The sequence below is a fragment of the Microchirus variegatus genome (genome assembly GCF_963457635.1).
Source record: "Microchirus variegatus genome assembly, chromosome: 2".
NCBI classification, from domain to species: Eukaryota; Metazoa; Chordata; class Actinopteri; order Pleuronectiformes; family Soleidae; genus Microchirus; species Microchirus variegatus.
Window position 1 is genome coordinate 6,810,884 of NC_139803.1, and position 72,089 is coordinate 6,882,972.

Here is a 72,089-nt window from a genome sequence, read left to right on the forward strand (position 1 = left end):
ACCAACACTGCCACTGGTGTTTATTCTGCTTCTGCTATTACGATCTCTAATACCCCCAGTGTGAATGGCAGATGGGTGTGTGAGCAATTGGTTGTGTTGGAACATGCTGGGTTGAGCACTGGCAATGTGATGAGCTTTTTTTTTTCTTTCTTTTTCTATTTCTGGACTAGGTTATTGTTGCTGCCAGAAGAAGTTTTGATTAAAATTAAGAAATACAATATTGGGTTTTAGCTATTAAAACATCTATGTGGTATACAGACACATTTCGGTTGTTTCTTTTTCACGATATCAATCAAAACTGATGCCAAACCATACATATGTTTCATTTTTATAAGCTACCTGGAATGGAAAAGTTATTAAATCCTATCGATGATGATCTCATTAAAAATGAATATAGATTATTTTATGTACAGACTCAGCATAAAGTTCAACAATACCATCAAGGAATGCTTTTAGATCAAATGGACGCCCTAAGAGCCTTTTAAATGCCTCTCTGTAGAACTGCCACCAGCATATCGCATGGCAGTTGAAGTAGGCTTTAGATACTGTTTCATTGCATCTAAAGCCTAAAGAGTATAAAGTACAACAGACGTACAGCGTTCAACCTATCCCATGACAGGAGTCGTCAGTCTATCCTGTCCCAACATCAGCCAGATCTGTCTCTCGCTCCCTCTCTGACGGGGGGATTGTCAACCAGATTAAAATCCTAAGCTGCACTAATGACATCCTGCCCAAATGCTGGAATAATGAAGGCTGTGTAGAACCATGACGTGAATCTATAGGCACAGTGTTACAGAGGGGGGAGAAAGAAAGAAATGTACATATCCTCTTGTGTTGTGTTCACACGACGACACAGACAAGTGATGGAAATTGAACATATGTGCATCGGTGTCGTCACAGCATTGTGTGTGTCAGAGTTCCAGTACTTGGTATGGTTTACGTACCATCTCAACATCTGACACGGGTCCAAAGCTGGTGACAAAGATGTCAGTTTTAACCTCTGTAACTGGACCTACAGCAAAAAAAAATAAAAATAAAATATGAGTGGTTGCTTTGACAAAGATACAAAATGGAATATAAGAAATATAAAACAGTGAAAAAAAATCCTATATAATCAAAATTCCTTTTCACAACAAAAGGTAAAATGACATTAAACTGTTCACTGTAAACTGTTCTACCTTCATCATGTAAAGAAAAGACATAGAATATTTACGCACAGAGCTGCCAGAGTAAAACTTTATCTCCTGATAATGACATGACCGATACAGTCATATATAAATAATAATATGTCTCAGTCATTAACATACCTCCAAATCCGGGTCGCAGCCTGTTGTCATAGCCATCCAGTAATCTATCCAATATGCGCGTGATGTTATCCAAGTAGATACTGGTATCACCGTGTTGATTTCCCCAAGCGCTGCTGACACTATAACTTAAAAGTACACGCAACAAAAATGAAAAAAAATATATAAATATATTCCTCCGATACAGGAAAACAGACGGAAATACAGTTTCTCCAAATCACATCCATCCACAATCTTTTGGTCGCCGTGCGTAAAAGTGTCAGAACATGCGGAGGAGAGAGAGTTGCCATACTCACCATGACAGAAAGAAGAAGCAAGTTAAAACGAAAGCCATGCCTCGCAAACACCCCACAACTAGAAATCCCTGGTCAACTTTCACGATCAGCATGTTCCACCATCATTTAAAAAAGCAGGATTCGAGCGCGAGTCGGGTCTTCTCTGAGTTGTGAAACCCGTGCGAGGATACCGCGCCAGTCCTGCACGACTTGACTCCCCCCCCCCTCTTCCACCACCACCACTCTAGTGCGGTTGCGCCCGCGTCAAGCCTGAGTCTCTCAGTTGGAAAAACCTGAAGAGTTTTTAAGAGAAGTGAAGAGGAGGAACGAGGGGCGCATTAACAGGAACCTTAACCGAGTCAGGCGCTTTGGAAACAAGTGCAGGGATGGAGGTTTAAAAGCCAATGTTTCTGTTTCTAGGCACAATTAAATAGTTTTTTTTTGTTTTTTTTTATAGAAATAGAGACGCACGGACGCACGGTGACGAGCTATTATATATACAGGACTATTATATCCACTGTTCCGATGCAGTACACACGTTAAATTATTATATTTTGTAATATGTGTGCACGAGAGAGAGAGAGAGAGCGCGCGCGCGTGAGAGAGAGAGAGAGAGGCAGCTTGTCCATGCACAGGCAGAAAATTGCTCCTAGAGATGAACTGTGATTCATATAGTGGGTGGTAGGTACATTCAGTGCAACTTCAAACTCACAATATCTATAGACCAAGCATGGGAAGAGGGGTGGGGAGGATACCACCACCACCTCACTGCCAAAGTCAGCTCCCTCTCCACTGAGCTGAGTTTATTCATGTTGTGCAAACACAATGCAGACAACACAAAGAACACAAAGAAATATGGCATCATTTTCCTTAAAGTTGATCCTTAGCAAAGGCACAGCTAGTGTGCAAAGTGCAAAAAGTGGATATTTGGTTGTAGCACAAGTGATGCATTCGATAACATGCAGGCATAAAAACAAGAGAATAAAAGATGGGAATGAAGCAGCAAAATATAATGAAAACTTGCACCAAAGCACCTTAATCTAACTTGACCTTTAAACTAAGAAAAAAACATTATATAAATATGTATAATATCATAGAGAACATCCTGTTCTCCTCTTTGATATGTCTCCATTGATCAGTGAACAAAAATCTTTTTTTTTTTTTTTCTTTCCCAGCACAGCATTACTTTTTCATTATAAGCGCTATAATCGTCATAATCAATCATTCATGTGAGAGGGAAAAAAATATAGTATCGTCTTCTGACAGCGTTAAAATATGTGGAGAGTGATTATGTAACGTAATCTTTCAACTGTTTTTTTTTTTTTTTTCACCCAAAACACAAGTTATATAATGATGTCAAACTGTGTTTCAACAATGGAACTCTTTCACTTATAGAGTATTGATGAGACACAAAACTGTCACTTTATGCATGAAAATACATCAAAAACTTCAGGTTTGTGGTATATTTAGCCCCCCAATCATGTAGTAAAATGCCTCATTCAATGTGTGTTTTCTCATGTTCTACACAAACAGAGAACACATCCTGTATCCCCCCCGGTGCCGTCGTGAAACAGTCGATTGGTACGGTCTGCAGTTTTGAGACATGAAACAAACTCCTTGCTGGGGTAAAACAATCTTTTGATGAATTCTCTCTCTGTATTTTCAGTAGCAGGAGATGTGAATCAGTAGCAGTAGAAGGGGTGAACAAGGAGCCGGTGCGACATTCATTAAATATCTCGATAGTGGGAATAGCAGGGATAGTCGTAGTAAATTCAATATAAGGAAAAAAAGCAGAAGCTGCAATATATAAAATATGTTGCAATGGCAATTGAGATCAAGAGATAAATGAAGTGATGTGCGGCGTGTGGAGTCGTGTTTTTTTTACGGTTTGTAGAAAAGTATTACAACATTATTTACGGGAGACCAGGGCTGGCAAGTCCATGTTGGCTTACTGGTGGGGGTGTGGGGGGTGTAGTCATGTTGTGACCCTAATGCATGTGATCAAGTTGATCTTATCAGCTGTGAGGTCAACCCATCTGACTGGTCAACCACCGTGCACTGACCATGAAGGGCTCCTGACCTGATTCGCCATGCGCACACTTTACACTAGGATGAGCCGGGGCAAGAACAAACTTATTCTGTTCCTCATTTATGCAAAACATGCTTTATTTATTTATTTATTCCATGCAATGTCCTGTGACATCACACACTCAAATGCGCACACGTTTTCGTACCATTTACTTGGCACTAAAACATCCATAAAACTCTGCTTTTTTAAGGCATGATGTCACCCATTACAACGATCTATTCAGCAAGCTCTAGTCGAATGTGTCACGTTTGCACGGTTAGATGATGATGATTCGTCTGTTTGGCCACTGTACGGCCCCATCAGTAACGCGATGCCAACTGATGAGTCGTGTGACTGGACGTCTTGCGTGGCCAGTTGACAAAACGTAGTTGGCTGAAAACCTATAGACGCATCTACATAAATGACTGACTGACTATTAAAAACGCAATATCACTGTCTTGTTTTAGCCTTGAAGCTCCATCACTCACACAACCAAAGGACAGTACAGAGCAGATTGTTGCATTGACTAAAGTGGGAATGAGGTAAAATTAAGATAATTATAATAATAATAATAATACAAGAAAATAGGTTATTATCCTATTGATGTTCTCATTCTCTGCCCAGTTCATACACCTTCTCTGTAATTGGTCATTAGGTTTTAAAGCCCAAGTCAAGTGAACAATGTTAAATAATGGAGGGGGCCATTATATCTAACAGACAATATTTCCACAAAATATAATCACTGAAGTATTCACTATGAGATGAAAAGGCACAGTGATTATGATGGATTGCAATTAGGTTTGCCTCACTCCATGAGAACAATACACCTCACATTCCAGGGTGGGTAGCAATTCAATTACATCAATTTAGGAAGTACAATTACTTTGGGGGAAGATAAGGGGACGTACTTTCAAAACCCAATGTCCTTACGCTGGAGAGGGGGGGGGGAAAAAAGCCTTCAGAAGGAGTTTCTTAATTAGTTAATTATTCATCAAAATAGGATTTAATCAAACATGTACTCTGTGTATTTGATTCCTAACGCAACACACGGCACTGAGCGCAAAAGCGATTACTTTTCGAGAAATATTTGGAAAACTCGCTGACCTTCAGGGGGGGAAGATGAGCTCTGTGATGGCAGAAAAGAAAAAACAATGGGGGTTTTCGTGAAGCTGTGGTACTTATTTACAGTTTAGTTTCTGAAGTGTCACTAAAAGGACATGATGTAAGAACACAAAAACATGCTGAATGAGGACATCTTCACATCTTACTTTACTTCACACAACGGACGTTTCAAAGTTAATGCAAAAAACGCACCTCGCTCCTTTTATTCGTCACAGCACTTAATTGCTGATTATTACCGAAATGTTGTCTAAACTCATTTTCTGGCCACACCACAGTGCTGCTATAAATACACGATATCTCCCACGTGAAACGGGCTCACTGTACTTCATGTGCCTCGCCATGTGGTATCTATGGTAACCACTTACAGTAGAAGAATCTGAGCATGTGTGTGTGTGTGTGCAGATAATAGTGTATTCTCTTCATCATCATCAGGATCTTAATGTCTTTACAAAAATAGAAAGGTGAGAAATGTGTGGTCAGTGCTTCTAAAAGAGACTTGACTGCTGCCACAGTGTGGGTTTAAGGTAAAGTTAGAATTAAGTTGGATTTTTGTTATTACTCCAGTTACATATGCACGTGTGCGTGGTTGGATGAACATACAGACTGTGTTTTTGCACCAGTAACTTGACGGTTGAGGTCAAACTCTGTGATTTCACAACTTTTTACAAAGTAAATCATGTGAAAAGTCTCTCGTGACCCAACAAACTCGACCAAACAGCAGTTCACTTTATCGTCACTCCTTCCTTCAGCGCGATGTGCTGCACCACCTCGAGTGGATTTCGATGTCAGGGAAAAGAAACTCCACTGCAGTTTCCATGGAGACGGAGCCATATCATAGTACGGTTAAAATAAATGTTGATTATGAGCAAAATAGTCGTCCTCGCTGCCTCGGCTGACCTCTTCACTGACAGCAGCCGGTAACTTCAAAAAATAAACTGCGCTAAACAAACTGCCAACAGCCTGCAGTTAAAGGAAGAGAAGGAGGGGGAAAAAAAAACTGTTCAAATAAATCTGAAAAGTCTAATAGACAAAAAAAAAAAAGAAAAGAAGACTTTGTAGCCTCAAGGTTTGTTTTTGATAACAATAGATTACTCTTGGGGAGGAGAGGTGGAGATGGATCATTCAGTAATCAGAAGGGTTGGCGGTTCGATCCCTGGCTCCTCGTACATTCGTGTCAAAAGGTCCGCGGGCAAGACATTGAACCACAATATTGCCCTTTATGACTGTTTCGCTGGTATAGCGATATAGAGGGAGGCTATACGTCTATAAGTGTGTGAATTGGCGAAAGTGACCTGTGGTGTAAAACTGCGTTGAGAAATCCATACGACTAAAAATAAGCTACTGTCCATTTGTCTTTTCTCCAAATCGCACAAAACTGTCGACGCCACACTTGGAACCTCGTCTTTCTACACAGGAAAGGAAACTTGAGTATTTATGAACACACACAACAATACATAACACGACCAGGAGCAGGGGATAAACAGAACATTACAATGTCTGCAATAACCCATCAATCTGCACTCAAAGGCAAGTTTTAACTCCGATAAATCTTTATTTTCTTTCCTTCCTCGGCTGACGCGAATACTAGAGGAAATAGAAAGAAAAAAAAACTTTGCCTGCAGTGAAATACAGAGAAGGCAGAACAACACAAGTTGAAACAAACAACAAATACCCCGGCATCTATTTTCAGCCTGGGTTGGTTTTATATAGTACACACATGCTGTGATTGCTCATCTGTTACATACAGCTAAACGTATGTGACATTTACAATAATGCTTGAAAAAGCATTAGTGCAAGTGCAACATTATCTTGTAAATACACCGTAAACAGTAAAAGGGGCCAGCATGTGCCGAGGACCAGCCATACATCACTGGATTATATATATATATTTTTTTAATGTTTTGTTCCTTTAAGGCTTATTTCCTCATAAAGCACAAAAGTAATTTAGCCGATGCTAAATGTGTGCTGACACGTTTATGTCTCTCGTAGCCACGGAAAAAAGTATCAGTGTCGAAATGTCTTCCCGGCCTGCAGAGACGGTCGTTGGCTAACGATGAGAGTCTCCAAACTGAGGCGATCTGATTGGGCTTGACTTGCAGCTGGCTGTCAAGATTACTGCGTATTCCTCTGAATTAGCATTTGCAAGAGCTGATTAACTGAAAGCATTAAAAACAGACATTTTAGAAAAGCAGTTAAAAGCTTCAGAACAGGTCAGTGTCTAAGACTCCTGTTTTCTCAGTGACCCTCTGAATGTGGCGCTCACTGTGTTACAGTCGCTCTCAATCTCTGCAGCCTGCAGGTGGTGCGGTGGAATAGCAACACTAAAGGCCAACCGCTGCGTCGTCTTCCTGTGTCACCGACTAAACCGTCGCTTCCGATGCCAAGGCACCGAAAGGACGGTGCTTTTTGGCAAAAGGTGCTTCAATAACAAACCCCCCTCCCTCCCTTCTCCCTCCTTCCACTACTCCATCCTTCTGTGGCTAAAGCCGACACCCACCGAGGACTCCTGTCAGCAGTTCTTGGCAGCGATGATCAATGTTCATCAGGGGATCGGTGAACAACCGAGGGAGAAAAAAAGCGCACGGATGTAGGCAAGGAACTGACCAATGATCCATTTTTTGGTGCTCGCCATCGGCTGCGAGGGACAGTGCAACCTTGAAAACAGCAGGTGGTGCCTCCTCTGGCAGAGGGTGGGTAATGAGGCATCAGGTTTGGCTGATGGACTTCGTTTGTCCAGCTTACCTACACTTCAGAGGTCTAAAAACCACCAGCATTACATTTTGCCTGGGACAGATGGAGATCCCGGGTCAACAGTGGCCCCTCGGTGGCGCCAGGACGTAAATCAGCGCCAAAGCACTTTAAAAAGCGCACAATTGATGGGCTGCTTTTGTCTGTACGTTTAGAATGATGGAATATGTCGAGGCAAATTCTGAACTTAATGAGTGGAATGTATCAAACCAATGAAGTGTTACTGCAGAGTGTTTCTGATTCATCAATAATGAGATAACATATGAGTGAGGAAAAATAATTGTTTTTTTTCTACAGTGGAAAACAATCAATCAGTCTTTTGTGTTGAGTTAAACTCAACATTTCTATTATGTCAAGAAAAAAGTAACACATTAAAATCAATCATTTCTCACACTGATCATCAGAATTTTGGGGGTTTTCTGAATTCGTCTCACTGACCTCCATCTTCCCCTTGTCAATGATAACAAGGCCATCGCTTTAATTTGCCGTGCACAGGCCTTTAATAGAGCTCTCCTGTTAAGTTAAGGGCCTCTAATCAGCAATGTCAGTGCTTTAATTGCAGCACACATAAAAAGAGAAATACACAGAGGTCTTTTAATTACAGGAGAAAGATAAGAGTGCAATTTTCATTTTCCGGCTGACAAATTGCGTTCGAATATAGACTAAATGTCATGTAACGGCACAGGTCAAAGGTTTTTCACCTCCACGTCGCCAGCTATTAGGGAAATTTACATGCAGTTTGAAATTAGAGCAAACAAATAAGATAATAAAAGGGTTTCATGTCCGCACTATCTCATTATGTCATTGTGTCCTCTATTAGAAGGCGGGGTGGGGAAGAGAGACTTCATGTTGGACCATACACCTTTCCTTGAACATCCTAGTCATTCAACCGAGGATGACCTGTGCTCTCTAGATGTGGAATAAAGTGCAGGAAACACTTTAGATTAGAGACATTTTTATCAGTTTAAACACCCTGATATGACTAATATGCTTCTTTTAATGCACCTGCTTTGTGTTATTATATCTTATAACATTATAAGTGAGAGCCCTGCTCTTAACTGGATTCCTCTGGTAATAAAATACATCTACTACTACTAATTCCTACAGAAGTATTTCTGCTTCGTGTTTTTAAACCAACTCTGTGTGTGTTTCAAGCCACTGTCTTGTCCTTTTTTCCTCGTCTGTTTTGGATCAATATCTTACTGCAAAAGACTGAGCGGGTCATCCTTTGTTACTTTTGTTTCTGACAGCAATTTACAGTTCTACTTACTGCAGTACAGTATTGTCATCTGGTTGCATCAGAGCGTGTTGAGTGTCACTATTTGTTGTGAACACCCACTTACACACAGAGGGTTTTACTGTACAAGTCCTTTGAAAAGGTTGTGGACACTGTAAACTAATCCAAATATTACCTCATTTTGTTTGTATTTTGCCAATGACATGATTTATTTATTTTGCGTACCTTGAATTTCCTTCGACTGGTCATTTGAAGTTGCTGAGTGATTTGAAATTCCAGATAAAATGAAGATAAAGAGGCTGGCTGTCGATTCAAGGACACATTCATGACGGTCATGTCAGTGCCACCATGTGCTTTGGCAACCTGCCGCTCCATCTCAGCAGGGCTGGACGGATATCAGACAGTCGATCTATGGGAGGTGTTACCTGCTGAGAACAGACCAGGTGCTTTCTCCACAGTGCGACCACAACCCGGAGAGGTTTGTGAAGCACTACTTAATAATCCACACTCTGTCCCCTTTAGATGTGCCAAATATGTGTAAGTTAATAGTTATAAAGAAGAATTGATGGCATCAGTCTTAAATGAAACGCGTCATTGGTAGAGATAGAATTATGGGCATAGCACTTTGCACAGACACAGTCGTTTGCAGTGCATGATAAATACGATACGTGTGTATGCATGCAGGAAAATTAAAAACGTTTTCCATATCCAATGTTATGCACTCAATGTGCATCATATTTTAATTGCAATTACAAAAGCCAATGCCATGCTAGGCAATAGACTGAGGTGTGTTATCTGTGTACTCGCAGGTGCACACAAACACACACAAACAAACACACACACTGTCTTTCATCCTGCCAAGATGCCAGCAAACAAAACTGTTTACTACTATGACGCAAAAATTAATACTGCAGATTTTAGGCATCCTTATATTTTCATAAAAACACTATGATAACCTGTAAAAAGTGCATTCAGTGCAAAGCTGGAGAGACAAAAGCGCAAGTGCCAGAGCTCTTTTGGGAGCATTAAAAACGCTGTAAATCAGGCATTAACAACAACACAGCAAGTCATAACATATTTGTTTCCTTGAATCTGCGCCAGTACCAAAGTGATATGAACATCCACCCACTGACATTGAAGGATTTCAATGCAACACAGCCGTTTACTTCATACTCACGACTGTGCTTCTGTCATGTGTGTTTGCACTCTGATGGAGTGAGATGGTAAGATGTGAAAACGCATGCTTTAAAAAAAGCCACGGTATACGCTTGATTGATAGTGGCCATGTCCTTCATGTCGCCACACAACTATAGACCCGTGCAAGACGTAGATGGATTAGCCTGCTTTTTATGCCAGCCACTGAAATCGGCTCCAAGAAAAAACATATTCTGGTTTGATTCACATGGCAGCCCTCTTTCTGTTTTGATATATGACATAATTGATATAAAACATGGTGACAGGCTCATTAAGGAAATACAGCATGTACCAAATGGTCTGAGCAGGCAGGAACACCGAGTTCTCGGTGTTGACTGCAGGTTATAATACAAACACCATGTCCAAAGAGTATATAGTTCTTAGCAGGGTTTTTCTGTGCACCTCAGCCTTTTATGATTAGGATTCTTCCCACACTGTCTTTAATAACTGTTTTGCAGTAATTACAAACTTTTAATTGTATTTTGACTTGTGTGTGGGTAGATTAAGTATTTTTTAAGTTATTATTATTTCTTAGATATTTTCCATCAACCTCCTGCAGATAAATTGCCAATTTGTTTTGGAACTTTTAATTACAGCGCCCCCATCAGGCCAACGTGGGTGCAGCGCGTCTTAATCAAGCAACGCATTACACATTTTGCTAACGTTGCTAAATGAATATGAGAACGTGTAGTCTCCGAGTTCATAGGTGCTTTAGCCTACATTCAGTGTATTCCTGGTAGGATCGCACGTCTGTTCTCATCTGTCAGGTGTACAGTGTAGCGGCTGTGACTCCTACACAGAGCTCACTTCCACATCATCTGCCTCTGATCCCACCACATCCACGATGATTCGCGTCCGAGTTCACGGAGGAGCGCGCGCACACCCATGCGTGCTCACCAGTGCGTGGAGTCACAAGCGAGCGAGTGTGGGCTCCAGTGCATATAGTGCTGCTGTTCGGCTGTCCGTGCATCCCTCCTCTCCTCTCCACTCCACCCCGAGGCATTGCACACTGGCACCGCGCCTCTCAGTTTATTAAGCCACGCTTCTTCGTTTTCCCACAGAGCCCCCGAATGCGTGGAGATCGATGAGTGAGTAAATGTTGGTGCGATCATGCATTTACGGCACGGAAGCCCCCATTCTCGTTTGAGACAGAGAAGTCACTGGGATGCACCGAATTCAGCACCATGGACAGCGTTCATAACAGCAAACTCAGACTTTCTGAACATTTATATTGGTTTATATACTTATTAAAGTATTATTCTATATAACAGTGGCCTTATTGCAAATTATTGCATTCATTATTGTTGTTTTTAATATTATGTGGGTTTTATTTAATTTTTAAACCTGGAGGGGTTGCCTAAATGTATTTATTATGAAGCACTTAAATAACATATACACGTTCCCAGTAGATAAACCAGTCCAGACTTGAAGAGCAGAGGGGTCAAATGCCTTGCTCAGGGGCTGGCGTGCGTTTTTTTTCAAAGAGCGACACAACCACGCCTACATCTTCCAACCTCGTCCCGCTGGATTCGAACCAACATCTTTCCCTGTCATACAATTGCTGCTTCTTAGACCTTCACACTTAATACTTTAAAAAAACAAAACAAAGCGGGTAGACACCTGTGTCCACCTTGTAGACTCGATTCCCCTTTAAATTCTCCAGGCTGTGGTTCAACCTCCTCTGCCACTGACTGTGCCATCAGCAGCGGCAGCGCAGCAGCGGCAGCAGCAGCGCTGCTTCTTCATGTTGTTGTCGGGAATACGCATGCGCCCGGCATTGGAATTACTGCACTGGGAAGAATAAGTTGGACGCCGTCGGTCTTCACTAAAAGAAAAAAGGCACACAACTAAAAGTATGGCGGTGTTCCGAAGAAGGAGAATGAGGTGTTTATGCGTCTGGTTGTTCCCCCTCGTAGTTGCCGTGGTGAGCGCCCAGAGGTAAGTGGAATGGTCGCAGGAGGCTCCACTCATTTCTACTAAGTGTGGTAATGTACCAGACGGCATCGGAAAATACTAAGACACTTCATGTGCTCAAGAATATCTCGCATTTAAATCTGACGTCTCCTCTTTTCTCTCCCTCAGTGCCGGTGTCAGTGACCCTAGCAATATGTCTTTGGTTAAAGAAACGGTGGATAGACTGTTGAAAGGTTATGACATACGACTGAGGCCAGATTTCGGAGGTAAATGAACTCGTATTCTCTCCATGCTATGTCCAAGTTTGCGCTGTGTCAGCCTGTGTAATAGCGCCGGTGCGTAAATGACCACACGACAATCGCGGATAACTCAATTAGGTTCGCTGTTTCGTGGGGGGAAAAGTAAAAGAGACAGCTCATTCCGGGCACCTGCAGGTGCCACAATCTGACAGAGAGTGTGATCCAGCCGAGGCAGAATGTGTCAAAAACCAAAGCCCAGAATAGCGACATTAGGAGGGGGACACAGACCATGATTGGATCCGAGGATGAACGTGGATGATCAAATACTCCATTTGTTTGAATGAAAAATCACCGCAGTACAAATGTGGCTGTCAGCTCCTGATCCACGTCTGATGGGATTTTAAGACAAATTGATGCCCAAATTCTCGATTCTCTTTAGGCTCCATGTCCAGGGCTTTTACAGTGAAGCGCCAGATTAGATCATTCAGCAACTTTTAGGGGGGGGAATCACCTGCACTTTCGCCACTGATCGTCGCATCTAATCCCACCCGAGATTGAGCATATAAACTATTATTGGGCTGACAACAGCTTGTGTCACACACCAGGTTTCTTTACTGTATCTGTGTTGCTTACAGTTGTTGTTGTTGTTTTCTGTCCCAGGTGCTCCGGTTGGAGTGGGGATGAATATAGACATTGCCAGTATAGACATGGTATCAGAAGTAAATATGGTAAGTCTGCTATTATCACCTGTTCTTTTGACACCGTTTGTGTTATAATGAGCCCTGATGTGTATAACATAGTTGGGGAAATACCCTCAACCATTGGGGGAACCCCTCTTAATGCTAGTCTCTGCCTGTGTGTGTGTGTGTGTGTGTTTACCCCTCATCATCATTCTCATGGACTAGTGCACTCAATGTTTTTATATTGTTATTTTTGGGATTTTGGGACTGATTAACATGTAAATGTACATTTTTGTTGCTAATAAGATGATGGAGCATGGATGTAAATGACAAAATCAAACACTTGATGAGGGATAATACAAGTACAATTGATTGATTTTTTTAAATGCCTTAGAGGGAATTCCGAGGCTCAAGCATCATGTGCAACATTTTGATGGTGAACTCCAGTGTGCACATTATGCTGCTTCATGAGAAATGTTTTACATCTGGTCGTCAAAGCCAGCGTCTAAGTGCTTTCGTGACAAAGGAAGAACTTGAGAGCTGTGGCTGTGAGGAGGAGGAGGAGGAGGAGGAGAGTGAGGATTTGCTTCATACAAGTGCACCTCCTAGTGATAAAATGTGGGAATTGCACCGCAGTTGATATTTTTTTGTTTATCCTAATGGAGCGTGAATCTTTACACTTTCCATGCATTTGGCAAACTGAGCAAAGATGGCTGTTTGTAGTACAACGCGTCAGACTTTGTTTATTCTAATAGTCTTTCTCTCTGTCTGCTTAATACAGATGTGCTCTGCTTTTGTGTTGGTTGTTGTATGATAATATCAGTTGTTCTATGATGTGTGAGTCAGTCGTTTTTGATTCCGGGGAATGATTGCATGCTGGGGGAGATGCTCGTGCAGCAGCAGCAGCAGCAGCCATAGGTGTGTTACTGGAGTTGTTATCTGTGTGCTCTGTAGAATATGTTGATGAGAGCAGATGAGAAAACAGATTATGTCACGGCTGTGTTCTGTATTTACCACGGGGGAGCTGCACACGCTGCAGGTTCACAGAGATCTCTACAGTGGCTTTGGATTCTTAGTTTCTGTTTTGTGTACACTCACACAAATATATTGTGCTTGCAAGGATAAGACAGTATTATTTGCAATCATTGCATAACATACTATTTCTATTTAAGGCCAACGAACAGAATGCATAAGAGGAATTTAATGATAATAATGTGTAGGTTTTCTTGCACAGTTCCTTGTTATAATAGAGTTAAGTATCACATCTGTATCTGGGGTTTTGTGCTTTGTCAGTGAAGTTCAAAGCATGACGAGGATTAAAAGGAATAAAAGGATTGCACAAGCTAGATTGGTACTCGTGGTGTTGCATGTGTATGTCTTCCAACTCAACTAAAATTCAGAACGTACAATGTTCCACCACTATGATCCTCTTCTTTAGAAAAACCCTCCAAACAAAACTGTGTATTCGTCATATTCGCACACTCCCACATACAAGGCCAAACAAAAGGAAGAAACAAAAAATCTCCATCCAAACACACAAAAAGCCAGCGTTGCACGGTTTCTTTGATCATTCCCATCCCTTTGTCGGGTTCGGCCCTGCTAAACAGCCTCTAATGTGAAAGGGGAGTCGTTGCCACCTGACCCATTGGAGTCTCATGAAAAGAAGAGGCCACATGTGTTCCTAATGGTTTCAGCATCTTTGATCTGCTCCCCTTCCTATAAATGTAACCACTTTTCAGGATAGCAGCTGGCGTAGAAGCACTTTCCTTTCTTCCATTTCCTCTCCCCCATCTGGCTCTCTGTCTGCCACTTATTTTCGGTGGTGAGGATAGAGCCACCCTGTGTACTTTCTTTAGAGCAAAGAGAGGGCACACGGTTGAGGATAATGGAGAGATGTCACTGAGGAATGTGCCCTAACGGCGCCCTATTAGTCATTAGGACGGAGCGCTACATCCATGCTCTTTTTTTATTTTTTTTATTAAAGAAATATAGTTTGCTATCCCTCTCGGCTGCGCTCCACTTAAGGCTCTGTAGTGCAAGTGAACAGAAAACAACATAATAGAACATGTTGCTTACAACTGGTGACTTGTCCAGTTTGTGTACGCTGCCTTTTGCCCGACATCAGCACCGCGTGACCCTCATGGGGAGGATAAAGTGGTAGAAGATGTAACAGAGGGGCCATTAAATTAGTTGTGCAAACAGTGTTGTCTTAAAGCGGACCTAGACCGGAAGTTCCAATTAACGCTGTTTTTTTAGTGTGTATCTACGTCATTACCTTGTTTAAGAAGCCAGTTCAGCCATTGCCGAAAACGCTGTGTTGTATTGTAATCTCGGGCTCAGCGAGATCTCTGAAAAAACGACAGTGTCTTCTGACTCTGGGTCAAAGTCATAAAAGGGACTGTGGCTGGGAGTCGTGAAGAAGCTATTTTTAAACATTGTTAAAACAATGTTTTGATAATGAGTAGCAGTGCATCCACCGTTCCAGAGCGGGTGTGCTGAAAATGTTACTTTTGGGTATTGGCCAATCACAAGACAGTTGGGAAGGCTCTACGCTGGCTGGCCAATCACAACACACTCTGTCTTCTGGGTGAGAGAGTTGAGTCTGAAATATCGCGGCTGGGGAACAGCGTCAAGAAAGAGGATTTCTATTGGTTCGTTTACAGCAACTAGGAGGTTTTTGACCATAAAAACAAGTTAAATGTATGTAAGTAGACCTCCATATCTAACATATATGTGCAACAGGAGCACTGTGAGCTTCAAACCAACCGAGAAACATTGGAGACCTTTTACTCACTATAGATTAGCCACTAAACTACGTATGCAAGGGTTTGTGAGGAGCCCAGAGGACATTACGTCTTTCTGTTATTGGCAAAGTCTTAACCCACAACATGGATTCATGGATGTAAGACCTGAGCCTAAAGCACCACCACCTCATCACCCTTTCTGAGTTAAAGGCTAGCATAGTGGTTAGTAAGTCATGACCGTTTTACTTCATAATGTCAAGTATTCTTTCTTTAGTCATGAGTCATATAACGGGTAGGAAACCTTACAACATTACATGTCACTTAGACCTGGAGCCAAATGTGCAATCAGGACGACAGAGGCCGGTGATGGTCATTACATTACATTCCCACGAAAGGTCGCTTGTTCCTGGGGTGTCAGAGCCCAACGTTCCATAAGCCTCGCAGGTTGATAAGGGACAGAATATGATTGTGGAAGAAGACCTGGAGGCCAAATCTTTCCACCTCTGTGTATGAGACACAAAGAGAGAGAGAGAGAGAGACAGAGAAGTCTGACCAGCAGTGGTGCTGCTATTGGAGGGAAGGTCATGTAGCCAGTGCTGTTGAGGGTTCATTCTGCATAACTCGTACAGAGGTGGACATAGAGAGAGGGACACACACTGCTGAATACCAATGTCATGGTCGACCGTCACCTGAAGCCTTAAAGATCAAGTTCTGGTCAAAGGAAGAATGGAAAATATAGGCAGGATTGTTTTATCTGATCTATTATCTTTAGTGTAATTTGTGCGCTGCTGCTTAAGGCTCGATATTTGCTTCTGCTTGAGCTCCTGAGCACTTGAACCTTAAGCCAACAGTTTTCACAAAGGCAGAAAACACTTGTTTGAAGATGAACTAAAAGATCTTATTCTCTTTAAAAGGCAGAAATGACATTACCGATGCACGGAGAGGTCAAGAGGAGCTTATTGACTGTCGGAGAAGGACTGTAAAAAAAAAAAAACTCATTTTAGTTCCCAGATATTATCACCTCTCAGCACGAGAAGTGCCGGATGGGATGTCCGCTATAAATGCATCAAGACTGCATTAAAAACAAGGCCTGTACTACACATTATACCAATGTGAGACATCGTAATGGGTGTTGGCTGGAAGTCAAGGAACAATTGCTTGCCGTGGACAGAGGGGGAAAAAAAAAAAGTTGTGGAAGCAATTATATGGTGTTGCGTAATATCTTTATGCAGACCTGAGAGCTTTGAAATCATATTACGTCTGCATCTGTGATTGTGTTAAAATGATTTTAACAGCCGCCTTCAATATTCCGTTCTGGATGTGGGCAAAATTGCATTTCGATGTTAACACAAGTCAGTCGGGGTTGAAGCGATTAAACAATTAACGCTGAGTTTTATAATAGCAATGATGAGGGGAAAACATCAGCATAACCGTTTCACTGTAATGTTGGTGATAGAGTCGACGATATGTGGCTGAGAGCAATGATCACCGAAGCGAACTTTTGTTTGGAGAACACATCGAGACAATTGTCTCTTTTGTAAATTGCATATTCACTGTTGTCGTTCTCCGTTATATGGATAGATCGCTGCACTAGTGTTCAGTCCTGACGTTATCACTGCACTAAAGTACAAGATTCAGACTGAAACACATTTTAATCGTGGGAATAAATAAATAAAGACAAAAATGCGTGACTTTATGAAGACACTTCAGCCTTTTTTTTTTATCCCTGTGTAAAAACAACGGTCACATTAAAAATGATCTCCGCGCCATATTTATAACTTATGACATGCTAATGATGAGCAAACGGGGATTGACGGCAGCCCAGCAGATTCAATCATGGGTAAAGTATTTAGTAGACAAGTACAGTTTGAGATTTTAATGTTTCAAGGTCCCGAGATGCTGTGGGAAGTATTGTGTTTTGGATAATGTGTAGCCCGCTGGTTAATTATGAAGATAAAAATTGTTGAGTGTGCTGTAATGGCACAAGTACAGCCCTGGAAATGAAGGCATTTACATTTTTTTTTTGTGCCTGAAAGTCCTTTGACTGGAAAAAAAAGTCCCCTTGCACATTGTACAGATGAGCGTGTACTTGTACTCTGAGGGCGTCTCTGGAGAGGATGTACACCACCTCAGTGTCTCTGATGTGCACACACACATAAATCTTTATTCCCTATAGTTGTCCGTCTTGGTTTCTCTTAAACTGGTCGGCCTCCAAGAAAGAAAGTAGCTGTTCACAGGTTACGTAACGGACAGAAACGAGCCCGACTGGTGTAATGGAGAGAGCTGTAGTGTACGATTCCATCTTTGAATAAAAGTAGCCTCCACCAGCAAAGACATTGAGATGTTCATAGCAGCTGAGAGAGAGACTGTTTTCCTGATTTCCCTTTTCTGAACTCTAGAGCAGCACAACATGCATGCACTGTGTACAGTTGTTAGTTAGTTAGTATCTTTAACCCTTAGAACACAGAGCATTTCAACTGCTTTTTTCCCATTACTATGTTTACATGTATGCAGAGGCTATAAGAATGTGCAGTATAGACCATCTTATTATGCTTTTTTCAGCACAACCTAGGCAATTTTAATTTTCACCAACTATATAAACAAACTTGATCAAGATGTACTCAAAATGTTTCAAGGTGCATTATGTAATACATCTAAATCAACTGGCCATAAAATCCTCCTAATATGTCACAGAGACTCAGGAATAATGTTCATGTAACAAACTGAACTCACCAACAACAACAGTACAGCTGAAATATTTGCATTAAAAAATATATTTGCAGACTGCAAATCATGTTTATGTTTTGAAATCATGTTTTGGCCTCGTGGCACCACCTACCGCCATCTACCAATCATTGCAGTCAGTAGAGTCTCAGCTGCCGAGCAACCACGGGTTGCCAGTTACTTCAGAACACGAAACCTAAAACTCGGTATTTTGAATTTGAATGTAGTAACTGTTTTTGGCCACATTCTTACATATGGCACCTTTAAAATTGGATTGGATTTATGAAATATGGACTTCTGCACTATTGTTGATACGTATACTGACATATACTAAAATGAGTCATACCTTTGTCTCAACAACACACGAAAAGCCTAAATACGTGACCTATAAACACACATGGGTGCACCTGAGAACTAAGGGTTGATTGCTGACTCGGAAGCCACTCGATTTAGTCCGACACCCCACATTTAGAATGTTTGATTCCACTCATTCAAGCCAGTTGTAATACAAGGAAGCGTGTTTAGTCAATTTGTGTATATACAGTAGCTTCCATTCTTTACCGAGAGGGAAATACATGTCCAACCCATTCTGTTTAAGAGCTTGGCAGTGACCTCCAAACACTCTATCAACAGATGATGCAAGCAAAGAGAAAGACATTGAAGCTACATTATATATAAAATGTAGGAACAATGAGCAGTGGAAAATCATCAAGGGATGGTGGTGGTGGTGTGGGGGGACAAGCCATGCTCCATCTTGCATTATTAAGTCTGGTAGGTTTAGACACATACACTATGCCTCCCTATAGAATTTTAATAATCCATTTAGATTACACCACCACTCAAGTGCCACTTGAATGCGGCATTACACACATTAAGTGGGCTGGTTGTACACTGAAAGAAGGGCCTTTAATGCCACCAGTGAATATGCATGGTGCACGGGTAGGTGTTTGCTCATTAGCAGAACTAATTCAACTATAACGTCAATGAATAGAATAATGTCACCCAAGGTGTTGTTTGTGTTGTCGGGGGAAGATTAACAGAAAATAGACTCAGGGCATTAAATATATCTCTTTATGGTTGCTTCACTGATCCGCCGCGTCAGTGAGTTTACTTTGTAACACGTAAAGTTTGTGGTGTTGTATATAGATGTTAAAACAGTGGTAAAAATGTCATTTTCACCTTCTTTTTTTCCAACTAAAAAAAAAAAAAAAAAAGGTGAAAGCTCTATCTTGAAGAAGAGCTGTGAATCTCACGCAGCGTTGCAGCTGTAATCTGTGTCACGGCTGCCTAACTGAAATAAAAAAAACAAGACGTTTCTGTGACGCAGACGTGCCGCTCACGCAATCCAACGAGGGGCCCGAGAGCCATCGAGTTATGACAGACACATCCAAAATGGTTGACAGCAAGCAAGTGAATCCAGATGCATTCACATGGTCACGTGAAAGAGCTACGGCGAGTGAGAACTCAAATAATACGGTAATTAGACAACAATGACAACATGTACCCACTGTACTGAAGCAGCATAGGCTCGTGTGTGTGGGTGAGGAGGCGAAAGAAAGAAAAACACTATAGATGGCAAAAATCTGACGCTGGTTATTATTCAGAACACAGTGAATAGTGCGAGTGAGTATAGAGGCAGAGAGGGAAGGAGAGGTAAATGGAGCAGCTGTCGCCATGACAAGATTATCAAAGGTTTTTTTTGTGCTGTCAGAATCTCATAAGCTGTGTGTACAAAGATGTGTGTAAATGGCGACTAAAGCGGACACCTCACCATGGAAACGTGGCTGAAATAGACTTCAGATATTTAATTAGTAAAGTTATTCGCAATCACAATAAGCTAATGTGGTAAACCTTACCTACAAGCGGGTTGTTTTTGTTATGATTTGCACTTGCTGCTGTTGATACGACTCATTTTTTAAATCTCGCAGATGCTCCTTATGATTAATAACGACACAAACGCGTGCGCACACTTTCGTAAAAGCACCGAAAGACACACCGCTTAGGCCCCTTATTAATCTTACAGATGCACCTTATTGTACAATTAGTAACACGGCTCTGAATGTCAGGGGGAGGAAGGCGTGAAATCAATTCCCCCAGGTTAAACAAGCTCTCTAGTTAGGCATCTGATTCACTGTTGCCTGTGACAGTGAATGATGGAGTGGATGCTGAGGCATCAGACAGTATAGCGTAGCGTTCCCCCCCCCTGCAGCTGTAGGTCTAACTCTTAAACAGCAGCATCTTGTTTCCCGTGTTGGGAGGACGGGTAATTGATGCCATATTGCCGTGGTTCCATTCCAGGGCAATAATTATCACACCTGTCCTGTGGAAGCTGATGTTACATCGACGCCCTCTGTTTCCTGCCTCAGTCTCTGCCGCTCACATATAGTCTCTGCCTGCTTGATATTAATACAAGGGTGGGACGCTGTTTCAGGAGGAATCTCTCAGTTTGTTGATAGGTTACCACTCATGCTCACAAATGGAACTCGTGAAAGGGAAAGCACAGTCTCTGGTATACCCTATGACACATCATTTCTCCATCTAAAGAAATTAAATCTCGCAGATGCTCCTTATGATTAATAACGACACAAACGCGTGCGCACACTTTCGTAAAGCACCAAAAGACACACCGCTATTATTATGATTAATAATAGTTAGATATTAATAAGTTAGAACTATACTACTACTACTACTACTACTATAACCCTAGTTAGATATTAATAATATTACCCTATTACCCAGTAATTACCCAGTATTACTGGGTAATTACCCAGTAATTACCCATATAAAGCGTTATTATTAGACCATTGGTTCTCAAAGTGTGGCCCAGGGGCCAATGGCGGCCGGCAGAAACATTTCTGGCGGCCCCGCAATGAATTACAGTTGATAGTTTTAATCCAGGAGCTACTAAGCTTGTTAAATGTTTATTGGACATTACTGGATACAGACCAAAAAGTGTAAACAAAAATACTGGGTATTTACCTGGTTTCTATATGGTGAATTTTAGTGTATTAATGGGTTATAAGCTGGTAATAAGCAGGTAGCTACAGCCCCCAATTACTAGCTATTTACCCAGTAAATATATGGTAACAGAAATGTGTTACTTGGTATTAACCTGTAATTAGAAGGTAAGAACAATGGCCAAAATACTGGGTAATTACCCAGTAAATTATAAAGCGTTATTATATTAATGCTTAAATTACGTTATATTAACGCTTATATTACTTAACGCTAAACTGTAGAACTGCAATCTGGTCATTAAAATTATTACATGAAATTTCTTCTTTTTTTTTTTTTCCTTTTTTTTTCCTTTAGCGGCCCTCAGTCCAATGTTGGGTTCCTAAATTGGCCCTCAGGTATCAAAACTTTGAGAACCCCTGATTTAGACTCATACTCCAAGGTATTCTTGGAAATAAGACTTCCAGGAAAACGAAGAGCCAAAAATAAAAAAAACAACAATACATATATAGTCATGTTTTTATACTACTATAATTATTGCATTGCTTAGATTTGTTTCAGAGTCAACCCGAGCAAGACAAGAGCAAGTTATGTTGTTGTTGATGAGATGTGAATAGAGTTGCAGAGATGGCTGTTGGCCAGTTGTTCTCAGTTGTCTTTTGTGCAGAGTCACCACAGCATGTACTGTATATCTGCTAGATCATGATTTCTCAATCCTAGTCCTGGGCACACGCTGCTCGCCGTGTTTTTAGACATTTTCCTCGCTCCAACACACCTGATTTGTGTTGGAGTCTGGAAACATCTACAACATGCTACATCTCTCAAACCATATCTTTTTTTTATGTCATGCAAACAGTGTTGTTATAAACACACCTGAGTGCAATTTCTTGTCAGAGACTGGGACAGAGGTCATATTACACTTTAAAACGTTTGCATGTACAACACGGCACGGAACGACGGCACATTTTAACAGTGCTCATTGATGTGAATCCCAATTTCGACAAATAACAATTTTGTACAGTGCAACCACAACAAGTTGTTGTTCGGATTTCAAGGGCTTAAATTATTCTTCATGGTCTTTTGATTCCGTGTGAAGTGGCACGGTTGGGAAATGAGATTGTCCAAAAAATATTGAGTTTATAACATCAGCGGTGATGCTATGGGTAATATAGCAGCGTTATACGCAGAGTTTCCATCTATTTTAATCATCCGGTATTACAACTGTCAGCTGCAGGGAGGTATCCACACAAACAGATAAAAAAGAAACCGATATGAGAGATGAGTCAGGAGTGAGAAAGTTTAGAAGGCTCTAAACTTTTCTCTCTATCGCATAGAAATAGTTGTCTGTGTGATAATGTTCCACACAACGATGCATACTAGATTATGTCTGTAACAATAAAGGTTACTGATATTGTTTTTTTTTTTTCAACAGTGAAAGTATTGTCAGCAAAATTGGGATTCGGGGTTGTTTTTCTTTTTCTTGTTTTGGGCCAACAGTAGTAAAATGAAAATCTTGCTCCGTCTATGACGAGATGTCATTTAGAGTGAAATGAGGAGAGAAGCAACTCACTGGGGGAAAAAAAGAATAACACGATACAGATTATTGTTATGTTTTGCTTTGTGTGAGATGCAGTTTAGTTTCTATTACTATGGATATTATAGCTCTTTTATGCTCATATTAAGTTATTATTACTTGTTATTGTTATGTATGAAATTGCATCTTTTGTACCGGTTTAAGAGGTTACGTTTGGCTTTGTTTAAGATGTAGTTTAGATCTTTAGATGTTGTTGAATGTACATCCTCCATCCTGGAACCTTTGCCTCCTTTGCCACTTTTCCAGTAAAGTGGTGAGGGATGAATAAATGACCCTATTTTACAAATCTCAATACCATTTTCTTTCCCAGTGTGACAATTACTTATCCATATGATAGTTAATATCATGTTTCCAACAATAAATATATGTATCATATTGAAGAATGGGCTTAAAATGGCTTCATGTTGCATCCGTCATACAATTTGTGTTGTTTTCTTTCCTTCGTTGCTTTGTTGTGTTGCCAACACATCTCACACACATGCACACATCCTAAAGTTGACACCGTCCTCGAGCGCCCTGCATCTCTTGTAGGTCAGTCCAACTGTGAGGAGATATTGCTTTCTTCAAGGGTGTCCTTGCTCAAGGAGATGCTGAATCCAGGCTGGATCCAATCTGGCCTCGCACAACAACTTACAGTACACGTGCAAAGATAAAAAAAAGGCCATGAACCACCCGTTCCCAAAAACTGAATTTGCGGTTTAGATACTGTAGCTGATAACCAGTTTCTGTGTGCTCACTCGGGCCGTATATTTGCAATCGATCCACAGATGTCTATATATTGCATTATCTCATTGTTGACAATGTGAGCGTGTGCTTCTTGGTACTCTGTTTGAATAGCAATCAGCTCGAGTCCTCAGTTCCCCAGCCTTACATAATGCATGAGGTGTGGGACTCCTCCGAGTCGATTCTTATGCGTTGTGTATGGGAAGAAGGCGAAGGACAACTGTCCATAAGCGCCCTAAAAGCAGAATTGAACACACATGCTCACTCTTCGTATCGGAAGGAGCACAAGTGGGACACGAAAGATGTGGACAGGGACGACCTAAATTTCCCTCTCCTCTCTTCGTGAATGACAGCTAAGATTGAAGCCTCCGTCAACTTTACCTCAGTCTTCCAGTGGGACTCAAAAGCAACCTAATAATCTGTGTCCTGCTCTGCCTCCCCCCCTCTTTTGAATTGCCACTCAACTCGACTCCTCTCCAGGGACACAAAGGGGGCCTGCAGATGCTCCAATCGACTCTAATAAATTGTATGTAGTCAGTTAAGCTGCACAACTGCCAACTGGCAAAGCTGGGAACCTCTGCTTGGGGAGAGGTCTGAGAAAGAGAGAGAGAGAGAGAAAAAAAAGGTTCCTCTAAATTTGATTCACCTTCAATGGGCAGGTTTTGAACAGTGAGGTTAGAGAAAGCACAAGTAAACAAAGTCTCTTCATTATTGAAATCCATCATCATGTCATGAAGAAATTGTCTTATTAGAGTACAAAATAAAAGGAGCTCGGCTCAGAGTAATGCGCTCAAATTCAATTTCAACAAACTCGCTGTGCATGCAGCACTTTTTGCAAAACATAACCATAATGATCATTATTTTGAGGCTTTTATGAAATTAAGCAACAACAGCAAAACAACTGCTTTGTAAATTTCTTTTGTTGTCAAATGCGTTTATAAATTGACATCTGGGCGATGGCTCGAGTTCGATTCCCGGCTCCTGAAGGCTGTGCCGAAAGTGCATGAATGGGTATGAAACACGAGTGATAGTAAATGTACTGCACACGGTGAATGGTAAAACTGCAGCTTTGAGTGGTCGCCAAGACTAGAAAAGTAAAAACTTAACCATTTACCATGATATTGTGTCTACCGCGTCAAAAAAGATGAATACCGATATGATTTATTGTGCAGCAAATGGGCCAAACGAAGCCCCCGCAGCAGCCCCTGTATGTGTTCCTGTTGTCTATTTACTACACACGGTGCACAAGCTGTTCCAGATACAGAGCTGAATCCTTAGGACTCCACACACACGCACGCACGTGCGATATCTCCAGAGACGGCAGAATTTGTGTCACTCAGCTCTGTGGGGATCGGCATGTTTATTATTAGACCTCTTTTCGCAAAAAGAATCTGCGCCCTGCGCCAGGTTCCTCGCGTCCCGTCGCTCGTGGCATTAGGACCATGTGAGGCAGGAAATTGAAAGCCACTTGTTGTTGCAGGGCTTTCTGGAGGAAGTGAAGTCAGTGGGTGATAGAGTGCAGTGTGAACATATGGTTGAGCGGCGGTGAGATCACATTTCCTGCCCACTAAAGGAATTTCAGAAAGAGGAGATGGAGCTGGATGAGGATTCAGTGACAGGCTACATCAGGATGCAGTCCCTACTTTTCAAGGTCACAACACTGTACAAATGATTCTCATTTGACCCAAAATATCCTGTCCATATATTATTTAGTTGATGGTGTGCCTTTGCTTATACCCAAGTGCAAAAAAAATGCCAATTTGTGGAAGGAATTCTTGAGTAAGAGACATTTAAATCAAAAATATTTTATGGATGCTTCAGGACCAGTCTCGCACCTCAGAGACTGATCCAACATCTGTCATGTTCTCAATACGTCTCCCTTGGCAGGTTCTGTTTAGTGTTAATGATCAAAGCCTTTCACACCATCACACCCCCAAAAAATGCATGCAACAGGAGCTCCATGGAGATTGAGATGATGGATAAAAGAGGGGATAGATGGGGGCAAGATGAGGAAAGAGAGGATGGAGGATAACACTTCGATCATCTACTTCATACTTTCCCTTTTTGTCTCTGTCCTCTCTACTTTATCAGTGATCTTCAATGAAAACTGGTCTTTTTGTTATTGCAAATATCACTGTTTTCTACCTTAATTGGGATAATAATAATGAACAATAATTGATTTTTAATCCTTCAAAGGTTGCAGAAGCAACGCTCCATGTGTAAAATGGACACACTGGTAAAAAGTCACATATTAACAAACACATACAGTATTTATACATCAAATAGAATTTTGTGATAATGAGCTTTTTTCACTTTCAGAAGACACCTTTTTATATTATAGTGATTTGATCCATGCAAATAAAAAAAACTACGATGTCACACACTTAAACTAGTTTTTATGCCTTAAGTATATCTAAAGCGGCAGTAATTGCAAATCCTGTGGAACTTAGAAAGAGGATAGTGGGAATTTTTAGGTTAAATGGGAGCATGTTTTTGTTGTTTTACCCTGTTTATCAATTAGTTTACCATTTCTGGGGCAAATGTCATTCATTTGACTAATTTGTGTCACTTAGTTGCAAACATTTGGCCTCACGGGGTCTCCCTCGATGTATAATCTCAGGCTCAAAAATCTAAATCCATTTCATGCAAAGTCAGCGTGAGTCACTGTACAATTAGGCTGGACTGAGAAAGCATACAGTTTACTGCATAGGCTTCTTTGTCTGTCTGGGAACCCTGTTCATGTGGATTCTGGGTATTTTATGGATGAAATACAAGCGATAGTTTGTTCCAAACGTTAAAATTTGAGACAGATCACAAAAGAACAAGAATCTTTCATCCGCTGCAACAGAGGTCAGTTGTACAAAGTGGTTTCCAGTCAGTATTTCGCAAAATGGCAAAGGGATCCTAGTCTTTACAAAGTATGCAGTGCTTGAGGTAAGATTACTCAAGATTGTGAGCAAGTGACAGTACTTTACTGTAAGTGCTGCCGTGTAATTATACCCTGGTTCACTGGCTTTTTCATTTTTTCAGTGATAGCTGCATGCCACAGAAGAACGGCGATGAGAACATCTCCTTTAGTGCAGCAGTGTATGTCAGTGGCAGGCCAGGTAAGTGGAGTCAGCACACAGTGGTGGGGAATTATCTCTCAGTATCTGTGTCTCCCCTGGCACTAAGGTGCACACATTGGCAGGCGTTTGATGATGATACATCGCTTCAGCGGTGTGCATTAAGTGCATTTTGTCAGTTTTTCTTCGTGCGTGGAATTGAACACAAACTCGCATACGTTTTTAAAGCAAGATATACTTAAAATTGGGAAGTTTAACCGACAAAGCGATATTGAATCATGTAAAGAGTTTTACACAGCTTTACGCAAAGAACTGCACCGTATATTTCCCTCACTCAAATGTCAGGGGTTGTACAATTTAAGGTAAGAAATTGACAGATTGTTTGACTCACTAACTGGTACTGAATCGTGAAAAGCCTTCACATCTGCCCATCAATGCAATAATATTTAAGTATCAGCATGATAGTTCTCCCTCTATTTGACTGCTTTAAACCTCAGGGATCTAATACCTAGGGAGAGTGTAGTTATCGTCCATATCTGTCTCCAATGATCGTGCCAGATGCATAAGGCTCTTTGTGCTCTTCTTAGAGGAGACGTCATGGCCTCTCCTTGCACAGTGGGTTAGTGATAGGATCGGCAGTTCATTTGAGTATACTGAATCACTTGAATCAGTTCATTAAAATGATTCATCGGGCAGACACAGTTCTTCTTACTCGTCACCCCCTCCCCGCTCGGCGCACGTCGGCTGGCGTCGTTTGCCGAAGATTCACGATAGACGGCGTCGGCGAACGACTTCAACGAGTGATTCACAGAACGCGGCAGTTCCTCTCCCGGCCGCCACCATCGCCGCTGAGCTCAACTGAACTAAGAAAGGAACGAATCAGTAACAGTTCGTTCACTCAAATGATTCGTACTTTCGAACGAATCACTCCTGACCGACACAACACTACAGTGGGTCATCCCACATTCCCCACCTGTGCAGATTTGCTGGTGTTCAAAATAATGTTTTTCATTCACCAGATCAATGAAGAGACACAGAAGGACTCGAGTTCAAGCAGCACGACTTTCCAACCTTGCCTACCGAGGACTTTAGCTTCACTTGTGTCTCTCCTCTGCCTTTGGGTCTGCTTTGCCCCTTTGGTGAAGGTATATGTGATTTTGGGGTCACTTAATTCTACAGGACAACAGGACATACTTTTTCTGTTCTGACAATCATGCGTCTTGACTTTATCTGTTTAAAGTCCATTACTTGCTCCACCTCCAGTCAAATAAATGGGTCTGGCCATTTGAATCAGGTGTGCTGGAGCAGGGGAAACTCCTAAAACATGCAGGACAGTGGCTCCCCTAGGTTTAAATCACATTTTTATTAACACCAGTCGCCTGCATCACTCACCGTCTATTTCCCTTCCTCTCTCCGACATAGTAAACGATGTTTATCATGACAGTTGTTATGACGGCACTAACATGCACAGCGAGCGCTGCTCCCACAGCAATACCGCTTATTTACAACATCGTACAGAAAGATTAAGAGAGATGCGCACTATAGATGTCTTTGAGGAGAGCTTTATGTCCACGGCAAACTAGCCACGGCGGTACACGTCAAGTGTGGCCAGGGCGACACAGAAAACCACAGCTTCTTCAAATAGATGGCTCAGCAGTAACAGGCTCTCAGGGATGACAATAAAAACAAAACATTTGCTTGCTTAAATAACTCAGCTCACATTTTACTTTTCACAGCAATATATAGGGGTACTTCAGTTTCAAAAAGAGAAGACGCAGTCATGGAGAGATTTATACAGCAAACGTTGCCCGTTATCATCGCCGGGGCTTGAAGAGGATGTTATACACATCATTGTGATTCTTGTTATCTAATCTCTGCTGTTAAATATTGCAAATGATGCAATTGTTTTCTTCATCCGTCCGTATTCAGCTTTGCGCTGTGATCTCTGAAGCAGAACAAAAATATATGATATAAAATGTGTTTATTTTTGATATAGAGGGAGGATGTGCCTCCTATGTTCATATGCCAAAGAAAACAGGAAGTATGCAATGTGTGCGTTTGCTCACAAGAAAGCAATGGTTCTTTGTACATTCACTGTGTGTAAATGATGATGATGCAGATGCAGAGGAGACGACATGGCAACAAGCATCTCTTCAGCCACACACACGTGCTGTGGCGAGTGTGAGCTGTTATATAACCACATACCAGGGATGGAAGTGTTGGGATGGCAGCACGTGCAGAAAATGAGTCCTTTGGTGCTAAGTGTTATAGGCCAGAGAAACGTGATTTATTCTACTGTGTGTGCAGGAACCTGCTGCTTAACTGATAAACATCGAATTAAGCCTCACTTTCTGTTCGATCTTTCTTTTAAACCAGGGTTTCTGCACCCCATATTCCCTCGCTCCAACACACCTGATTCAAATAAGTGGGTCGTTCTGGGCTTCTGCAGTGCTTGTTGATGAACTGACCATTTGAATCAGGTGTGTTGGAGCAGGGGAACGTCTAAAACATGCAGGGGAGTGGGTTTGGGAAACCCTGGTTTAAACAATCAATACCTCCACACCTTTTGATTTACTCATACCATTCTATTTCCATTCCACGTCGATTTATAGTGCTGAGTTCAGGAATTTGCTGCTATACTATTTGTGTCTTTGAAGCCAAATATGATACAAACAACAACAACAACAACATGACAAAACCTATTTAAGTCACGACACACATTTCACAGAGAGAAGCTTCTCCTGTTTCAGTGACTTTCAACCCAGTCGATATCCAAGTCTCCGGTTCCCAAGGTGTCGTAGGATGTCAGATCTGTAGCCGAGGGACATATTCAAAAATGTATGTTCAGCCTCTTTGCAACAGGAGTGGATGTGCCAGTCGTGACAAAAAAAGTTCCCTGAGACGGCATGTTTATTTAACTTAGTTTCAGCTAATTACTTCACTGAACTACATGAGTGTCTGACTGTTTCATGATGTCCTAGGAAGATTTGATATGCTTTCATATCAAATATTAACCTTAAAATATCACATAAGATATTCCTTTTTGTTTCTCAAAACAGACTTTATGCCGTATTCATAGGGTATAAAAGATGTTGTTGATGTAAAACAGACATAATAGAGTTCCAAAAAGGCAGTGGACTGTAATGTGGTCGACCGTCTCTCGTTCTGAGAGGAACAAACAGAAGGGAGCGGGGAAATATGTTACGCAAGTAGAATATTGTGAAGCCATTTCACAAACCGTACTTAAGCGCAGAAAGACAGCTGTCAAAGCAAATAGAGCGTGCGGAGGATATTTTGTAAAAAGCCATTCTCGAGGTCGCTCGAAGGTTATTTTCATTTGTCTGGAACATGTGGTCTTCTCTCGTGCTCTCGTCCTTGTGTTTCGTATGAACGACGCACACACACACACACACACACACACACACAAGCGCTCACAAAACCACCCGAGCAAGCCACAAACATATGCTTCGCCCTTTTATCGTACATTAACAGACACAAACTGACACAAACGCACACAACAAACCCGAACCATCTGTCTCTCCGTGTGCCCTCCTGACACATACACACTCTTTCACACTGTTCTCTAAAACCTCCTGTTTCCACGAACAGAAAGAATTCCCCATTGCTATGTACTGAGGGTTTCTGACCTGCACTGCTGCTGTTCTGTTGGCTTTTAAGTGAACTTCATGCAATATTGAAGCCCAGTGTGCTCTAATTTGGGAGTGTGCGGTGGAATACATATTACAGAACAGCTGTGTAAAACGGTCGCTTTTTGGAGTAACGCTTCCTTCTCTGTCCATCCTCTTCCTCCCTGGTCTCCTCTGTTTCCACCCCCCCTTCTCCTCTCTGCTCCCTCTGTGCACTCACAGGACTACACTTTGACGATGTACTTCCAGCAGGCCTGGCGAGACAAGCGGCTGTCGTATTCCGAGATCCCGCTCAATCTGACCCTAGATAACCGGGTGGCGGACCAGCTCTGGGTCCCCGACACCTACTTCCTCAACGACAAGAAATCGTTCGTCCACGGTGTCACAGTGAAAAACAGAATGATCCGACTGCACCCCGATGGCACCGTGCTGTACGGTCTGAGGTGAGATTTTAATCTCGTGAAACAACACTTCTGAGCTGCAGCTCATTTGAACAAGAAATAAAAACGAAAATAAGAAAAGAAAAAACAAATCTAGCTCATACTGGTTGGGTGAGTCTCCGGATTATGACAGACTCCACAATAATCTTTGTTGTCAAACACAACATTTTTTTTTTTTTTTTTAATCTAACAACCTTGAAGGATGGACGTCTAACTTCCATCACTGTTATTAAAACAATGAGTCAACAATAGCTGTGGTGGGCAGTCAGTAATTAGCTAATTATGGCCAGATGACAGTAACTAGTGATGTGATGTGCACATTTGCCCATGAGTCAAAATTATAATGTTTTCCACAGCTACAGCACATGTTTATTACCAACTATGCTTCAGTAATAATACATTCAAATACTCCTCATCTTTTAAATCAACACCTTAAATAAAGTTACAAAGTCAATGCCAAATCAGTACCAGGGGAAGGAGCTCTGTTAATAGTAAAAAAAAAGTAACCTTTTCCATCAATGTTTATTTATTTACTTTATTCCTCTTGCACCAGCTGTTACTCAGTTTGCATCTTTTTCATACGAATGCAAATCCGAAAAACCTAAAGAAAACTTTCCTTCCACTCTGTCATCGACATTGATTAAAAGTGACTGAAATATTGAGATGTTTTTTGACCTTTAAGATGTCAAAACATCCATCTGTCTTAATCATATATCACACCAAATACCAATTAAAGAGCATACGGTCATAACTTTTACTCTCCTCTGAAATAAAGTGTAGATTAATGGGTGTGTTACCTTCACAGCTACAAATCCTGGAATTTAAAATAAGCCAACTTCTTTATTTTACATTTTTTCCTCAAGCTGCTAATAAGACTTATCCTGCCTGCTTTCCAGTTGCCAATACTCCTCGCTATCCTATAACTAGAGGGGTGATAGTCGACGACTACTAATGCGCCATGCGCCCACATTTTTATGCCAATTTTAAAGCAAAATTTGCATAGGCAATGAAGGCCACTTTGGACATGTGGTGTGCAGCGGTGACCTTGGAAATAGGTTGAGGTCACCGATCTTTGAACTTGTTCAAGATACTTGTAAGAGGCATCCACAGTGCCAGTTTGGCAGCAATACAATAAATATTTGTCAAGTTATCGCGTTGACAAGCTTGAAAAGTGCCCTTTTGGCTATTTTCCAAGTGCAGCTGTGACCTTGGAAAGTAGGTCAAGGTCACCGATCTTCGAACTTGTCCAAGATACTTGTAAGAGGCATCCACAGTGCCAGTTTGACATCAATATGTCGAATATTTGTCAAGTGATCGTGTTGACAAGCTCGTAAGGTGCCATTTACACATTTCTCACATTTCCCCGCAAAAAAAACGCGTAAAAATTCACGAAAATTTAAAAAAAAAGGTTTTTGGACAAAAACAAAAAAACGCCTGGAGATATTCACCCACTAAACAATCCTGCAAAATGTGAAGGACGTACGCGCACAGGAAGGTATTCATTTTAGTCTGGACGGACGGAATGACGGACGGACGGAACGGTGCGAACGATATATGCTCGTCGAGCGCGGAGCATAAAAATCAATCAGCCCGTATCTATCGTTAACTTTGGTTTCAACCGATCCAAGTTAACATGATGACAGTACACTTCTCGCACACCTCGCCGATGTCTTGTCAGTTCATTTTGCAAATAGGCCTCCGATGTCCGAAACTCGATAAAAAGTTATTGAAAACCATAACGTCTTAATGACCATGATGTGCATCGGCACTGTTGTGGGGAAAGTGAAATTAAACCGTGTGAGAGTGAGAGAAAATGAGACAACAGATGAGAGAGAAGGGGGGCATTCATGACCAGAATAGAGTCGAGTGGCTGGTAGATTTTGATGAGCGCTGGAGTCACAGCAGGACTCGAGGAAAAGTGCGGCAGACTGTGAACAGTTGAAGATGAGCAGATAAAAAAAAAAGTCTGTCTGCTTTTGAGTATTAAGAACACGTACAGCGTAAAAGTCTTCTTGCCTTCCAACTGTTAGATTTTACTGGAATTAAATACCACTTCCACTCCTTAATTGCAGTCAGTTGTGATTTTGTCGCACAAATTATAATCCTTAACAGAAAAAAAGAGAAAAGTTTCAAGATGATTACGTTCCTGCCTCTCTTCTGAAATCTTTAGTCTATGACTTTCTGCCAAAAAAACACTATTGATTACAGTTGGCATTCTGTACTTAGATTTTCTTTTTTAAAAAAGCCTCATAGAAGTCTCATAAATCATTGCGTCAAACTTTACTTAATTTACTCTAATTGCCATTCCCCCTTGGATCACAGCTGGCTGTAAAGTAAAGTAAAAAGCAAGACATGGTATCTTTTTTATGGGTTTTGACGTTTTAAATAATTTCGAGGTTGATTACAGTTTAGGAAATAAACAAAATATTTAATAAGCAATGGCTTTCCTGGAAATGCCGTGCCCTGAATGATCCATTACATTACGTTTCCCAGTCTACAGGGACATTCATGTACATTTTTTCTTTTCTTTTGAGGTTTATTGCAGTCTGGAAAAAAAAATAAATGCATAAATTAAATGAATCTGTGATATACTCAGACATATTGTAGTCCTGGATAGTGCATTAGACTGATGCCCAAGTTGGCTTGGACACACTATGTTTTTTCATCTACTACAATCCCAACTTTTTGCCCTCCATTTAATTATTAGATTTGTTGCATCATTGCAGTTATTTGTGTCTCTCGGCTATGACTGCCGATGTGCTCATTGCCTGGAATATTACAAGTGGACAGAAGCGAAAAGAAGAAGAAAGCTATTAAATTAAAAAATCCATAATCACTTGGATTATAGTCCTAATCATTTCAATGGAACAGTCGAAGATATGACACAAATAGAAACACATACTACTTTGGATGAAGTTGGATGAGAGGGAGGAAGAAAATCCATCACGATTGACACTTAATATCATGTAAGTGGGCAAAATCAAACAGGTCATGAGGATCCTGTTCATGTCAGCGGAGGCTCATAAATCCACAAACGCGGCACATGCGGATACAGCACATTACTGTCCCCCTGAAAAGCCTTGTACAATTTATGTAGTCATTTAATTTATTACGTCAATAAATTAAAGAGTACGTGGGAAAAACCAAAATCCAGTCCAGGAGATAGTTGTCGGGCCAGTGCAGAGTCAAGTTGTAAAAAAGCAAAGACAATTAAACATAAATTATAATAAGGGTAATTGGGATGATAATTCTCTCAGTGTGACATTTTTTAATACTGAATTCTTTTTGTCCATATACAAACAAAACTATATAAACAACAATGATATTGCAGCTTTGTATAAGTGAACACCAGCCTGGCAGGTTGTGAAGTATTCACAGCATAAACCAGGGGGAAAAAAACAAATGGAAATGGATGGAAACAAATGGAGAATACATGAATTAAAATAACTTTAATTATTTTTCCTAGTTGCCTATCATGACAAGTTGTGAATGATGAGTACGTACAGCATAACCCCTTGTTCTCTATACTGCATACGCAAATAGTCATCTATACATAGCTGTTAATAATTAATGTATTCCAGTATTAAGTATAAGTAAGGAAACAGTGGCCACATTATTCATATATTTCTTTCTTAAAAAAGAAGCATGATGTCTTGTGAAAAGGAGAATCTTTCCATTGAGTGTGTTTATTGGAAAACTAATTGGATGCAGCAAGTCCATCGATGGTGAGAATAGGAAAAGCCACACACACACACACACACAGAAGAGAATGTACAAGCACCTGATGAATATTTAACATACACACTTTTAACGTATTTGCCATTGAGCTGCAAATGTATTACAGGGAGCCGTCACGGTGGTTAAAATGGAAAACAGCAGCAAACCCCTTGTGTGTGAGCTCCTTAATAAGAACATATCCATCGACAGACAAACCAGTATTTACCCCCCCGCCCCCCCCAAAAAACAAAATAACTTGTCCCCTCTACATCTGATCATCCAAACACACTTCAAACGTCTCGAGAGGATTATTTTTGTTGCAAGTGAACAACAGCAGGCAGGAGAAATAATAATAATAATAATCATCATCATCATGCAAAAGGAAGTGATCGCCGACAACAACAACAACAACAACAAAAAGACACAGGCACATACTGGGTCGTGTCATTCTTCTCTGTCGGGGTTACGTGCTGCAGGATATAGACTTAAATATTCTCTGTAGAGCACAGCAAAACTGCAGTCTTATCCAAATGTATACATTTTCCATATGAATCCAAACCTAAACAGCAAATAGAAATGTCGACTTTGTGAAATAAGTTTTAGGGTCAGCAAAGAAATCTCCTTATACACACACACTAAGAAAGCAATGAATATTTTAGTTTTTAAAGGTGTTTTTTTTTGTTGCACATTTTGACTTGAATAATCAATACCAGGTCAACAAAACATTTACACTAAATGACAAACAAAAGTATTTTCCCATTACATTTAATGGCATGCCTTCGCTTCGTATATATTTAGTGTTACAGCATCCAATTATGGATTCTATGGGCCTCATTGTCCCGGTGTTTTCTTGGTGGCTGTGGGTGGAAAAGCAGCTGGATGTGCTTGTGAGTGCTTCTCGGTACTGCTGTCATTATCTCAAATATCACATAATGCAACTCTGGCAACAAAGCACATCTTATGTCTGGAGGAGCATGAGTCTTTAATGGGAACGCTAAAAAGTCAGTATGTATATGGATCTATTTTCATTTCTGTGTTGAACAACACTTGGTAAAATCGTACAGGAATTCCACTCATGTGCTTTACTTGTTAACTTGTGCTGTAGTGTTTCATATGCATTTCCCTTTGCACAAACAGCTGATCCATCAAACAGTATTTCAGTATCTATTGTATTCAGTATGGAACTGAATATCTGCAGAATAATGTGGACTCAGCTCAGGGGAAACAGCTCTTAATTTGGGGAATCACAGGGATCTTCCACCTCAGGAACTCAGGGTTCAGGTTGTGCTGGAACTCGGTTAAACCTGTGCTTCTGAAATCAGGCACTAGAGACTCATGACTCACTCAACTGTTAGCTTAGCTTTAACAGATGCAGCAGAGAGGGGACTGGTTTACGAAATATTGACAGAAACAACCGAATTTAGTTACTTTCCACGCAGCATTTCCTATGCGAGTATGTGACAAACTGTCAACACCATTATTTGGAGTGAATCTGCCTGGAACCCCCAGAGGCCTTTTTTATTTGACCTTACAAGTTTTATTCATCGAGGAACGACATATCCAAGCACCATCTGATAAATACAGAGGGTCACTGCAGGTGATAAAACATATGGGGCTCGGTTAGTGCGGTTTAGCGGTGTCCTCAGGCAGTATCCAAGCAACCAAGGACTGTACTAAGACTGAGCAAGGAACGCCGCTATGCATTATTTAACAGATGGAACCAGCGGAGAAGTACGTGAGGGCAAACGGCTAAAGCCAGACAGCTGCAGAGAGAGTGAGGCACCACAGAGCCGACAGATTGGCAGCACCAAAACAAAAACAGACAGAGGACTCCACTTTCTCCACTCTTGCCACAGAGATCGAAAAAGTTGCCAGAAACTGACCTTCAATTTATTCCTTTAGTCGGGGAAGCCACTGAGCCCCATCAGCGGCAGTAAATTTATTAGAGAGGAATAAATGCTGACAAAGACAGGGACGGGGACACAGGGGAAGAATCCATCTGAAACCTCTGAGGCTCAAACAACCTCCACGTCTCTCTCTCTCTCTCTCTCTCTCCGGGAGGTAGAAACACCCGAGGGGTGTGTGATATGAAACAAAAAATTATAATGTGTGAGAACTCGTCCCTTTGAACCATTGAAAGGCTGCTGTGATTGTCCCCTCGCCGTCTCACAGGTCTGACACACTCTGTCCTCACATATCCCATTATCGTTATGTTCATTATTTCACTCCTGTGGTCTTGCCGTCCTTTCGTGTGAACCTTTAGAGAGCCATGGTTAAAGCGGAACTAGACCGGAAGTTCCAATTAACACTGTTTTTTAGTGTGTATCTGCGTCATTACCTTGTTTAAGAAGCCCTGAAGGTTCTAAACAAACAGTTCAGCCACTGCTGAGAACGCTGTGTTTTATTGTAATCTCGGGCTCAGCGAGATCTCTGAAAAAACCCGGTCTGGTTACGTAAACACCGGTTCTCCAGAACAGCAGATTGTCCTGCTGAAAGAGTTGAGTCTGAAATATCGCGGCTGGGGAACATCGTCAGAAAAGAGGATTTCTATCGGCTCGTTTACAGCAACTAGGAGGTTTTTGACCATAAAAACAAGTTAATGAATGTAAGTAGACCTCCATAACTAACATATATGTGCAACAGGACCACTCTATGTGAGCTTTAAAAGAAAGACTACACTTGTTCAAAGTTTTGCCAATAAATAAATAAGTAAATAAATAAATGGACGATTGCTAAAGGGGATATGAAGTTGTTAAAGTTGTTAAACTCATTTGACATTAGATATCCTGAGATCTCGTCAGGTGTGCTCCCACCTGTCTGCCATTTGAGCACGGTTACCTTTCCACGAGGCAAAATGAAAGAGTGACCACACAAAATTCACAAATGCATTGTCACTGCTGTGTCATCACATCACAAGAGCTTGCTGCCCGCCCGTCAAACTGCATAGTGTTGCGAGTCATTGTCTAATATGCAAGAGCATGAATCCTGGGGTTCATAGATGATGAGATGCATAAAAGATTGGCACTGCAGCGGCCGCTGGTCCAAACACAACAGAAGAGTGAGCAGAGAGTCAGAGAGAGAGAGAGAGAGAGAGAGACAAAGAGACACACAGGGGTGATTATTTCTGCTGTGTAACACAGAGGATTGGACTCAAGATGAGCCTCTCTCCTCTGGCACAAATTTATCTGTGTTGTCAGGTGTGCCTCGACGATTACCCACCATGCTGTGTTGCTTTGTGGCAATTCCCTCAGTGAAAGTCAAGTTCTCGCACAAGATCAGAGCCAAGGAAAGAATGGCAGCCTATTACTCACAGCGCTGTCCTCACGTCCCCCCCTCTCAAAGTCTGACGGACAATGTAACCTCATCCACTGGCTGCTGCGACTGTCATTTATGATCCGTCCCTGTCCGTTTATTTTTTATAGCAATTGGAGAGGCAAAATACTATTATAATGATATATACAGGCAGAATACATTAAGGACAAGGAAGTAGAAGGCCATAGCTTCATGGTCATCGCTGTTTGTAGCTATTATAAAAGGTTTTATCATGCTAGAACTTTACTTTTACAATAGTAGATGAGGTCTTTGGGTAACTATGCCGTAAATAATCCACCTTTAAACTGCTTTGTTTGCAGGATGTGGATGTTGGACATGGCTTTTGATTTATTTTTTTAAAAGAAAATCAGTTATGTTTTATGTCCAGCCATTGTTTACCGCTCTGTCCTCCACGTGAGGGTCACAGGGCCTCACACACTCTAAATAAACAAGGACAAAAGACTAAATTCAACTGTAGTAAGATGTATCTTTAAAAAAAATGGCAATAAATGTGTTACAAAGAAACAGACAATGGATCAATTGACTTCTTTATGAAGAACAGAAAATATAGTTTTGGTGCCTCTCATCATGCCCTCGATTGGACTTTCTCAACGCCAAAATTGGATTCTGCCAAAGAGAAAGTGGAGCCGTTAAGCTTTGGGTGTCAGTTTTATGCTGCACTGTCTCATTTACCCCAAAGCTCTTGTATCTGTCAATACAATGACTACTGGGGCCATCCCAGTGGCAATGAAGATCTTAATCTACAGCCTTATTGATCTCTGTCTCTGTCTCCCTCTCTCTCTTTTTCAACATGCTCCTTAGGGTCAGATGGTATTGATATGTGTCACCTCCACAGCTGGAGGTAAAAGCCAGATCCCATTTCAGTGTGTCACATGATTATATCATTTACATTTGTCATTTAAAGTACTTCCACTTAGGTGAAACTTGTTACCTGGACAATAACTCTGAGACCTTTTTCGTTAACAAACGCTATGGGGATGAGATCGCTACCGTTGTGTGTCAGGGCTGTTGCATTGCTCCCCTGCTATATATAATAAAAACATGTAGCTCCCTTGATTTACACGGGGTCGTGAAAGGAAGAGTCACCGGCTTATTTATGTATATGATGCACAATATATCCCCTGAATGCTACAGCTATTAAAGTACATTGTTGTCTTGAGATGCAGTAGGAAGATAATTTCATTAGCGCAAAGCTCGAGGCCTTATGATAAATCATCTTTTATTTTTCCATGTTCTTGGGGAGTCGTGCCAGTTCCTTTCATACACTTTCATCTGAAGCAGAAAAACTGCAGCATAGAGAACGGAGAAACTTGAGCAGAGCTTTGATTCTAAGTGGAGAGAAACATATCCAAGAACTTTGCAAAGCAGTGTCAGTCAAATCAAGAGAGAAAGGGATGAACAACTTTGCCAAAACCAAACCAACTCTAAAATTGGTGGCAGCTGAAGAGGTTGTTATTCTGTGAACAAAAACAGGTTGTAATGTGTTTCATTTAATTCCACCCGTGTACCGTAGAGTTGGGTTCTTGTAGTCACTTATTGTCCATTTCAGGTGGGGCCTCACAGAGGATCCACAGGATTATCCAAACAATGCTAGAACTGGGACACGAGGATTAGCTTTTGCCCTGGAAACCTGAAAAACTGCCACCACCACCACCACTACCGCAACCAATGCATTTTCCCGAACAGTGTTTGGAAGATTTAAAGTCCTATTCTGTTACACAAGGTTTTTGGGCTCGTATAAATGTATATTATGTCTCATAGTTCATGTCATGTTTCTTGGAAATGTCAAACGTCATTAACGTGGGGCCCCAGTTCACACTACATTGGTATGAAGAATGAAAGAGGGACACAAATTATGATCCTAATCCTAAATGCCAAACAGAATGTTGGGTTGCTGCTCGAGATTGTCAGAAAGCAGAGTCTGCCAAAGTTCAGCTGCTACTCAACAGGGTTTAACGTCTGAACTGGAGCTGCAAATTAGCAATTGTTGTAAACCTTTTGTGCAGCACATCAGCTTCATGTGCCGTCTCGGAACTAAATGTATGTTAAACTGCATTGTCCTTATTAAATGAATATACTTCTATGTTATTACTATATAAGACTGTGTTTATGTAAGACTCCTAACATCCCTGTATGCCCAGCTCATTTCTCAAGAACAACACAGAAGGGAAGTCCACACAACAATAATAATTTAAAGCTCTTGTTAAAAAACTTGTTTTTATGGTCAAAAACCTCCTAGTTGCTGTAAACGAGCCGATAGAAATCCTCTTTTCTGACGGTGTTTTCCAGCCGCGAGATTTGAGACTCAACTCTCTCACCCAGAAGACAGAGTCTTGTGATTGGCCAGTATATTCAGCACACCCGCTCTCAGAAGCACAGCTCCCCCCTCTGGAACCGTGGATGCACTGCTAAAACATTGTTTTAACAGTGTTTAAAAATAGCTTCTTCACGACTCCCCGCCGCAGTCCCTTTCATGACTTTGACCCGGAGTCAGACCCAGAGTCAGAAGTCACTGTCGCTCGTGAAACACCTCTACAACGGACGTTATTCTTCTTCTGAGGTTCAATGTACGCAACCGGATGTGCCCGGACTAGTGCCAGGAGCAGGTTGTTCAGGAGAACCGCCGTTTACGTAACTGGACCGGGTTTTTTCAGAGATCTCGCTGAGCCCGAGATTACAATAAAACACAGCGTTCTCAGCACTTGCTGAAATGTTTGTTTAGAACATTCAGGGCTTCTTAAACAAGGTAATGACGCCGATACACACCAAAACTTCCGGTCTAGGTCCGCTTTAAAGAAGAAGAAACGTTAGGGACTCAAATACACAGGCCTTAAGGAAACATTGTTCAAACATGTCTTCCAGTTTGAAAGAGTAGCCCAGGAAGTAGTAAATAAGTAGTAGCCACCAGGGGATGGTTTCAAGGTTTCAAGGTTTTGCAACCACCTTTATATACAGTCTATATGACTGTATATACCAACTCCTGTTAGATTCTCCCACAATCACCGTCATGTCTTTTCAGGATCACGACCACTGCTGCTTGTATGATGGACCTCAGAAGATATCCACTGGATGAGCAGAACTGCACGCTGGAGATAGAGAGTTGTGAGTAGTCTGCTTTCTTTATTGTATTATGTATGCATTGTCTTCTGTGATTTGATGGTTTTAGTGGTAAAGTGCTAAATGAACTACCGTGGCATGTTGTCCATATCCAATATGGGTTACAGCCCTGATGTAAACTGCCGTTTTATTGCCAACGATCTCACTGCTAGTTGCTCTCGCACATTACACTGTAAATTAATTAATTAAGGCATCCAGATGTGTATAACATATACAGATGGCTAAAAATGTTTCTACTGAGCTGCAAGGTTTACCATCGGTATAGGGGAGAGAGCATAGGAGGAGCAATGGAGCCAGTTTAAGGGCCCTTTTTTTGTGAAATAACAGGCAGGAAGTTTAATTAGTGACAATTAGAGAGAGGTCTTTTGCATAGGAGCTGCCTGTTTTAAAGCAGTGTGGTAACAATAACGCAGTAATGAAAGCTCCTCAATGTACCGATCGACCAAAGGGAGTTTTCCTGGTGCAAGATGTCAGAAAAAGAAAAAAAAGTCAGATTAATTGGGTATTGTATAAATAAATAAATTAACAATATGTTGATATCACACATTATATCCATCCTCAGATGGAAACTGGGCTATCTGTATTCTGCATTTTTGCACTATGCACTATTAAGGCATAATACTTGAAGTGAACCAGGAGTTAAATGTTGTTCTCGCCAAGTTTGACAAGGTGACTTCCAGTCAGGTACTCTCAGCTCTCTCTCTTCTTTACTGATGTCGGCATCACGTCTTCCTATCAAGTCCAAACTGTCCATCAAATATACAACATTACTTCCCTTTACCCCGTCTGTCCATCACTGCCACTTCTTAGCGGGGATGGATGTGTAAACATCCAGGCTCTTGTGCTTTTAAATTGACAAAAAAAACAAAATAAGGGACCACTGACCCTAATCAGCCACTGCAGGCTTGTTAGGAGACATTTGCAAGAACAATCAGGTTAATTCATTTCTTATTACAGCCCTAGACCTGTTTGTATGTTTAAATTAGTTTATTCACACATATCTTTTTCCATTTTTCGTCCATAAAATACAATTTTTTGTACATGCAAAGACACTATTTTGCTCAAGTTGACAGACATAGGAGACTAGCAAAGCAGTGAGGCCCCTCTGTGCTCATGCTTTTGTTATGCATGACCTTCATACTAACACTGCTATGCATGAGACTACTCACTTGACACCTTACCAAGGGGGAACAACATGCACAGACACTTTAAATCAAATCAGACCTAATTGGGGATCTGGTACCGCTGGTAAGACGGTGCAAAAAACATGTGACCGCAAATGTTGCCTCACACTGTGCGCTGTCCGTTTAACGCTGTACTTGTTTGAGCGGAGTTCGGGGGAATGACTGTAAACAAGGGGGACAGAGAGGGAGGGACCATGGCTGTTTATAAATGAGTGTGCCTCATCTGCATCTGCACCCTCAGCGTACATCCTTCTCTTTTAATTTGGCGACAGGGCTTTTTTTCCTCATCACGTGAAAAAAACACACTTATGTTGCCTTGAGACAGGCATCTATGCACGCCTGTTTTTGTGTTTTTGTGTTTTTGTGTTACCTCCGTAGGAGCTTTTCTGGCCCAAACACTGACCTTGTCGGGACCACAAAACCTGATTTCTGAGGAACCAGTTTTAGGCCTAAGATTTGAAGTGTGGTTAGATTAAGGCATTAACTGCTTGTGGTTAAGGTTTGGGATGCTAGGCTCTCCAAATGAATGGAAGTCAGTGGAGTGTCTTAAGATGAATAGCTGTGCTTTGTGTGTCTCATTATTGTTGTTTAGTCCTCATGGGGGCCATAGCCTGGTCCTAATGAGGTGGAATCTCATTTCTAAGGTCCTGGTTAGTGATAAGCTGTGAGTTAAGGTTAGACATTGACATGTTAGGGTTTGTTTGTGTGTGTGTGTAAAGAGAATACTCACACTTCTCCTCTTAAACGCCTCACAAAGCAGTATTATGAAGGAGATCTCAATTATTGAAGATCTCAGATTACCTTCAATTAGTCTTTGGCTTAAATGGTCGATTTCTATGAAGCGGTTTCCCTTTGTTTGTCCTTTTTTTTTTACTCTCTCTGCACATCTTTCCACTGTGCTCCCTCTCGTCTCTTCAGTCCGAGTGTCATTATTTCATACTCAGCTCTTTGGCCACGTGCTGACTTGTCTCTGTTGAGTTTGATTGTTTCCCTAATATCTCCACTGTACACTGAGCTGTTGACCTGTGTCTGTGATTTAATAAGCGTTGACAGGTTGATATAACATCCAAAAATGTCCCCTTTTTTTTTGGACCAGGCCTTTATGCCTTCATGCTGACCTTTTCTGGGCATTTATGGGCTAAAGTTAAATTGCTGAAACTGCAGTTCAATTACAGACTTTGTATCACATAATAAGAAGCTATTTTAGCTCTATAAGAAGGGTATTATTATCACATTACGCACCATGAATGGGTGAGTGATAGACAATGGGGCTGCATATAGATGTGCTGTATGAATATGTGAATGGCACAACACAAATACACGCATAATAATGATGTGTGGAAAGTAACACAACTCATTTCGAAATCTGCAGGGCAGATAAAAAGCTGACAGCTACGTCACTATCAGTCACAAGCATGTTATCCTCTCAGCTTTAAGTTGGAGCTACCATCTGCTCAGGGAACCACAGAAAGCATTAATTCAACATAATTCAGTCACTGTTATTATTTCACTTCATCGATTACAGCTACTGACTACACACATATTGATTATTGGGTTTTTTTCGTCTTCGGAAACACTGAATATTTCTAGACATAATGCTAAAGTTTGATAGACAACAAAAATGATGTAAAAATCAATTTTGTGGTCAATATCAAACAAGGTTTTCTTTTTTTCCTTCATAGGAAAATAAAAACAGGTTATCATCTAGTGCATTGGTTCTCAAAGTGCGGCCCACGAGCCAATGGTGGCCCACAGAAACATTTCTGGCGGCCCGCAATGAATTACAGTCGATAGTTTTAAAGTTGCATTATGTAATAAATCTAAAATCCTCGTAATATGTCACAGAGACTCAGGAATGATGTTCATATAACAAACTGAACTCACCAACAACAACAGTACAGACAAAATATTAGCATTAAAAAAATATTTTGCAGACTGCAAATCATGTTTATGTTTGGAAATCATGTTTTGGCGTCATGTGGCGCCACCTACCGCCGTATCAAAACTTTGAGAACCCCTGATCTAGTGTATTCTATAGTCAAGAATATTCTCCATGGATGGAGATTGGTTCTTTACAGCCCATCAGTCTGTTATAGTATCTACTGTGGATAGTCATGATAATGATATACTCTCTGGATATATAAAAACATGATTTGATTTCCTTTTTCATCACGCTACAGCGTCGTCTGTCATACGACCACGCTGAGATCTCCTTGGCACATAATGCACTGCAGACGCTGCTGGCTTGTTTTCCTCAAGCTCACATGCAGTAGTAGAGGATACAGGAGACAGTTGGGTTTGTAACCTTTCAAGCCAGGTCCTGTCAGCTCGCATTTGTTGTGTTGTTACTTGCTCAGCGTCGCCACAATGCACGTGTAACTCAGGACTTCCACTAACGCACAGTAGTGTTTCCTCACAGTAAGGAAACACCATCACCTGCATTATTTAAAAGGGTTAACCCGCTGATGTTCTAGGTCACTGTTACAGTAATGCAGTTTGTGATGACCATTACGCGCTCACACACTGCTGTACGGTTGCTTTACCTCCACGGGTAGCAAGAGATGTAGGACTGACTTCACGAGTAGCAGCTGTGCACCTTTTCAATAAATCATGACACAAGTCGGGTCACTGAACCGTCAAATAGTAAATCCTACACATGTGCATTTTTGCCCCGGATTAACTGCTGCTTTAGCTTTGACGTGATGTGACTGTGGAGCCAAAATTAGGAATTAAACTGAATGGCAAAACCAAACATGGCGTCATCAATACGTGAACATCCTCCCACACGCGTGTTAAAACAGATTGTGCTTATTTCGCATGCTCTAAGAGGCGAGAGAGAGGCATATAATGCTGTTTCACACAGTGGCTGTGCACTCACAATGAAACTAACATTTCATTAAGACATCTTTACTGGCTAATAGTTATATTTTCTGCACCAGTGATCCACATCATATGGACAGAGCCACTTCCACTCTCTATCTCTCTGTTGCTATTGCTCCCCATCACAGGCCATTTTTAGAAACAGCAGACAGCCTCGGCACTCGGGCTGGCATGGCTTATTTATATGTATCTTTAAGATGTTCCATCCCCCGTCCAGGCATCACTGTTTTGCTGTGTACTGGAAAGATGTGAAGACGTTTTTTTAATTGGTCACCAACAATAACATTAAAGTTGCTTTTAAATAAATGGAATCAAAAACGAATTAGAGGCATATTGAGGAGTAGAAAAGGCAGTTGTTCAGAGGGAGTGTGTTCAATAAGTGTGACATGTTGTGGCACTGCTCGTTTCTTATTGGAACTAATGTTACTTTTTCCGTATACAGGACTGCTTTTGTATCCTTGATTCTTATCTGACCAGGTTTGTTACACTCTATGCATAAAACAAACATCTAAACTTCTTGTTCAGGGCGATGCCGACTATTAGGATGGTAAATATCAAGTCATTCCGGGATACTTTTTGTTTTTGAGACTAAAGTCAGCTCACTGTCAAAGTGCATCTGGGCAAATAGATAATTTCCTGAATTTCAAAAAATCATTGAAATTATTCCTTAAGCGGTTTGCAAATATTTTCAACGGATCCTTGTTCAGGGTGATGCCGACTATTATGATGGTAAACTTCAAGTCATTCCGGGATACTTTTTGTTTTTGAGACAAGGATATTTTTCCTCATTTTGGGTGTTTTTGTGACCTTTACAAAGTATGCCACGAGGGCAGTGGTGTTTACATATTGAGATGTGAATTCTTCTCGACATTTTGATGTTTCAGAGAACACCATTTAGACTTTGAAAAAGGCCATCCCTGACTGTGTTTTGCCAGAGGCGATATCAAAGCCCATGTTTTTTATCTCCCTCCAAAATCCTTCTTTGCCCATTAAAACAAACCAACGGGGACATTATTTCATGAGGTTGATTAAAAGGCCTGCAGTATGATTTGGTCAGGGAGATATGCCAAAGTCATACATATATAACTTAAGTATTGTATAGCAATGTCCTCTGATGGAATCATGGACAATTTCTTTTATCTTTGGCCTCTCTTCCACTCAACAAATAACATGTATAAGTTTTGCACAAACACCTTCACTCACTAACAAATACAACACACTTTTATGCTCTGAGTTAGAGCCACGAGGGTCGAACACGTCGACTCATATTTACATTTTGAACTTCCAGTAAAGGAGGTTATTCAACCGGGGTGTTATCACTTAGGAAATGTATCTTAAATTAAGTTATTCCCATCTGGCCCCCTAACGTGCCCTTATTCCGTCCCATCTCAACTAATATAATTTCCTTACACACTTATACTTTATAAAGAAGCACTTAATCTCTCGCTTAAAACGCAGCTGCAACTGAGTGAGCATTAATCGAATTTTACTAAGTCTTTCCTTCATGACTTATTCGTTCGGGTGAACGTTTTTAGTTTATTATATTTTATCGATTAGCTATCATTGAAGGGGATGATGATGATGATTATGATGCAGCTTAACTTTTGAAAGAGATAACATTCGAACACAGCAAACACTGAAGTCCACGTGTCAGCGTGTGTGAGGGTGATAATGAAAGAAGCCACTAAAGAGTCTGCTTTAATAATGCAGAGCAACTAAATAGGTCACACAAGTATTAATTAAGGAGAGGAAGATGGAAGGAGGAGGAGTGAGAGACGGATGGACATATATAATAGTAGTTATGTTAGAAATAAGTGAGGGGAGGCAAGGAAAGGGGTGTAATTGAATGGAAAAAATTGGTGGGAGAACGGCGGATAAAAATAGAAAAAAGCAACGGAAAATGCGGGGAGGGAGAAGAGAGCGGCGGTGTTGTATAATGGTATGTATTTTATGCACTAATCAATGAAACAGTGTGGGAGTTGACTTGAGATTGTTCTGTCAAACGTGCTTTTATACTCCGCGCTGCAGGAACCCCCCCCCCTCGTCATCATCATCACTGCCATCCTACACACGCATCAAACATGTTAATTAACTCTCTCGCTGTTAAACGTCCGTGTCATCGAGTAACGGTCACGCAAAAAACAGTCATCGATCAATCGTCGCCGACGGGGAAACCGAGTTACGAGATACTGAAAGTACTCAAATTGAACCTTATTTAACAGTTGTACGGTGTCATTTCTGTTGTTTCTTCAGAGGCAGTGCTGAAGTGTGTTGAAGATTCCTCCTCCTCCACAGTAGACCGAGTTCACGCTCCAGTGCACCCATCATGACGAGCTGTCAGAACTCCAACATAATAAAGCACCGCTCGCTTTGCCATGTACAAAATACGGCATCCTTAGTGTTGAGTTGCACTAAAAGTTTCTCCTTCATTCACTGTGGGACCATTTTTGTGTCACAAAAGAATGTGGATATAACCCGTTTTTTATTCAAAATATTTGACTCAAAATGCACTTTTCATTGAGTTGGAACAGCATTTTAATTGTGAGCCACACTTTAAAAAATAAAATAAAATAACTCCCACTAACCCCAGCTGTTTCTAGTCCCTTGTTGTCTTCTCATTACTCCCTTATTTTTCTGCCTCGGAGACCAGAACTCTCGTGTCCTGAAGTCAGCAGACATGACAAGCGCACCACAGCAGACAGTTAGGCAGTGGATTATGCAAGAGCCACGTTCCATGGTCTTTGGTAGAGATAAATATTTATGGACTCGCTTCTTGCCCCCGTTTGCAGGGGTTTTTATTGAGTTTTTAGTGGTAAAAGCGTGATTATTTAATCATTTTTACTCTTGGTATGAATAATTGAGTTGCTCATGGGATGAACATAATAAAGTTGACTCATATATATATTTAGTCACATATATATATAAAGTTACTGCATGAAAGGTTGTGTGTTTAAGTATTTTTCATAATTCATAGTTTTAACAGGATTTTCCATTATTCAGTTATTGTCGGAGAGAGAACAGTGGCAAGGAAACAGGAAGTTGCTCAGGGACGCTTTAAAAAGTAGACGACGCGCACGACTGTCGTGTATGTGTCGGCTTTTATCAAGTGTAAAATAAATCCATTATTAATTCAAGTCTAAAATGTTTAACTCATTATAATAATAAAAGTAGGTAACACAATTCACTTCAATTCTTTGGGTCTCACTGCCCTGCATTGTTTTCGATGTTTCCCAGCACTTTCCCAACACTGTCCATAGTAATAGTAACATAGTAATGAACATTCTTTTTGCTCTTATATCTATAGATGGTTACACGACGGACGACATCGAGTTCCACTGGCGAGGAGGACACAACGCCGTGACGGGGGTGGACAAGATTGAGCTTCCCCAGTTCTCCATCGTGGATCATAAGCTCATCTCCAAGAACGTGGTCTTCTCGACGGGTAACGTCCTGCACGGCCTTTAAACGCGTCGCAGTCATAAATAAGAGAAGTGGCTTGTGTTAAAACTACATTTTTTAAGGGTGAACGCACAGCACAAATACAGCTTAATGCAGCCTCATGGTGTTATCATTAAAATAAATATATATATATATATATAACGTGTTGCACATATTGCAGCCACACATTTCCAGAAATGCTAATGTTATGTAAGCCAACATACATACACATAAACCTTCAAATGAAGCAATCATCTGGGAGAGCGACGACACCATGACTTATTTACCGGCAATAATCAAAAAAAAAAGAGAAGAGAATTTGGTCTGCGGGGCAGTAAAATATTCATGTCTTTGGCATTTTCATATTCATGAATTTGTCACACAAGAAAGTGATCATAAGCAGAACAGTCGCTCTGCTGAATGTGTCTCTGCTTTGCTACCGTGTTGAATAAGAGCGAACCATTAATGCAACAACACTGTAGTGACTCCAATAATAACACCTTACTCTGCAGAGGATTGCTACTGATTGCACAATACACCACCCACACTGAGCTACAGTATATATACACCATTAATATGCATGCAGGTAAGTCAACTCAAGTGTATCCCTGATTGTATTACTCAATGAGGAGATATGCTAGATGGGAGATTCCTTTTTAACATGGGTGGGGGGGGGGTGGGGGGGGGGTCATGCTGAAATGCAAACATCAGCACAAGAGCCTGGGCATTTATTCAACATCAGTGCCATGAGTCTCATGTCTCCTCTCCAAGGAGAGACAATGTCATTGTTGCCCTCATGAATAAAACATCGGGCATTTACCATTAATTCTCTACTCAGGCCGCTTTCTTACTTCATAAAGAAATAATCGGGCGATTGTCTCGGTGGCTCGTGCCAACAGGAGCTAAGTTGAGTTGAGCCGTGTGGATTCTTGGCGCTTAAGGTACAAGGTTCCATATTTTAAAAAATAGATTTCGTCTTCTTACATCGTCTTCTTACATTCATCTTTTACTTAAAAGTTCTGGCAATCATGTTTTTGCACAAGCTCCATTTGTTCTGGCAACCTGATATTATTATAGCTGTACACAGACTGCAAACCTGCTTACTCACAGTAAAAGAAATAAAATCCATTGCCCGGATTCTGAGCACTGAAAAAGGATAAGCTGCTTGATGGATTTGTCTCTGTGGCTGCAGCCCAGGCAAAGCATATTTTATATATTATGCAGTCTTCCACTCTTGCTTTCCAAGCGTCCAAATCACCCACCTCCCTTATGTCCCTTATCGCCTCACATTTTCCATACACATACGCTCCCACTGGCTGGCCTTGACGTGCACTGGCGCTGTGCCGAAAACACGTGGAGGGTCTCGTAGCCAAGGACAGTGAGCTGTAGGCAGGGGCAGCACACTTTGCCAATTCTGCGTTTGGACCTGGACACAGTAACGCCGTGGAAGATTACCCCCCCGACGTTTGCCAGATGATCCACGAGCGCATTTCTGGAACCAGGCCCGAGGCCTCAATGTTTAGCCACCAAATCTCGACAAAGAACTTAAGTCCAAATTGTGACCGCCTCATCCCGGCGCACTGACCAAGTTTTTACCAAGATACAGAGGCAGCAACAGTTCTTCAACTGTATTTGACCTGTACGTGTGTGCCGCTTAGGAAATAAACGAAACACCTTGTTCTTGCCAGAGCTTCAGGGGAACACAAGAACCACAAACTATGTTCTTACGGTGATTAGAAACTAAAGGGAAGACAGAGGGAAAAACATCAGGAAGAAGGATCAAGCCTTTTCTTAATTATTCTCCCTCATGCTTCCTCTGTTTCTGCTTGACTTTCATCTCTTGCAGTGAATTCCCTCATCCAGTAGTAATTTGGTTGTGCAACTAAACCCAAAATGCAGCCAATTCCCCGAGAGAGTATAATATGTGTACTCGTACAGTTTTTCGCTCACCAAAAAATCCTGTCGAGGGCTCATTTCAAATAGAGCAGCGATAAGCAAAACAAAGGACCCTTAGCGCACAAAAAAAACATCAAACCACTTCCAATATTGTGTACAAACACAAGAAGAGAAGAGCTAATTCTAGTTAGTGGTGATGCTACAGCTCTCTGGAGACGACAAACACAGCTAACAGACAACCTATAGATGAGCTGAGGGGATTATAATCAGTTTATGTCAGTCATTATAGAGGACTGTAAAACTAGCAAAGGCTTTTAGACTGATTGGTGAGTCCAAACAAAGTGGAATGATGTGTAGTCTACTGGAATTTGCTGCCCCCTTAATTTTTTTTTTGTCTGCTTATTTGGATGAAACCAAGTAGCTCCTTGGATGGAATTATAATGGGGTTTGTCCAACATTTTCTAAATTAAAGGTGCCACATGTAAGAATGTGGCCAAAAACGGAAAACAACATTCAAATTCAAAATACGGAGGTCTTTTAGGTTTCATTTTCTGACGTAACTGGCAACCTGTGGTTGCTCGGCAGCTGAGACTCTACTGACTGCAATGAATGGTGGACGGCGGTAGGTGGCGCCACATGCTAAAACATGATTTCAAAACGTAAACATGATTTGCAGTCTGCAAAATATATTTTTTAATGCAAATATCGTGGATGTACTGTTGTTGTTGGAGTTCAGTTTGTTATATGAACATTATTCCTGAATCTCTGTGACATATTAGGAGGATTTTATGGCCAGTTGCTTTAGATTTATTACATAATGCACCTTTAAGGAAATACCTATACCCAGTCGCCTACCAACCGCAAGACATAACCATAACTTTGCCACAGTGGTTATGTTTTAGTGTTGCTTGATTGGCTTGTCTGCACAACAGTCTGAGAACAGCCCAAAAATATATACATTCCCTCTATGACGGCGTTTCTATTTTTCTTCCACTGTCCCCTCTCTGCAGGTTCTTACCCTCGTCTGTCCTTGAGTTTCAAGCTGAAGAGAAACATCGGGTACTTCATCCTGCAGACGTACATGCCTTCTATCCTCATTACTATCCTCTCCTGGGTCTCATTCTGGATCAACTACGATGCGTCTGCTGCCAGAGTGGCTCTAGGTGAGGCCTGCTTAGTGAAAATACATTGAGCAGGTAAATCTGAGGGGGGGGGGGAAGCCATAGTAGCTTCCCACTCCAATTATTCCCGCATAACCTTTGTAACATTCACCGTGAGGTAAATGGAAACGTGTTGCAGGATCCTCAAAGGAAACAAGTACGTAGTATACTAAGAAGAAAGAAACGCGACTAATTAACACAGAGGAGGAAATTCCACTCACCCAAGATGAATTTCTTAGGGCTGTGAAATGTTCACACTTTTTCTCACAAACTTTTTATCAAATAATTCCATTTAAACGCTCCGTGGCTTTGTTTGATCCAAACAGGGACTTAATTAAGTCCTTGGAGAACATAGGACACAACACGGTGGTGATTAACTCGGATAAACATCTATGGTATAGGACAACAAATGCTGCTAACGCACTACATGTTTATAGGAAGTCTTCTTTTCACCAAATTCCATCCACCCAGCTTCCAGCCCATCCCTTTAGCTTTCGTCGACAAGGCAATTTCACTGATTGACAACTGAGCTGCACTTACTGATCCAGGGGGAAGGCATGCATGGGATTTAATGAAAAAAAAAAAAAAAAGAAAAGGGTAATACTACATAATGGAGGGTGGTCAGCAAAGTTGGGAAATTCATGTTCACCCCCACATTTAAACGCTTGCATCCAGGAACCACTTTACTCCTGACCTGATTTCAGGCATTAAAGTGAACCTGTCACAGCCGCGTCACGTGGTCTCTGCTGTGTTGCAGAAAATCCTTTGTTGTTATTGCTAAGCTATTGCAGCAACAGCTTGGGAGAATTGCCCAAATCCTATTTTGAGCGCTGGTCATCTGACAGCCTTTGTGACAGCTGTATTTAATTTTTTTTTTAATTTAGTAATTGTAGCACAAAGACTCTCAAACACAAATTGCCTTAAATAATCTCACTTCACAATCTCACAGGTACGCGTGGTACACGAGCGCTAAGAAAACCATTATTTATTCATGTGCGGGAAAACACATTTCGCATGCCAATTATAATGCAGGTGCTGCATGTCATAGACACTGCACACTGTTGTAAACACACACTTCCAAAAACCAAGTGGTTAGCTTCAAAACAGGAATGAAATCAGCAGTCGGAGTTTGCATGCCACTCATAATAAGCGCAGACTTTCTGTCTGTACCTGTCCTCACAGCCTGCTGGGTGAAGCTTTTCAAAACTTTTCTTTTCTCAGTAGGAGTTCTGCACTAATGAACGAGAATTTCAAATTTGCCATAATTGCTTCAGGTGCACCGTCTTTAAGCGTACCCGCTCGTGCAGGATTTGAGGCCATCATGGGGGGCAGAGACCCTCAGTTTCATCGATCCAAACAGGCTTAATCCAGCACAGACATGGTATCGAGTTGATCGTAAAAGATAAGTTACAGCCAAAGGGATCAAAACTGTCTCACACATTCAGTCACAACAGACCGGTGCCCTGCATGTGTCCTTGCTTCCAACACATCTGATTCGTTATCAGGCTTCTGCAGAGCTCGCTGACGATCTGGCATTTGAATCAGGCGTGTTTGGAGCAGGACCAGGATTAGGAAACACTAAGAAAAGGTTTCTTAATTAACATCTACACACACTAATGATCTAATCTGTAATATTATTATTCTCCGTCAGGTATAACAACGGTGCTCACCATGACTACCATTAACACCCACCTGAGAGAAACGCTCCCCAAGATCCCGTACGTGAAGGCCATCGACGTGTACCTCATGGGCTGCTTCGTCTTCGTCTTCCTGGCTCTCCTGGAGTACGCGCTGGTCAACTACATCTTCTTCGGGAGGGGCCCTCAGCGGCAGAAGAGGGCGGCCGAGAAGATCACTACAGCAAACAACGAAAGGATGAGGATGGATCCAAATAAGGTTAAAAAAAAAAAATTTAAATGATGGAAGTTAATTACAAGATTTACAGTCGTGTTTTTCTTGCGTTTGCAGGGAAAACGTTAATTTAATTTCTCATAAAGCGATGGAAAGAGTTCGGAATAATCTCAGCGATGAAAAGAAATGTCACCAAGTGTTGACCTTATGTTTCTCAAGCCCTCTGTGCCAGTTTTAATAAGCTTTCCGTTCCGTACTCCGGCAAAACAGCCACCATATCATGAGCACATATAGGCAAGCGGATATCAGCTGAATACCAAACAGTGACCAAATTGGAAAAGCCTGTAGCCTGTGGCAACAAGTGATGCAAAGGCTTGTGAATCCACTGATAAAGGAATTCAACTGTGTCCATGTCTTGTTTACGCGATGATTTCATTACGTTATAAAATTTGTAATTTTTCCCCCGCCCCGCCCACACACAAATGCTGCAATCCTCCATCCACAACTTTTTCCGAGTAATGACAAACAGCTGTGTTTGACCTGCAGTGGCTGGTGGGGAACGTGGTCGGCAGAGACGACACTCTGTACGCCAGAATGAAGCAGAGGGATCTCGACGGCCACGACTCAATGTGGGAACCCATCTTTGTGGACGACGCGGCGATCGGACTTGGCGATCAAAAGAACAGGGTACGAAAAACACCTGCTTTACGAAATGTTTTTCGAATACCAGGTTTCAAATGACTTAGATATAATATTTGCTGTTGTTCTTGTTGTTTCATAGATGGACCCCCATGAAAACATCCTTTTGAGCAACCTGGACATGAACGACATGGGTGTCTCGGAGCTGGCTCTGGGTCTCAATGACCCGCGGAACACCATGCTGAAATACGACAGTTCGTCGTTGCAGTACCGCAAAGCAGGCCTGGCCAGGCACAACTTTGGCCGCAACGCTCTGGAGCGTCACATGACTCAGAAGAAGAGCCGACTACGGCGACGCGCGTCGCAGCTAAAGATCAACATCCCAGACTTGACTGACGTAAACTCTATTGACAAATGGTCAAGGATGATCTTCCCGACCGTCTTTTCCTTCTTCAACATCATTTATTGGCTTTATTACATCAATTAAACACGAAGAAGAAGAAGAAGAAGAAGAAACACCAGTGATCGCAAAATATTTCCCTCGTTTTTTTTTCTTGTTTGTATCTTAATTTCTATGTGATCCTGTAACACTGGACTGAATTACTGCTGTATATTCAAGACTGGATCCATGTCCGGAAACTCCACATCTGCTGGCGAACACACGACAACCTTGTAGAAGAAAGATTACAATCATATAAGGTGCCTGTTCCTAAATAATTGTTTTAAAATGTTACATATTTTTGTCAATGGCGTACTCTGACATGAGTTTGAAATGTTGGTTTGCATATTTTTGTATGTTTTTATTATGTTAGACTTATAGAATATACTTAAATCATTGCCAAAATATCATAGTGAGATTCAAATTGAACCATTTTAATGATCCTTCGCATACAAGTTATCGTATTTACAGGGTTTCCAACAAAAAGACTCAATTGAAAATCTCTCTGGGCTCGAATACAATATAATGTTGTATATAAGCGTTTGTTTTTCAGTTCATAAACATCTCAATAAGGAAGCGTTAAGCATTATCAACGAGGATCACGACGATGCTTCCACGTTTTAATACAGACTGCACTCGAGACGCCTGCTGAACATGAACAATGTCATAATGTAAAGAAGCATGAAACTAATACAGCCAATCTGGATGGTTATAACTGTGTTCTCCCCACTGTGTCATGTTTTATAACAAAGTTAAGACGAAAAAGAGGAGGAAAAAAAACAAATATTTATATATTATACTAACTATTAACACAGATTTTTGTCCCAAAGTGCATTTTACACAGAATGCACGACCTTATTTGGAGAAAGTAGTTTAGTCTTAAAGGAAATGTAAATATCACATGTATAGCATTAATTATAAGGAAAGATATGACCTACACATGATTATTTTAGCCCCTATTCTCACTTTCCTGATGAAAACTGTTGACGAGGCTTCGCAGCTTTGATTATTCTGTCGCGGTTCAACAAGGCGACAGACGACGAGAAGCTAAATTTAATTTATTAGTTCACAGAAAGACGAGGGTGCGTAAAAAAGCACAAAGAGCATCAAATATCAGGTGATAACTCTGTACGCACTGTATCTGCATCTATTGTTTATTATAATTTTTAAAATCTACTAGATTTTAAAAGAAAGCAATGTCATTGATGATCTTAAAAGGTAAAAAAGCCGTAAAACAAAACCCACGTTATTTATCTGATGTTGTACAAAACACTTTGCACACACGTTCTTAAAGCCATAGAGGCTGAATCATTGTTTTTTGTTTGTTTTTCTAATACCTGGTGCTTATCGCGGCTTAAGAGAATTGTTACTGACGTGACGATTATGATTCCAAACCTAAAATACAATAAACTAGGGCTGTTATACACAAGAGAGTCTGTGTGAATGAACTCCTCGCAGTGTATTTATCAAAACAAAAGAATTCAATATAAAGTTGTGCTCGGAGTTCAAATTGCAGGAGCTGAAACTGTGAGGGATTCGTTTTTAAAAAAAATAAGAGAACAGAAGATCCAACACAAAGGAAACATGACCATTTGTTGATTGTAGGTGTGTGGGACCAATGAAACAACACTATTTCTATGATTTACACTCACAGTTATGTGTCATGGCATGCTGCACACAGTTTTATCTCCCTTTTCTGTTTTCAATCGGGTTCTTTTTCCTCACTCGTTTGTGTTTTTGTGTTGAATCTACTTCATTTAAACATAAATATACGAGTAATTACATTATTATTATAAAAAAAAAAAGTATGTTGATTGGTATTGCAAATATTGTATTAAAATATTTACATTTTGTTTTTTAAAAAGAAAAATAGCATTTATGCAACAGCGGAAAGGTAAACTCTATAATATCTTACACAAACCTAACTTATAATAGTCCAGTCCATTTTGAACCACCAGTGTTCACCGTGTGTTTACATGTCACCGATTAAAACGAACCGTTTGCACACTGTGCTGGAATCTGACGACGTGCACGTGGTGAGGAAATTGAGTTCTCTAGAGAAAAAACCCTGAAGTTAAAATATCAACATACAGTATCTCACCAAGAATGTATATATGGATTGGGTGTTTATTATTCTTGTAAATAGTTATATGCTTTCTATTGGAAAGACAGAGGGACTTATTTCACTATAATTTATATTAAAATGAGAATAGAACGCAAAGGGTGATGTGAAACCATGTAAATAGTTTTTGTTTTAAAGTGTCACTTACTTTTTTTATTTGTCCAAGCACTTTTTTTCTTTGTTTTGCCAAAATGTTCATGAATGTAGTTGATATTCTTTTGCAGCATTTATTTGCTGCAATGTGTCAGCAGAGGTGTAACCGTTTTTATTTTGTTGTTGTTGTTGTTTTTTTGTACCAATGATCAGCTGATTACAGATTTCAGAAACACACACTCGCATAAAAACGGGGTCAGGTGATGAAGATGCCTTTTGTATCATCCCCCCAAAATCCAACCATCTCAGGTCAGCGCAGTTCACACCATAGACCACGACCTTCAGTTTAAACCCAAATATTGTATTTAAGGAAAAGTACCTTAGTGAGCTTCTTTCAGACGTTTCCCCCTCTGTCATTTATTTATCTTTCGTTTAATTTAAAACCATATTATAGCCAACAGTGCGCATACAGTTATTGCTCAGCATAGGTAGAGTTTAAAAAAATATTTAACCATATTTAATCAATAATTTAAAGTCATTAAGGTACTTAACCCACCATAGCCATAGAAAGAATAAAACTTCCCGATATAAATATATTTCTAAATATTCAGAATAATACTGTATGTAGTATGATGTGCGTGTGTGTGTGCGTGCGTGGGTTGGCCAGAGTTTTCCTAAAGCACACCGCTAACTGGCAAGAAAGGCCTGTGCTTCATGAGTTCTACACTTTGATGTGTTTGTACTTCACAGCGCTGTTTGGTTTCATATACTGTATTTTTATATTTCTATACTCCTGTGTAAAAAAAAAAAAAAAAAGAAGAGAAAAATGCACACTGCTGTTTGTTTAAATCCTTGTAAGTCCAATTTTGGCAATTTTCACATTTATACTATACAGAATAATTACCTTGTCTACTGGGAAAAAAAGAAAGAGATGGCGTCGTATGTTTATGAGAACTTTTCATTGTCCCACGTATGAAGTTTAAAACAACAACAAAAAAGAGAAAAATACAGGTTGTACACGGTTTGAAAATGGCTTTTCTGAACTCTTGGGAAGGTATATACGGTTTTTTCAGAAGTTTTTCCATCAGACAGACTTTTTTCCGGAGAGCAAGGACAGACTGATACTCTAAAGGCCTGAAATGACAAATGTTGGTGACAGAGTATGTTTGCACACACTCACAGAAGAAGCCTTAGCCTCCTGCTGCACTGGACTTCACACCTCGCAGCATCAATCCTCTTTACCCTTTCAACACCTTCCACCTTGAGATATCCTTGTATCTGCCACACACACACACACACACACGAGCATTCCCACAGAACTGAACTGTATATGCTCCGTACAGATAAACCATGTAAAAGTCAGTGTCCATCTTTACTATGAAAAACTATGAAAATGAATACATTGTCAATAAATATTGTATACAGTTCTACATCTGCAAGTGTTTATTAAGTGGTTATTACTGCTCCACGTTTTGACAGTTATTAAAGACAGATTAGACAACACATAATTTACCATAACTATATTGTGGGATATTGTGTGAGTGAGAGCAGTTTATCTTATAATGTTATATCATCACTGAAATGACTTAGAATGATAAAAAAAATCTATTTATCCACACATTTTCTTTCAATGCACAGATTAGAGCTGAAACAATGACTTGATTAATCAATTACTAAATGAATCGTCAACTATGTTGATAATCGATGAATCGGTTCAAAGCTTTTTTCCGTGATTAAAACAAGATTTCTGATTGTTTTAGCTTCTGAAATGTGAATATTGCGAACAATATAACAAATAAATAATTAAAAAGTGAATACTTTTGGTTTGTGGACAACGTGGAAAACGTTTTCCCGACATTTTATGGAGCAAAAATGATTATGAAAATAACCAGCTCTATTCCAAATCACAGATTACTGACTAATATTTAGACATAAAGTTTATCTTTTTTAAATTAGATACAAGTCTAATAATAATTGTTGGCAGGCTTTTCTCTGAAAGGTGTAATGTTTCCCCTCCGAAGCAGTTCAAAGTCCATCTTTAAAAACAGGCTTCTATCACTTCATATGTTTCCATATCAGAATGTATGAAGCATAAGCACAAACCAAGGCGATCTCACTGACTTTCTTGCAAGGCCTTTTGCGAGAAATTGTGCCATCCAAGGTCAAAGGAAGCTTTGATCACTGAATCTCATCAACGTCAGACGACGGCACCACAATTATTGCACCGTTTCCATTCAAAATGTCATCACCGTTTTTTCCGTCACTTATTATGTCACAGAGCCAACAAGTGTATATTTGTTTAAATGGTACTTTGCCAAAGCATTATCTACAATTCCGTGTATAAGAAAAAGAAATGCATGCCCTACAGACGACATCAACAGAAACAGAAACATATCTAATCCCTAACGGTCTTGTGGCAGGAGAGGGAGACGGAACGTCCATGAGTGAAATCCTCCTCCTGACAGACCAGGGAGCTGAGGAATTAATGAGAGTATATGATTTGTGGATGACCCTTGACAATACTGACAGCTGATATGAAGCAGCAGCACATAGAAAAGAACATTTTGAATTCCACTTCTAAACAAGTAAAAGACACTATAAAACTTGTCTGGTCACAACTAAACAGAATATGTATACAAAATGCATAAGTGGGAAATGAATTCCACAGCAAAAGGGATCTTTTCAAATCCGCATTGCCATTTTTAAAACAAGCACAGTGCGCTCATTTGCCGAGATTTGAAACCAAGCCACCGTGGTGATGTGGAAATAGAGCTTGTGTGGCTGTGGATAGAAGGACATGAGTCATGACACAGAACTGTGGGCAGGCCTGGCATTACAACAAAGACATTAGGAGTCTAATGCGAAATGCCTCCTTTTCATCTCTCTCCCACAGCACTCGTTTCTGTTCATCTCCCACACCATGTGTCTGTTTGTCTGTGCATGGCCCACCTCGTTTTTGTTTTTTGTTCTAAATCATCCTGTGTGACAGATTAACCAACAAAGGCAGGCAGAGTTTATTCAACCAAGATGTTAAACCGTCATTTTTAGCAAAGGATGATTCACCTATATGAGATCCTGCTAAATAGCAAATTACATCTGAAGGAAAAAGAAAGATATGTGACACCGGAAATGTGGACCAAAGGGATCTGCACGTCTCAAGGCACTGCTGGTATTAGCTCTAAGTATAAAGAAATGATGGGAGTTTGAGTTTATTGGTCAGACACGTGGGCTGGTAAAAAAGATAAACCCCTCACAGTATCTGTGTCATGAAGCCTCAGCAGGTCAGCAGGTCCTGTACCCCACTGCTCCGATAATGAGCAGTGCCCTGAAGGCCAGCATGTGCCCTGTGGGTGGACACAGTGGTGACAAGTCTAAGTGTTCTCATCCACATTCCCCAGTAAGGAGCCGGAAGAGAAACGCTGATAGTCGGAAAACGGAGCATTATCGCTCTAGATCCGCTATAGTGTTGCATTCCCTCTTACCCGTGCCCAAAAAAATGGCAGCATGTAAACACCTTTGCAGGACGACCATCGGAAAACAATTCTTGGCCATAAATGTGTTGGTTTACGTGCAGAGGAGGAGAAGCTGGGAACTCCCACACATCATGGGAGTATCGACACGTTGTTCTCGGTTTCATCTATTAGCGTCTCACCCTCTGCGGTTATCCCATCTGCTCGCTGGGGAACGTGTACGAGAACATTGAGGGTTGTGTGGCTTAATAGAGAAGAAGTGCTCCATGTTTCATTTGGAAGCAGTCCAAGGCCACCAAGGAAGTGGACATGAGGCCATATCAGAGGTCTCAGTTCACATCAAACCAAACCAAACCAAGGACATAGGGTTCCATTGAACTGGAATAAACAAGGTGTACGCACCCTTGGAAATTACAACAAATGTCTTGCTTCGTTTCTGTCGGCACAGAATAAAACAAGTGAAGATATTTGTTATTACCTTGGCACTACAGTGTTCCCTCTGTAGCATCAATGTGTTGCTTCTTCTGCAGAATAGAGGATTTTTTATCTTCCTGAATCTCACTTGGACCAGAAAGCTGTAACGTTTTAAATGTTATTGAAATTTGCCAGCACCAAATCTGACGGCTTTTTTTTCCCCCTTGTCAGCTCGCGCTGGAGAGGGGACGACCAATTAGAACTGGACGACTGTTACTGTTCTGCTTTGTTCATTTATTTTTCCTCATCTTACAAAACTTCAAGAAGCATCTTTAATTTCTCTGCTTGTCTCTCTCCCTGTGTAAGTCTGCGTCCCAAGTTAATTAGGAGGAATATATGTTAATGGGACGCCGCTAACGGACTAATTAAGTGTCTGATTAGTGCAAAGATACCGTCAGCCTGTCCTAATGTGGGTGTATGTGTGATTGTGCGTGGGTGCTTGTGTGTTTTCACATGTCAAGGAGCGTTATAAGATACGCTGGATGAGCACAATGTGCTGTATGTTTGTTCTCTGCTTCTTAAATATTAAAAAAAAGATTCTCATCTACAATGGTAAACAACCATTAAAACAAACATTGATTATCTTGGATGTGTGTTGCGTACAGCGTGCTGTGTGAGTCAGGGATTATTAAAAAACGTCAGGAGTTTGTTTGTGTTTGTGTGTGTCGCTGACTGTGATTGTTGGTCATGCTGTTGTGCCACTGTTGTGTTGCCGCGTGTCACTTTGAACTGCATGTGCTCATCAAAGATTTAATTCTCTGATGTTGCACATCCTACACTACAGTAAATTGCAACAAAAAAAAGAGGAAAAAAGTGACAATTCCCTTTGAACAGTGTGTGTCTGCCACGTCTTCTTTCCATCACTTTCTCTCCATGCTCGCGCTCGCGTTTTCATTTCTCTTTTCATCTCACGCCTCCAACAACTTGCATGTTACATCACATTTTTTTTGTTGTTGTGTTTTTTTGATGCGTTTTCTTCAACGTTGCATCTCCCAGATTGCCCACACGCTGTGTGCCGCGTGCGCCGCTAAGATGAAGCGAGAATCCGGCGTTTGCAGAGAGACCGACGCCCTCTCTGATAGCACAGTGTGTTTGCCTTGCACGGATAAAGGAGTCACTACAGTATATGATGTCTTCACAAAAATGACTCACTCATACAGTGTGCACATGATGACTGATGTGAGCACTGCAGTTGTGCAAAGATTAGATTAATTCATTCACTTTGACTCTTTGCCCCCCCCAAAAAAATTATAACCACACAACAGTGTGATATTAAATGTCATTACCAGTGAGCTGGAAATGACATAGAGCGTTTTCATCTGTGTAAAAATAATGAAATACCGTTTTACTTTATGAATTCTTGCTATTTCTGAGCCGCAGAGATTGGTACGATAATGAACATTTCCATTTTACTCAAAGGTAGTCTCTTGAATGAACTAAATGTATTCAATATATAGCATCAGAAGAACCATTGTGCCTTACAGTGATGGTCCGTGAATGCATATTTATGCATGCACTGTACGTGGAAACTCACTCGCGTGGCAACTGCTTTACAAAAATGGCTGATTGAAAGGAATATATGATCAGAGGCTGGAGGATAACATTAGTCACAGGCCACCAGAGCGCAGCTTTATATACCACCTTTTAATAAAGGAGCACTTTAGTGCTCTGACAGTCTGGTTGGAAAAACAACAGTTAAGTGCAGATCTGCCATACAATCGCTGGTGTTTCTGCATGTGGGAGGTAAAGAATAACAACGGACAAAGATGAAATACCATAGAAGTATATGGTCTGGGTGTTTCTGTCCATCTGTGAGTGACTCTTCTACTTCTACTCGTCATGTTCAAGACTTGTTTGACTTTGACGCGTCTGTATAAAACACAACAATCTCGACGCCCTCACTTTTTTGCAATTTTGTAATTTTGCAAGGAATGTTTAGTCATGTTTAATGGTTCGGAACTGTTTTGTTAGTGTCACGTAAAATTGCAGAGCACGGAATGTACTGTACTTGTTGTGCACGGTGCACCTTTGATAAGTACACGGGCAGAGCCGGAGTAAATCTTTGTAAAAAAAATGACACCTACTCCCATTGAGCTTCACAGCATGTGGCCAACTACAAAAGGAGGTTTGGGGCGAGTAAAATGTCACTCTGCCATCACAGAGCCAAAAGCGGAGCACTGATCCTATATGGACTCCTAGGAAACATCCATCAGGAGTCTATCCGCCCTATAATGGATTCAGTCTTTCTAATTATGTCTCAAGAAACGGGGTTTGAAACCGTGTCTGTCTGTCACCAGGTGGCCCTCTCACAGCCATTTGAAATGTGCTTATATAACCATGCCACTCCAATTTCTGTCCTTGTGCTCATCAGAAAAGCTGCATCTCACTTCAGACTGACACAAGTACATACGTCGATGATGAAAAAAAAAAGCCTCTTATGGACCGTAATACCAATATATATTACAACAAGGGGTAATCTGCTCTGTTCTAATGACTTCTGTAAGAGCCGAGCAACTCGTTGTCTCCAACAATGACGCCTGTTCAGAGAATATAAAAGCTAAATGCCTATATATCAACCAAAAACCAAAGGGGTTTCCATGAAACGATGAACCCTCTCATTGCACTTCAATTTCGAAACATTAAAACAAGCAGAAATGGAACACTTTGCTGCCATTCATGAAGAAACGTTGCTCAGAGTGAATGTCGTGATAATAATCTACAAAATCTACATTTCAAAAGTCATGGTTGGTGCCTCTTCGAAAAGTTTTTCCATCCATGCTTTGTCTATGAGGGTCGCAAGCCACTGGACACAGGGCTAAAAGGCGAAAAAAAGGCAGGATACACCGTGCACGGGTCGCCATGTCTATATTACACCAAGATGAACAACCAACTCACTCTCACATTCACACCTACGGGCAATTTAGAGTCACTTAACCTATGCAGGTTTTTTGGACTGTGGTCGGAAACTGGAGTACCAGGAGGAAACCACCCACACACAAGCGGGGAAGAAAGATTCACGGTGACAAAAGGTTGTTTTGGATTGATTTTCACATCATCTCAAACTCACCAGCACACCATCGCAAAGGTCCGTGAAAGGGAAAGAGGCATGAGAAAGTGAAGATGCAGTTTCTGTATGGACCACCACTCAAACACAACAATTTGGTGTTACTTTGTGATTACCTCAGTTCTATGCAGTAACAGAACAGGATTTAAATGTGTTTATTGGCCACAGTAAAAGATTGTGCCACACTTAAAGCTCACATAGAGTGGTCCTGTTGCACATAATTAGTTATGGAGGTCTACTTACATACATTAACTTGTTTTTATGGTCAAAAACCTCCTTGTTGCTGTAAACGAGCAGATAGAAATCCTCTTTTCTGACGCTGTTTTCCCAGCCGCGAGATTTGAGACTCAACTCTCTCACCCAGAAGAAAGAGTCTTGTGATTGGCCAAGCGCAGCGCCCCCCCTCGGAACGGTGGATGCACTGCTACTCATTATCAAAACAACGTTTTAACAATGTTTAACAATGTTTAAAAATAGCTTCTTCACGACTCCCCGCTGCAGTCCCTTTGACGACCTTTGACCCGGAGTCAGACCCAGAGTCAGAAGACACTGTCGCTCGCGGAACACCTCCACAACGGACGTTATTCTTCTTCTGAGGTTCAATGTACGAAACCGGATGTGCCCGGACTAGTGCCCGGAGCAGGAGGATCTGCTGTTCAGGAGAACCGCTGTTTACGTAACCGGACCGGGTTTTTTTCAGAGACAAAACACAACGTTCTCAGCAGTGGCTGAAATGTTTGTTTAGAACCTTCAGGGCTTCTTAAACAAGGTAATGACGCAGATACACACTTCCGGTCTAGGTCCACTTTAAAAAAAAGAAGTCTCCAGGATCACTTCATTTTTTGAGAGGCATCATTTTGCTTCAGAAGGAATGGAATATAAGTGTAAAAAAAACTGTGTATGGGCCACGAAGAAACTGTGTCAGCTGTTATTATATATAAATATTGAAATATAAAAGTGTTTGAGCATCTCTGAAGTACGGTCTCAGTAAGTAACAAGGATCTCTCTGGTATACTGATGTTCACGCTCTGAAAAGCACAAATAAGTTTGTGCCAAATTGGGAAGGAAGAAGTGCTGCTTACAGTGACCACCACTTCCTGTGTGTAGCACGTGCAGAGGAAGCGAGTTGCTGTGAAACTCGGCACCAGGGAGGTGCTGCATGTGCCTGACGGATCCCACAGTGTGCCCTAGCTGTGCACAAATGCTGCATAATTACATGTTAATCAGCCGGTGCAGATATAGCTAAGACATGTGGTGGAGTAACAGACTGCACTGCCTGTCAAAGCCAAGAAAACGGCCCATTAGCCACATTAGCACTAAATTACATGGCTTGAAATATCAAAAAATAGCTCCACTCCCACACTCTGGAGCATATGAGACATTAGTCACTACAAACGCCGGAGCACATGCTAATTCCGTGGCTTTTAAAACTGTTTAACGGCTGCTGTTGTTTACCACTTTGTTTAGCCGCGGTTAAAATAGAGCGCATCATTCTGTTCCACATCCGAATTAAAAACAAATCCATTCCCGCATTTAAGTGAGTTTAAGTTTAGCGAACAAATCGGCTTGAATGGGATCATCTATGAATATAAGCATGACGCATGCATGCATTCTCTAATCTTCAGAAGCCTTTGATGCCTCATAAGTGAACAGTATAATTATACAGGGCTTTCATTGTGCCAGAAATACATTTCAATAAGTGAGGTTTTTTTCTATGCCTCTGATTGATTTCATTCTATTTCCAACTGTATAAAATAGGAACAGATGTGTGGGTAAACAGATCCACAATCAGTGCATTTGAAAGACTTTTAAGCTTGGGGGCAACATACAGCAAAACACACAGATACTCACTCAGCCAGTTATTTACAGTTTAATAGTTTGTGTTTGTGTTACTCTGGAAATAAGTATGTACCTCATATATGAGGAAATATCACTATTGTTCAACAGGTATATTGTACAACTCCCAGGGAAAGTGTTTTAGAAGTTTCTTCACACCAGGTTCAATGAAAGTGGATCAGTAGCTTCTGTAATAGGTTGATAGACCTTATCTGTGATGGAGCCGAGAGGGAATTTTGATCCTCTTGAGATTGATTAGTGGCAGATGGGCGATCATTGACTTGTTTATATATTTGTTTAGTTATGAATTAATGCATTGGAATGAAATGTGCTCATTTTGAGCGACACAAATGAGATTCTCCATTATAGCGAGTTGCCATAGTGACACTCTTTCTGCATATATGGCCCTCCATATGGTGCCACGCAGCTTATACTGTATCTGTCTTCATCTCCCTCTGTCTGTGTCTCCCTCTATACACATATATATATACATATTCTGTTTAAAGCACACACAACAACCCAGATCACAAACACCGACATAATTACAACAGAGCTGCCTCCTTCGCAGTTCTGCGAGTCGTTTTAAATGCACTCTGATAACAGTTAATTCTGCATAAATGCCTGAAAAATAGACCAGCTGCCAGTGACAGTGGCATGTTCCTTTGAAACTGCGATGTACTGCGCTACATTATTAAAAACCCCATTCATAAATGCATTGATGTGAACATGTAAGGGTATATCGCCTCCCCCCGCGTTTACTCTGTCATGCGGAGTTTGTGTATAATGTACAAGTTTGACTGAAATACAACACAAATCAGACATTGATGTTGCTGTTGCTGTCAGTCTGCTGTCTGTTACTTCTCGCTTATAGAATATACAGTAGTTCGTCCTTACTTCATTCACTGAACACAGGTTCATGTCACTCTGACAAGGTTTTATTGGTTTTGACGTAATGGGAAGTCTCCGAGTAAGAAGTGAACATGAAATTAAACACGGGGAAATTGATTTTCTTCTCTCTCGCTCTCTTCGCCGAGATCCCTTTGGCTGCATTTCGCCACGATTGGAGGGGATTTTGTTGTACTGATTTCAGGAAACATGAGAGGTAACTGATGTCAAATGCCCGTGGATTTGATTTCAAGAAATGCATTTGGGTAACAAACATTAGGTGTTGTGCTGCTGACACCGCAGTAGAAAGAAAGAAAGTCTTCTTCTTCCTTGTTGTTTTTCTTTGAGAGCACAGTGCTCCAGTGCATGGAGTCATATATTACAATAAAAAAATAAACAACCCCCATTTGCGTAGATGATTAAAAATCAGTGACCTTTCCCGCACCATATGTCGTAAATTACTCTAAAAATATTCACTGTGCTGCTGACATTTTAAATGAATATTTAACTGGGATTGCCAGTATTGTATAAGCAGTCACTGAGGACTGTGGCAATTATAATTCCATGGATTAAAACTATCAAGAGTTTTAGCATTTAGCCACACATAAAGGTTATTTTTAGGGACTTTATATTTCTGAAACCTATATAAATTTATATGCCCATTCAAATAAGGGTAACATGTGGCACGGTTGCAGGGAAGTAGTTAAGTTTATTACTCTTTTCTTTATTGTGAATTTATATAGCGTGCTTTTCTCTTGTGTGTCTCTGCCTTCCATGGCGTATGCAAAAAATGTTGTCAAATATGTATGTTTAAGATAAAATACTGCATCTGTATTATCCTGGCTTTGGACCGGCACTATAGTACACTGTAATTCTTGGAAATGTGCAACTATGGACCTGTGCAATAAGAACACTTACACAGTAAGAGCATTGTAATACAAGGTTAGTAAAAAATAATTGAGCTCTCTGAGTTGGTATGTTGATGCAAAAGTGCTCATCTCAGCTCACTCTACCTGCAAAGTGGGTAAAAAATGTTCGTAATGATGAACAGCGTGCTCGCAAAAATATAATTTACTGCTTGATTAGCTGTGATTAATCAGGATTACTAATAGTGAGGCTTGTTTGCATATAAAAATTACATAATTAGTGTAGAATTAACACAAGGGAAGCATATTTGAATTCAGATTTACCGTTTAATAGCATCTTCAGGTGAACTTAGTATGGAACTTGTATGTTTGTGCTCCCAGTTTGCATTAACAGAAAAAAACAAACCAAGGCCAAATCCATAATCCATAAAGGCCATTTAAGGTATGAAGAAGAAATATTTTCTTCATCCGTTTTTATTTACTGTCGTGCAAACAACTGCACTTCTATCAGCTAAGTGCTCTGCGACACGTAATTGCCATTACTCACAGGCGGTGGCCTCATCTAAGACCATCTTCATCTTCACCATATAATCTGTGTATTTGGGACACATCGGACGCAGAGTGTAAAATAATGTTTCCCAATGTCATCTGAAGGAGTTTATGTCAGTTTGTCAACCTCTTATTAGCTATCCTAGTCACAGTGTTAGGGTTATTTTCTGCTACAAGAAGTAACTAGAGGGGTGATAGTCGACAACTACTAATGCTCCGCGCTGAGTCCATGCGCCCGTCCAAGTGCAGCTGTGAGCTTGAAAAGTAGGTCAAGGTCACCGATCTTCAAACTTGTTCAAGATACTTGTAAGAGGCATCCACAGTGCCAGTTTGGCAGCAATTCAATAAATATTTGTCAAGTTATCGCGTTGACAAGCTTGAAAAGTGCCGGTTTTGGCTATTTTCCAAGTTACAAGTGCAGCTGTGACCTTGGAAAGTACGTCAAGGTCACCCATCTTCGAACTTATTCAAGATACTTGTAAGAGGCATCCACAGTGCCAGTTTGGCAGCAATACAATAAATATTTGTCAAGTTATCGCGTTGACAAGGTTGAAAAGTGCCGGTTTTTGGCTATTTTTCAAGTTTCAACTGCAGCTGTAACCTTGAAAAGTAGGTCAAGGTCACCCATCTTCGAACTTGTCCAATATACTTGTAAGAGGCATCCACAGTGCCAGTTTGACATCAATATGTCGAATATTTGTCAAGTTATCGTGTTGACAAGCTCGTAAAGTGCCCTTTACACATTTCTCACATTTCCCCGCAAAAAAAACGCGTAAAAATTCACGAAAAATTCAAAAAAAGGTTTTTGGACAAAACAAAAAAAACGCCTGAAAATATTCACCCACTAAACAATCCTGCAAAATGTGAAGGACATGCGCGCACAGGAAGGTATTCATTTTAGTCCGGACGGAATGACGGACGGACGGAACGATGCGAACGATATATGCTCCGCGTCGCTCGTCGAGCGCGGAGCATAAAAATTCATGTTTTATAATAAAATATTTTAAATTATCACAATAATTGACGCGCTAAAACACAAACTAGCCGACTAGTTGATCATGGGAACACGATATTCATATTAAAGCCACAGATTTCAGTGATTGTTTATGGCCACCCAGTGCACGTTGATTGTCTTGCCGAGTACGAGGAGGTGAGTCTGCTCTATGGGCTGTGCATGCATGGCTATGTGGCAAATTGTGAACATGCCTCACGTCCTCCCCCCCCACCAACAGCCTCGTGTTTGTGTGCTCCCTGATTGAACCATGTGATTGTGCACGATGAGTCATTCACTCGGTCGGTTAGCCAGCTGCTCTTGGCTCTTCCTGAAGGCCATTTGATTACTGGATGCTTGGCCATTTAAGCGGGCCAATGCTGCAATGGCGCCACAGCACAGACGGTTCCCGCTGAGAGCCACGTCTTCGATCATCAGCGGCAGCAGGCTCACATCAGCCGTCGCTTCTGCACTCCGCTCTCGCCACGTCTGCTTCCAGCAGGCAGCGGTCGCATATCACCTAAGTTATTGACTATTCCCTATTTATATGAAGATACAGGAGTCAGTCACACGGGGGGGGGTGCATGATGTTGGATTTTATGCATCTCATTTTGGAAGATATTCACAGCTTGAAATACGGAATAGAGTCAAATGAGAAATTGAACGATTTTTGACAGTTAAATTTGAATGTTCTCCTCGTGTGTGGATGGGTTTCCTTCCACAGTGACAATCTGTCCACGATGTACCGCACCTTTCGCCTTATATCAGCCGGGATTAGCTCCAGCACCCCGGATCCTCGTGTGGAGGATAAAGCGATAGACAATGAACAAATAAATGAAACAAATGTGACTAAAAATTATTGGTAGTTGGATCTAAAATGAGTTAAGATTGTTTCCTTGCAGCATGGTGTCCTCCTGACCCTGTCAAGACTATTATCGCTCAACTAATTGCTTATTTTGTGCATGAGCAAATAGATGTGTGTCTATTTATACTGGAGATCTTGACCCAAACCCTTTGTATAGATTGGCATGTTGGAAAATGGCAAAGCAACCAAGGTTGATCTGATAAAGGTAGTAGATTATAGGAGAAATACTGCTATTATTATAATGTCCTGTGTACATGAAGGCTTGTATTTGCTTAATTTGAAAGCTGTGTTTTTTAAAATACTGTTGCAAATGTCCTCCAGAGAGAGAATCTAAGAGATGGGGCTTTGTCGCGGTCGTGAATAATGCTTGTTGGCCTCCGTTTCATCGATCGGTTGCAGGGTCCAGATATTGTGTATACGCCAGCTTATTATCACACTTACTGGGGACACTTGGATGGAAATGAAGCATCATATTGTAATGAGAAACACCTGTGCTTTCCCTGCAATAACAATTCAAAATGCACAATGAATAAGGGGCTAAACCATTTGCAGGGCACAAAAGATGGGACGCACAAGCCAGGCTGTTAGGTCTTTGTCCAGAATCTATCTGGACACAAAAGATGTAGACAGGCCAGCAAAACAGAGGCAGTATCGGCTTCTCACTTGTCCATACACTCATCCTCCCGTCTCTGCTCATGACTAATTCAATATAAAAGTGCTAACATTTGTGGACATTAGCATTTTACAAGAACTAATCTAAATACTTCATATGAATACTGAACTTGCAATTGTCAATAATGGCAGCATGACATGTGCAGCAGAAGAGAGTGTGTAGTGTTTCCACTATAGTGCAGATGCAGAAACAAATGGGGAAAAAAAAAAAAAATACAAATAAACACAGGAAATCATCTTGCAGTTAAGTCTTTCATGTGACCCAAATAATGAGGAACACGGGGAAAAAAACACGGTCTTTCCTCTTGATTAATCTTCCAATTTTAGACTTGAAGTTGAATTGGAAAAAACAATGTTGGCGATAGGCCTGCTGTTTGTTCTACGGCGTATTACGAGAGTCTGAAATTAGAAGTTGGGGAGAAAAGCTTTCAACAAGAGGTCTTACACGCGGAGTAAATCCCTTGTGTCAATTGTCGGGGAAAAAAATTGAATCAGAGCCCACATTTATGGGTTATTTCTGAAGCACTGTGTGTTCCTAACAGCATGTAAAATACAATTTAAAGGGGCAACATTTGTAGTTCTTTAAGAGCTGAGGACCAGGGGATTTTTAGGTTTTAATGGTGTTAAGTTGATATTTACCCACCCAGTTTGACCAAGGTCTTTCTGAATGGAGTCTATTTCCGTCTATGTGTGGGGGTTTCTCTGCATATTCTGTCTTCTTACCACAATCCAAACAAATGCAGATTAGGTTGAGGTTGGCTCATTGGTATGACGGGGTGTGCACTGCCTCTCACCTCAGATGGGATTGGATGCAGCTCCGCCTTTAACCCTCCAAGGATAAGATGTATATGGATGGATGAATAAATGTATTTTCTAACTCTGAAACACGCAAAAAAAACCAAACCAGGCTTTTTCATCAAATGTTCTCTGCTTAAGTGTTTTCACTGCAACATACAAATATTACATCATCTATTTATTGTTTTCCCCTGGGAGGTTCATTTAATGATCCGTCAGAGATTGATCTATCAATAGAACATTTCATTCTTCTCTGCTTTGACGTGCTGTCTTCGTGATAGTTGTGAAATTGTGAAACTCAAACAACAATTTGTGTTGTTTCACTGCGCTGATTCTCTTCAAGCAAACATAAAATATCCTATTTTAGATGTTTAGACCTCAACATTCCAAATAACTTTGACAAGTAATTCAACTGCTTTTGGTTTTCAGCTTCAAGAAGGCAACTATTTGAAAGACAACACGTTGAAAAGAATGACGGATTATCGGAAAAAAAAATTTCCTGACACAAAGTGTCACTTTTGGTGATTCCTTTTGACTCTCACTAATAGGGAGGAAAATGACTTCAGAGCAGATCAAGCTCTGGTATCATCAGAAAGTCTTTGTGAAACAGAAGGTGACCTTCAGCTTCCCACGCGCTCATCTTTCATCATGTTCCTAATTTCTCCCCCAACAGATAACAGCCCATTCGATGGCCACTAAACACAGACTTGTGTGACTGGATGTAGTCCTTTGGGCCACATAAAAGAGGAGATTGGTAGTCTGGCCAGTAAAGCACTGACCTACCTGCCTTTTTTGTACAGTCACAGAGGTCATCATCATCAGTGCAGCTGTTCTTGGAACTAATTGAAAAGTTGGTGGTGGTTTACTGCTCACGCCTCGAAAGAGAGTGAGGTTTGTCCTTAATTAGATTTGTCCTAAAGGGTTATTTCTCCAAAATGTATATACATTTAATTAGTCTACATATATCTGAATGGAAGGAGAGCACAAAAAGCACGGATTGGCAAGACTAGAGTCGAATTAACCAGCTTCTAAAATGCATTCCCGGTTCTAATTATATCACGTAACCGGCTCAGAGAGGTG

At 41.0% G+C, this 72,089-nt stretch overlaps 2 protein-coding genes across 3 annotated transcripts in view; one reads left to right on the forward strand and one right to left on the reverse strand.

Annotated features, from left to right (window-relative positions):
• The window catches only part of gabra6b (gamma-aminobutyric acid type A receptor subunit alpha6b), a gene marked incomplete at both ends in the record, with an annotated part of 12,044 nt that extends 10,352 nt beyond the window's left edge, over nt 1-1,692 (reverse strand). The window contains 3 exons of the mRNA XM_083910291.1: nt 945-1,012; nt 1,308-1,432; nt 1,601-1,692. Coding sequence (XP_083766417.1) covers nt 945-1,012; nt 1,308-1,432; nt 1,601-1,692 — 285 coding nt within the window. The remainder of the gene's footprint in view (nt 1-944; nt 1,013-1,307; nt 1,433-1,600) is intronic.
• A 10,111-nt stretch (nt 1,693-11,803) lies between these two features.
• On the forward strand, nt 11,804-54,375 carry gabrb2b (gamma-aminobutyric acid type A receptor subunit beta2b; the record flags this gene model as incomplete). 2 transcript variants are annotated; one of them, XM_083910849.1, is made up of 10 exons in its annotated part: nt 11,804-11,886; nt 12,031-12,128; nt 12,762-12,829; nt 30,456-30,676; nt 40,743-40,825; nt 48,209-48,346; nt 51,249-51,401; nt 53,050-53,294; nt 53,796-53,936; nt 54,031-54,375. In XM_083910849.1, 10 exons carry the CDS (start codon nt 11,804-11,806, stop codon nt 54,373-54,375), a joined length of 1,575 nt encoding a protein of 524 aa, XP_083766975.1. The 2 variants fall into 2 exon arrangements, with proteins under 2 accessions (XP_083766975.1, XP_083766976.1); XM_083910850.1 differs by lacking the exons at nt 11,804-11,886; nt 53,796-53,936 and having other exon boundaries at nt 12,044-12,128.
• Between the last annotated feature and the right edge of the window lie 17,714 nt (nt 54,376-72,089).